Source organism: Lotus japonicus, chromosome 4 (assembly GCF_012489685.1).
Source record: "Lotus japonicus ecotype B-129 chromosome 4, LjGifu_v1.2".
NCBI classification, from domain to species: domain Eukaryota; kingdom Viridiplantae; phylum Streptophyta; class Magnoliopsida; order Fabales; family Fabaceae; genus Lotus; species Lotus japonicus.
Window position 1 is genome coordinate 44,693,378 of NC_080044.1, and position 60,948 is coordinate 44,754,325.

Consider the following 60,948-nt stretch of genomic DNA (forward strand, 5'->3'; position numbering starts at 1 on the left):
TGCAAGAATTACTGGATCCTCTTGCCCTGGAAACTGCTTTCTTGCCTTAGAGTTGAAACAGCCCATTTATGGAGGAAATGCAAGGGTAGCACGGTGCAGGACCTGTGCTCGAGTTTCCCTGAATATATATCATCAAAATAACATTATCCTTATAATTCAAACCCAAAAAAATTTAAAAGACAAAACATATAATAATAAACAAATAAATCAACCCTACATGATTTTAGTGGTACAAAATTGACAGGGCACAAATAAAAACTTTAAAATTTCAAACAAAAAATTAAAATAAAGGCTGGAGTATGGAGATTTCCAACACTATGTTAGAAAACAATAATTGACCAATGACCATCAATCAATAAAAGATGGCAATAGAGCTCAAGCCAGAAAAAAACATAGTTTATGTAATTATTGAGTTTGACTTTTCCAGACAAATTGGTGCATGAGATGGTAATGGGACAAATAATAAACATGCTCAATAATTAAAAAAACATAAAAACATGACCCAGGATTCAGATTTTTCAACCCATCACGAAGATGAAGTAATCTTCAAACAGTCAATATCAGAGAATCCTATGGAGATCCCAATCAAAGCACACAAACAACGAATCAGCAAAAAGAAATAGATAAATTAAGCCTACATTGTTATCAAATTTCCCTCTCCCATAAACCCTACCCAAATCAAACAACATCTGAATCAAACACAGAAAAAGGAAAGTGGAAAAATCAAAGACATGAGTAGAATCCAAAATCCGAAGCAAGAAGCAGGGCTAGGAATGAAAGAAACTCACCCAGATGAAAGGTGTGGGTTTCTAGAAAGTTGCCATTGGAGTGAGTAGAGGGCGATGGAAAGCAAGCGAGGAAGAAGAAGTAGAAGGAGGATGAAGAGAGAGAGAGACGCGGAGTTATTGAGAGAGAATCGAAAAAGTGATGTGATTGTGTAGTTTGTTGAGTTCGGGTTTGGTTTTATATAAAATAAAAGATAAAAGATTCTAGTTCTAGTGGGAGAGAGAGATTGACGATGTGGTTGTGGAAAAGTGAATGTGAAAATCTCCCAAGGGAAAGTAAAGTAGGAAACGTTAACGGCGAGGTTGGTGTGGCGGGCGGCGGAGGCAAGGACTAGTATTTTTTTTTTGGAATCTTTGAGAGGGATTTGGAATATTCTTATTATTGTTACATATTTTCAGTTAATTACTACGCTGCATTGATTATGCAGCGACTTGCCTTTTACTTTTTCGGTTTTTCCTTTTTCTATTTTCGTTCCAAAATAGGGATTTTGTTTTGGTTGTTTGGAAAAAAAATAGATTTTGTTTTGGAAAATGTCCAAAAATAAAATATTTACTCGTTTTGTTAGAGCATCTCCGATGCTAGTTTTTTAGATGCTGTAACAAAAACGAATAAATATGGCTTAATTGTAACTTTGGTCCCTAATATTTACCAATTCCACGATTTTAGTCTTTCACATAATTTAATTATACGGATGGTCCTTGACTTTACTGGTTGTCTTGTCTGCAACGTTGGTCCTACCGTTTATTTGTTAATGGAGGAGGTTTACGTGGATTGTCACTTAGCTGATGTGGAAGTCGAATTGGAGAGAGAAAGAGACCAGCAACTGATTCAACCTTCTTCCTCGCCTCCAGGGACTCGTTCGTTCTTTATCTCTTCACTTTTCGCTTAATCTCAAACTTCGAAACATCTTCCTCACGGTGCTCTGTTTTTTAAGGAGGAAGAGGGTAGAATATGATCGTTGAAGGTCTCACGTGCAACTCACATGCTTCCCTCTCTCTTCAGTCCTTCTTTCTCTCTCCAATTGGACATCCATGTAAGCCTCCTCTGTTAACAAATAAACGGCAGGACCAACGTTGCAGACAGCCAGCAAAGTCAGGGACCATCCATGTAATTAAATTAGGTGGGGGACTAAAATCGTGGAATTGGTATACGTCAGGGGCAAAAGTTGCAATTAAGCCAATAAATATTCATGTGGGTCCGCTTTTTATTTCTTAGTTCTTGACACTATTCATGAAGGTTCGTACCGCCACATGTGCTTAAGCAACTCTTTGGAGATTTTACTTCAATCATGAGTTCTTAGTTCTTTTTTTTTTATAGGAAATTGTTAGTGGTTAGTTGTTAGTAAGTTAGAAAATCCCTTCAAATTTCTCTTCCAGGATTCGAACCCTGGACCTTCCCCTCCCCAACTCTTATGTCCCCTAACTCTTACTTTTCGAGTTCTTAGTTCTTAATTTTTATCATTATTCATCTTGTCTCACAATACCATTATTTTAGTAATACTTTTATTTTCATATAATTTTTATTTAAATTTAAATGTTAATTCACTACTTAAATTAAATTAGTTTATGAATGAGAGAGAAACAATTAATTTTTTATGCTAAGAACTCAAAAAGTAAAACTTATTATATAAGAACTAGTTCTTATTTTTAAGAACTAAGAACTTCACGTCAGCCCCCTCCAATGGTTAAGAACTCAGTTCTTAGTTCTTAACTTATAAATAAGAACTAAGAATCTTGCATTGGAGATGCTCTTAGGCACCGGTTTAGATGGATACATAAGTAATTAATGGATTTAGTTATTATAATAACCCTTGTAATAATCGCGTATGAGAAACATGTTTTTTTTACATCGGAAAGATAAATTACACCTGCCAGGAATTGATCTCTGGACCTCGCATATGAGAAACATGTTTTCTATATCACCGTCCATTTTATTTCTCGGTAAAAAAAAATTAAAGTGAAATTCGGAAAGAAATTGAATTTCTTTTTGTGCAAAGGGAAATAATAGAAAAACAAACAAAACTAGCTAACTAACAAATCTTGGGCCAGAAAACTGTGAGCCATAGGAGGGGGTTGCTCCCATAACAGATGAGGACATTGTTGAGCCTGAGCAAGAGCAGCCAGCTTATATGCCACGACATTGCAGAGGGGAGGGGCATGCCTCATCGAGGCCTCCCACTCCAAGTGCAGTAGCTGAAGCACCGGCGCCACCTCCACATTATTAACTGGAACCAGTCCAGTCCACGACCTCAACGCTGGATGACTTCCACCAGAGATAGGCAGTCCGTTTGATAAAGGACCTGACGAACCCCCTATCCTAATAGAGCTGCAACCCCTGCCTTAGAGCCACCACCTCCGCCAAGAACGCATCTGCCTTACACCTAAAGCATCAGGTCCTCGCATTATCAGCACAACTCCTCCCGACGCCATCTCACCGGAGGATAGGGAGCAACTCTCGTCCGTATGCAGCTTGAACCACCTGATGGGAGGAGGAGACCAACCTGCATCCTCACCCATGCGACTAAACTGGCGCTCAATAAGCTCCAGAAACTAAAGACCCTGCAAAGACGAGGAAATCTCACGCAGGACGAAAGGAAGGGGGCCAAGGCACCTCATCAAAGGTTGTGTTGTTCCTCCACCTCCATATCCACCAAGCATGGGTGAGAAAAGCAACACAACGAGCATGGCGGATCATAAACATCCACCAATCCTGGAAAGCTCCCGTGAAAAAAGTGGGAGTAAGAGGAAGGTTAGAACCCAACCAAACTTGCCTGGCATGGGGATAATCGCGAAGACAATGTAGCACGTCCTCAACCAGAGAAGAGCACCAACCACACTAGGGAGAAGGGGCCAGATGACAGTGGTGTCGTAAAGCATTCGTTGTGAGACGACCTTGCACCGCAAGCCAGGCAAAAAACTGAAGCTTCTCAGGGACCTTGGCGCGCCAAAGTTTCAACCACGAAAAGGACTGGTCAGGGTTACCTGTGAGACTCAACAACCATTGATACGCCTCCGCACACAAATAGCCCAACGTCGAGGAGGCCCACACCCGAGAATCAGACCGCGTAGAGAAAGAAGGGTCGGGGTTAGCCATGATAGCTTGCACCACTGCCTCCGGCAACTGCGTATGTAAAACTTGAAAAGATGCACAATTAGAATGAAATGGCTCAATCTTATCTCGCATTTATATGATTGGATTACAAGCGTTGCTTAGATACCGTGAAATAGTTAGTTTGTTTCCTATAATGTGGAAACCAATAACTTAATAACAAAAGATGCACAATTAGAATCTTTAGTATGGTAGATCAAAACAAATAACTCTTATTCCATTCCAACAACGACCATGATGAAATTTGAATCTAAACCATTATATTTGACCGATATAATAACTTAATTACTTTTTTTTCTAATTTATCATTTGAAAGAGTTTGTTTGAATTTATCTTATAACATAAACACTTATGGTAAATTGGGGTTGACTGCTCCTTCCTTCTTTTGCCCCCAAATTCACTTTGAGTATTTGGATAGATTGATTTATGCCCATCAGACTCAAGAAGTAAAAAGTCTAAAAAAAGAAGTCACTTTGTTGAACCCCTAAGAAGGTTCAACAAGCCAGTAGGTCCAAATGTGTTCCTTTTATTTTTCTTCACTCTTCTTTTGGTCTTCATGAAATATCATGATTTATATTTTGCAGAATCCCCCTCTCTACAGGTAATTGACATGGATGCCCTAGCTAGCAAATCAACATGGGGTGTATCAAATGGAAGTTTGAGAAAAACCATAAGCCACCCAAGTGGAAGGATTGTCGGTACTCCAATTTAGGGTTGTCCAAAGCCACCGAACCAAACCGGACCCAAGCAAACCAACAGTTTTTTTACTGAACGGTCCAGTTCGGTTCAGCCACAGGTTTGATCGGTTCATTTTTATGGGTTTGTGTGGGTTGAACCGGTCGGTTCCGTTTTGGGCTTCAGACCGACCGAACCAGATATTAGGAAGAAAAAAAAAACCTCTAACCATACCCAATACCCCACCCTAACCCTAATACTTCAGACCACACATATCTCTCCTCTCATAATTTACTTCTACTGCAGCCACCACTCTCTCATCTCACGTTCTTTCTCTCCTTTCCACAGCAACACCATCTCTTCTTCGTTCTCATCACCATGTTTTCTTCTTCCTCTTCTACTCATCACCACCATGACAGTCGTCGCTCCACCCCCTCTCTTGGCAGAGAGTACCACCACCACCATGGACCTTCATAAAGCTTGAACCTTTAGCTTCTTCTGCACCTCAAAATGATTTTTGGACCACGGATCCGTGCTCCTAGGCGAAGGAGATGAAGAAACGTGTTTCCTCCGTCGTCACTCGTCGTACGCCACCGTCATTGGCATTTACCAGCGAACACTCTACGATGTTTTTCGGCGAACTTCGATGTCCTTTCATCACGAGACAAACACCATTGAAACCACCCCTATGTTCGCAATAAAAACCATGGATCTGTTTCCCCTCCGGTCACATCGCCGTCGTTAGTCACCACTACCACCGTCAACTCCGATGACCTCCTTTATCAGAAAAGAAGGAACTTTCTTGAAGATCTTCCTTCCCTCCTATCGAATCTAAGACCAGAACAAAGAAAGGAGAAATGTTTTTATCTTGTATGTAGTTTTGTGATCTTTTCTTAGTTTTGTGAGAATTTTTTTATTAATGGCATGATGTATAACACCGGTAATTCTCACTTTGATGTATAAACTTCTGAATCTTTTCACTTTGATGTATAAACTTATGGATTTGGTGCTTCTGGTTGTATGGATTCTTTCTTTTATTTTTGTGTGTTTTTTACTGGATTCATCACTGCAAAGAGAAAATTTTCTTCCTCCTCACTTATTTTTGTTGACTACATGCATGTAACCGATCGAATCGAACTACACCCACCACACCCGAGATCCGACCAAACCGGAGCTTTAAACTGACGGTGGCGGGCTTGAGTATTTGGTGAATTTCACTCGATGAAACCGGCATTGCGGCCCAAAATCGACCGTAACCGACTGATGGACAACCCTACTTCAATTATCCAGGCTTCAGCTAGTTCCCTTTGTTCGGTAAAAAAAAAACGATAGGCACAAGTTACTCATTCCCCACCCAAGCTTTAATTCGTTTTACATGAACCTATATTCTTTTAATTTGAAATTTTTGACCGAATCATCATATTTGCAGGTTTAGAAGAAGAAGGAGCTCAAACAACCCTACTTCCAACAACTATGCATATTTCAACCCATTCTCCATTTTCAACGGCTAAGGCCCCACCTAAAGCAAAAGCTCTTGCCAAGGAAATGACTCCAGGACCCAACTCCTTTTTAGTGATCGCGATTCAAGAATATCTTATCCTCGAAATAGTGCTTTTGAGCTTTTTCAAATCTCCTTCGAGTGTTCCCCTTTCATCTAGTGAGGCTTCTTCCCCTTTTATTGACTCACCAAACTTTTGTTGATAATCAACTAGTTGGTGAATTTCCAGAGGAAAACAGTGTAACATTCCAATCTAACACTGGCCTCACGGTAACAACGCAAATCTTTCTAGCACGTTTTGTCTCCACTTGCGCACTTTTGACATCCGAGGTTGACGAGGGAGGAAAGTAATCACCGGTGCAGAAGGCACGAACAACGAGCAGCTCCTTGCAAGCTTCTAGGCGAAGAGACATATGACTGAATCAATTTTGCACCCGAAAATAGGTATTGGGATGGGTGACCTCTTGAAAGATTTCTCAGGAAGCATATAAGTGAGGATAGAGTGTGCTGGAAAGACTCTTGTTGTTTCCGTGAGGCCAGTCCTCAAGTCAGCTTGTTACACGCTCCCTGAGAAAACTTCTCAGGAGGTCACCCATCTCAATATTTCTCCAAGGCAGACACACTAAATCTTGGAGTTTTTATGAGTTAGGCTCCCAAAAATAAGATACACCTTGTTGTTGTGAGTATTACCAATCAAATCTTGTACACCTTTCTCAACTCTATAGTCTCATACCTATACGATATCTGAATACCTCTCATTCGGGTGCGAGATTAGTTCATTTATGTGTTATTTGTCTAGAAGCCTTGCCAGAAATCGCTTATTGTCCATACTTTCTCATTGCACTAGCAATCACTCTCCGACCTCGTCGGCTCCAAGTGTCACAAACAAAATGATCGTCACCTTGAAAACTTCTTTAGTTAAGTTAATGAAAACTCTTTCCCCTCAATTTTTTTGTAGGCTGAGAGAAAAACTTATCATGAAATAGCCTAACTTTGATTGATGTAGATTATGCTTTGAAGGCCAAATCTAAACGTAAGGAGTGGAGTAGCTAGAAAAACGTTGCAAAAACTCGTTGATCTTTTAAGTCTAAAGAAAAGAGTTACTGCTCAGCTCAAGGTAATTGAAGATCAATGGGCTTTGTCGATATCAAGGAACGGGAAATGGTAACAAGCCTTTAGGAAGAGCTTAATACCAATTTGGTAAAAATCCATAATGATATTGGTATGCGGAAAATGATTTATTCTCCTACAAATCCTCCTACACACTAAATGAAGCAAGATGTTATTGTCTTTGGTATCTTGGAAATGTAAAATATGGCTCTTTTGGTGGACATGATAAGCAGACAGTATATGATAGCAGTAATCATATCCTGCTGTAATATGTTGTTTGTTGCGCCAACAGGATATGATAACACTATCTTGTCTCTTATCCTATCATGTATATCATGTGTAAAAGTTATCATGAGGAGGGAGTTATGATAGAAATTATCCTGACATGATAGGATATTTGTTTATGAATATTATGAATTTTTTATTTTAAAGAAAAATTTGATACATTTTTCATTGTTTCTATCATATCCTATCAATATCTTGTCCGCCTCAAACGTAGGATAAGATAAGAGTTTATCATGCTCTTATCAAACATGTCCGTATCCAATCATTTATCCTATTCTGACCACCAAACGAGCCCTTAATTCTTTTTCTATTTGGTGTGTAGGAGGATGGAGTAGGAAGGATACTAGATTACTAGTGTTTCATGTTTCTTCCTCGGCTTGTCCTCTATGTTAGCGTTTTCTTGTCCTGATTGTTCTTGGATGGAAGAAGGCTGTTTTGACCTTGAATCGCGGTTAATTAGTTCTAATGTATTGAACTCTCATTTGAATTTTAATGAATGAATTTCAGTTTACCATAAAAAAATAATTTAGTTGATAGTATTTTCTATTTTTCTTACAATTATAGTTTTCTGATGTATCATTTTTTTTAACAATCATGTAGCAATTTTTGTTTCTTACAATCGAATTTGAAAGGATCTGTTCCTTATATTTGTAGTTTAATCTCCGTAATATCAGATGGTTCATACAAGAAATTAATGCTTTTTTAATTAATTGTGTTTTGGTTCATGTATCCTTCTGTTTAAAATAAACATGTCATTAAAACACTAGCCACATGCACATGTTTTAGATTTGTCTTATGTGTCAAATGATTCGAATAGGAAACCAAGTTTATTACTTTAATTTCACAATAACAAGCGATCAAATATGAGTTCAATGAATTGGGTTCCAGAAACATTCTGTTTGAAACTAACTGAAAGATTCTACAAAGAGCTCTTTTTCTCTAAGAGCTTATAAAGAAGCTCATCCAAACAGGTTCATAGATTGCAGAATTTTTCTGATTTCTCGTCTATGCTCCAAGTTTTTTTAGTTTGTTTTTCAGCCTTTGATAGTTGTTCTTTGGTTCATGTTAGACGACATTCAATGTCGTAGCTGATTCACTTGCACAGAAAACTTTTGTTTTTAGGCACAATATCTGAGTTGATGACTATCTTCATTCTTCATGATTTGTTGTCCCTATAGTGTGTGTTGTTGTTTTGTAACCGTAAAAGAAAAAAAAAACATGAGGGTGAGGTGCAGATTATTATATTAGAGAACAGTACTACTTTACAAGTGAAGGAAAGACATAAGTTCTTAGATCCAAGTTATTTTAAATTTTGATTCATATAAATAAGGTAAGTGAATTTATTGATAAAGATAAAACTCTTTTAATATCTATTCTACATTAATATCTATTCTACATTAATGTTGATTCATATGATATATGTTTAACACTTTAACTAGATATTATACCCGTGCGTTGCACGGGTTTACTTACAATATTTTTTAACATTATCTAAAAATTATTATAATTTAACCAAATAAAAAATAAAATATTTTTTTATTATAAATAAAAAAATTTGTGTCAAGACTATTCAATAAATATTATTATAGTTATTTTTGTATAAATAATTAATATTATTCAAATTTAATTATTAGCATAAAAATAATTTTAACAATTTAAATTTTTATTTATTTAATAATATGAAAAATTATTAAGTTTATTTTTAAGTATTTAAACAATGTAAAAAATGTTAAGTAATAAGTGTTTAATGTCATGAAATGAGTTTTGATATCATTTTTTATACTTTTTACCTGGAAAGTCATTTACTGTGACATGTCAAGACCAAGAAGAATAAATTAATTTCAACTTTTTGAAATATAATAAGTGATAACTTAAATAGCCTTTTGCAAAAAATTGCCTAAAATATTACCTTATAAATTTAGTTTTTTTCAACTTATTTGGTTTTGAATGTTTTCTCACATCCGATAGTCATGAGACTAATACATTGAGGGTCTATAATCACGTTAAGTGGATAGGTCAGACCGCTCACAACAAACATTTTTTCGACTTTGGCTATTATTATTTTTCTCTATTATGCTTCCTCGAGTAATTAAATACCTTTTAACGACATTTTTGAATTTTAACATATTTGATCCATATTATTTGTTATTAAATAATTTTATTTTTTAATATTTGTCAAATGCAAAACTTAAGATAATTTTAGTGTTTTTTAAAGTAAATTTTAAGTTGATGAATGTTGTTAATTAATGTAAGTGGTTGAATATTTTTTTATAATACAATTTTTTCAGTTTTTAATTATTTTTTAATATATTATTACAAAGGTATGGGAGTTTTATGGTTTATATAATGTATTTAATGTAAAACTCAAGTCTCATTTACATATAAATAATTTTTTAATTTTAAAACTATTTTATCTAAATTTTTGTTAGTAATTGGGTTCGAATTTATTAAGTTAAAGACATAAGCAGTGCAACATGCTAGTGTGGTTTGACACCCTCCATCTGTAGGAATTTTGAAATTCAATGTAGATGGGGCATCAAAAGGGAATCCTGGGCCAAGCGGAATTGGAGGTGTATTGTGTAATTCAGATGGTGATATCTTGGGTTATTTTTCAAAATCAGCAGGTGTGTTATGGGCTTATGAGGCGGAAATACATGCAATTCTCAATGCTCTAATATTCTATCATCAACATAATTGTCATAATGTTCTTATTGAAAGTGACTCAACTTTGACAATTGGGTGGACTCTGGATGGTAATAAAAGACCTTGGAAACTGATACAGCTTTTTAATCCAATAGATTATTTGTGGCATTTGATTTCCTGTGTTGGTATTCAGCATGTCCTGCGAGAAGGAAACACTGAAGCAGAATTTTGGGCAAACAAGGGATGTGGTAGGGAAGATGTACTGTGGGTTTTATCTGAACCTTTGCTGTAGCTCACATGAGAGAGATGTTCTCATGATTTCTATATTTTTTCAATAAAGTATTTTGTTTCAGAAAAAAAATTATTTTTTTATTGAATTTAATTTTTAATATTTGTGAAATATAGTACATTAGAGGTTGAGATATTGCATGCTTTTTTTGTATTTGGTTTGGTTTCGACCCATATCATGAGAGAGCTTGTTCTCATGTTTTTTTTATCATTCAATAATATATTTTGTTTACAAAAAAATAATCGTGAAAGACAAAACTCAAGTAAATTTTAAGTTTATGAATGTTTTTATTTAATGTAAAAAGTTTAATAGTTTTGACAATATAATTTTTTTTCAATTTTAATTTAATTATTGTTTAATATATTTATTACAATGTTTTTTGTTTGGATGCTTTTAATATGCAACACTTGAGTTTGTCTTATGTATTTAAAGTAAAAACTCAAGTGGGCTTTACATATATATATAGATTTTTTTAAGTAAGACCTCGTGCTCGAGTTTTATGGTGAAAATATTTCCATTGAAATAGTTAGCTCCACCATAATCTCTAATTATCGAGAGGGGGAGTTCTATAAGATTAGTAAATGAAATTTTCTTACTGGTTATTAAAGAAGACAAGCTCCTATTTGTTATCTCTTTGCCTTAATATCAGACACGGAGCTTTATGAGTGTTACTTTATAATACACTGAGCAAGATCCAACTGCTCAAAATTCCGCTTGAAAATATTTAAATAAAAGTATTCCATGCCACTGGTAAAAAAGTTATTTGACTTAAACAACAGCTAAAGTACCTCTATATTACCGGGCAGAGCGTTATCAGTGACATGCTGGAGAGGGCACCAGAGACTTCCTCTTAGGTAGGAGCGCCAGATGATCTTCCCGAGGAGTTTTGCCCGCCAACTATGATTTTTCTGACCCAGGGAGATTCAAACCATCAACTTATAGGGAGGTGAGATTTGAACCTGTAACCTAAAGCCAGTTGTATCAACCTATGTTGGCGCTTTAATCTCTCACTGAATAAAAAAATTTATTGGGCTTTGGCCCTCTCATTTATAAAAAAAATAATAAATTTTACACACTACCTCTTATTATGAGTGTATATTTTTGAGGTTGATTGTGATGGTGGAAGAAGCCTCACATCCCCACTATGGCAAAGGAAGAAGGATATCAACGAAACTCTTAGAGAAGTCTCACATTGTTTGATATGGTGAAGAAAAAGGGGGACCAATGCTATATATTGACTCAAGTTATTTGTTTGAAGATTCACCGATATTGGGAAATACTTTTAAGTTTATATTCGTGTTTTCTGTCTCTCCTGCTATTGTTTCATAATATTGTGAGATGTAGTTTAAATATTTTCTTTTGAAAGTGTTGGTGTATTGGGATTTGGGGTAATGAGTGGTTGAGTGTGAAGTCAATCTTTTATAACAATTTTCATATAATGTTATTTTCTGGTCGTTAGTTTAGACAATGATTGTGGTTTGCTCTGATTTTAAAATTTTCACGTTATATTCTTGTATGTTGATTTTTCTCTTGCTTTTGAACTGCAAGAAACATGCATGTTAGCGTCAAATTTCAAGCTAAAAATCAACGCTAAAGTTGATTTTGCATCGGTTTAGCCTCGACATCATGGTTGACAGTAAAATTCTTGAAGCTAATGTGTATTGTCGGCAATGCGTCCGATGCTACACATTCACCACGAAAAGTCGACGATATTGTCCTCATTTGCGTTAGTCGTATGGGCTGACTCTAACCTTAGCGCAGTATCGTCGTTCTTGGCTAACACTTAGTAGGAAAAATTTGTAAAAAAATGAAACAGTCGTACAAACAATGTAAAACTCATAACATGAGAGAGAAGTTGACTTTTCAAAGCGAGAGACCATACTGACAATTAAAAGATTGTCCAAGTGATACTTAATATAACACATCAGCGCGCCTGTTAATGTTAGTTAACATTTTTGAACTTAGAGACTGACGTAAACGATGTTTTACAGCATTGAGAACTTTGAGAGGTATTTTCAAAGTCCAAAGACGAACATACCAGCGCACAACACTTTCAGCGACCAATTTATCCATTGATTCTTCAAAGATCTTTTTATTAGTTATGTAAGGTGGGGTCATCTAAATACCCCTAAACAAAGTTTGAGGTAAATTGCCATAATCATAGGTTGATTAATGGAATGATAGAACATAGAAAATACACCTTTAGACAACCAGATAGTGACATGTTCAGGAGGCTACCAATGTACCACTTTAATAACATCTTCCCTTGATTAATGCGGCTAATATATCATGTCTCTCTTTCATTACCACTTTTTTTTACTAAAATCTTTCATGAAAATTAGGTATGGCAATATTACCCGAACCTGCCAGTACCCGTCCGAATCCGACCCGATTTACGGGTAAAACCCGATATAATTGAGTTTGTGTTTGATATTGGTGAAACTCGCCCCCGAACTTGAAAAATATATATGAAATTACAAAACTACTCTTTTATATATATATATGATACGCGTTCTGCAAGTGTACAGAATGCCCGAAGTAATATAAAAGATTGTCGAACCACAGAGATTGGGGAAGAATCAGCTTATAAACACAAAGGTTGCTTAAATCCAAAGAAAAGTAAAAGACGAATATAATTTGGATGGTTGGTTGTGAAATTAGCAATCTGGAGTAAGAGGTAGAAACAATATTTGAAAACTTAGCATTTGGGATTAGTTTCACTAAAACAAGTGATGCTTCAAAAGAGTCTGAATGCTTATGGAATGAAAGATAATTCCTATACTTTCTATTGTCGATCTAGCCTAAGTCTCTAAATGCCTGTAACGCCCCAATTTCTCAACTGAGGAATCACATTAAGTAACCTAACAAAGTCTAAGGACTATTCTGCAATCCCTAAAATTCAAGGGTATTTTTTTTTTTTGAAAATGACTAAATATCATAGGGTTGGAAACACATCATAACTTTATTTAAATAACCTGTTTCCCGATGTACAGTAATAATAGTTTACAATACCATAAGTAAGGTTCTGAATAAACATGCGCACTTTAACAGTGGCGGAAGCAAGGCTTTAATAACAAAGTTCTCATATAGAAAAGGAGACTCAAACATAGTCCACAATAAGAGAAGCAAAGCTGTTTCTTACACTTCTACTCCACCGCCTACAACTCGATCTCCAACTCGAGCAGCTAAGCTTCGGTGGAAGGATCTCCATCGCCTAATAGCGTTAAGCGCCCAAACAACAAGTAGCAAATAGAAAGGGTTAACTCCATGCCATTACCACGTATAAAAGGGAAAAGCATGCTATTCAAATTTAAGTGCATATCATGGCACATAAACTAGCAACTTAATTCAAGATAGATGACAACATATATCCAACAACATGAAACCAAATCAGATGTCAACAACATAGATTTAATCAGATATCAACAACATAATATCATATATCAAAATCAGGTAACAACAACATCACGATATAACATCAAATCAGATAACAGTAAAACCAACAATATGGGTTAATCGATGACGTCTCATAAGACGGGACAATGATGGGACCACACCTCCTCATTGGCACTTATCGCCACGCAAGGCGGGACAATCGGGTGAACACAATCACCTGACCGCCGCTTATACGTCACACAAGAAGACGGAACAACCAGGTGAACACAATCACCTGATCGCCACTTATACGTCACATAAGACGGGACAATCGGGTGGACACAACCACCGCATTGCCGCTTATCGCCACACAAGGCAGGACAACCAGGTGAACACAATCACCTGACCGTCACTTATTGCGCCACACAAGGCGGAACAACAAGGTGAACACAATCACCTGATCGCCTCTTAGGCTTAGGCCCTATATGCCAAGTTAGTCAAAAACAATGCCCAAACCAATTATTAATTCGGAGTAACCACATGTTATTCCTATTATCAACGAACATAAATCAATTCAATTGCATACCAACTCAGTTCAATGACAGAAACCAGTAAACGGCCGAAGCCTCTCAGAAAACAGAGACACACGTCTCAACAAGTTCACTCGGCCGAAGCCTCCAGAAAACATTTTCCCAGTTCAGCATAATAATCATAATTCAATGCCAATCAATATAAACATCTTCATCTCAAACGCATGCAGTGCGATAAAAACATGCAAGACTCAAAGATGCGCTAAAACTGAGTTACCCTTACCTTCGTGAGTAGAAGTTGTGCATGAAAGTTGTGAACCTAGAACAAGGAAACACAATCATCAACACAAGCCTCACTAGGAGCAACACGATCTAATAATACTAATCGAAATCGTAAAGAAAGCTTTTAAAACTTTAGAGTTCACATTTGAGCACGAATGGACAACGGAGACTTCGTTCGCTAAAACGAGCATAACTCGAGCTACAGAATTCGGAATGACACGAAACTAACGCCAAAATTTCGACAATTGAAAGAGCTATGCAATGGCTTAGGTCATACAGACCCAAAAATTATTTTTGGACACAGTACCTTAACACACAAGTTTCGGCCACTCTCAAAAATAGGGTTTCCCGAACTTTTTCTTCGGTCTAATTTAATTCCTAGGTATTCTTAGGCGATATCTAGGCCAAAGAAACTCTCAGAAAAATTATCGGATCGAAAACTAGAACAGGGGTATTTTGGTCAAGATTTTTAGCTCGAAAACTCAAAATCGGAATTTCGAAAAGTAAATTGGATGAGGTCGATACCCACGACGTTTATGACAACTAATCCTACTGACGCTAAGCTCAGTCGAGAGTTTTTGATTTAAAAAGCGGAACCTCAGCATAAAAATGGGTATTTGACCAGAATTGAAGTTCTGCGGCGATTCGACGAGATTCGGCGAAATGTAATCCGCTAAACATGCTCTTGGGCATGCAGGGAATAAGTTTAGACAGAGAAATCAAGTTATATGAACAGTTTTACAAAAAGCTCAAAACTTTGAGCACATAAAGACATAGAGAAAAGCGACATAATTTACGATCAGAGGTAATGAAAAGCATCAGTACCTCGAGGCCTACGTATAGCAACTATCAGTGCGGGGATGAGACAAGAATCGGCGAAAAGCTCTCCTCCCTTTCTCTCCTCCTTGGCCGCGGGTTGTGTGTGTTGATGGTGATGTTTTTTTTTTATTTTTTTCAAGCTATTTATAGGAAATGGAAAATGCGGGAAAATGAAAATTTCGCGATTCCGATTTTTCTTGTGCATCCCTCGGTGAATTATAAGATAGAATCCGGCGACAAAATTTCAGAACTCGAAACAGGTTTTTTAGAATTTAAGCAAACGATTCACTAACGGTGTTAATCGATTTAACCCGAAAAGTTACTTTTTGCAGTTGATGTCGGATGAGAAAACTTCCTTCTGAAGAAAGATTGGAAACATCGAAAGAAATGGGTGTGCACGTGTGGAATCTTCATTTGAAGCTCCGAATAGAAAAAGTCTTCATCAACAGTTTACTTTAAGGTTCTTGAGCTATTAGGGATTCAGTTTCGGCAAACTTCCGAGAATCGAAATCGATCATTCGTACATTCCAGGGTTTCATGTCGAAACACTTGTCATGAAAAGGAATAAGAGAAATTCTTATATTCCTCTAATTATTTTTGAATTCGTTTCTACAGTGCTTTAAGAGCAAATTAGTCCTTTACTAACGTTTTCGCCCTAAGGAGGAAGTGAATGAAACTCGTGCTATAACCTATAACAACTATAGAACTATTCTTAACCATTTCCTGAACCTTCTTCTTCATAACGCTAATCCAAACATTAAACACAAGTCAAGTTCCCCTCACACTTACACAAAATCCTATGCGTGAGTTGGAAATTAATTATTTATTTAATTCTAAAATCTTGGGTCTAACAATGCCGATACCTCGAGTTCAAAAAGAGCTTTCAACATACTCTACCGGTTCATTCACCTATGAGCAGTCTAATTGAAGATTAAGTTCATTTCATGTTCAGGCCATCAACTACTAGTCGTTGCCCTTATTCTTAAGGCACAAATGCTCTAATAAACGAACCCCTAGTTCACCATTTCTAAACCAAACAGAAACTTGTGCATAGAAAGACAAAATAACTTGCATTCATTCAATTTCATATTATCAAAGCAGGGTAGGCTCATAGAAAGAAAACTATTTTATTCCATAAGAAGATTCAGAAAGTTAAAACAATAACAAGTAAATGATTCACATCCCAAATGCTAAAAGAAACTTAACCAAGCATGGCTAAGGTAAACGTGTTTCTAACCTGAGGAGGAACTTTGGAACATCTCATAACTCCTAGAACAAGCTTAAACTTTGGAAAAACTAAGATAAAAACTAAACAACACAAAGTCCTATTTATAGGCAAAAATGATGCACCCACGCATGTGCGTGCAGGCATAGTGCATGCACATGCGTGCCTTCATTAAAGGGTGCCACGCCACATGCGTGCCTCCCTTCCTCAGCTTGCCAACCTTCTGACCTTGCATGCATGTGCGTGCAGGCATAGTGCACGCACATGCGTGCCTACCTCGCTGAAGGAGAATCTTCAATTCTTCAGCTCATTTCTTCATTTATTGACTTGTAACTCCTCTCCAACGGCTCTTTTGGTCTTCAATACACAATTCTGAAACCTCTTAGCCTCATTCTTCATCAACCCTTGGTTATTCTTCATAGATTTGATTCCTTGGACAAGAGAATCATCATCAAATTGCACTAACTCAAGGGTTGCACACTGAACACACATTAAGCCATTCTTTGTAACTCAAAACCTCCTATCTTATGCACATAATGCCTATGAATGTTCAGGTTATTAAGCTACAAGATTCTTCCAACAATGCCCCTAATCCTCTAACAAATCAGAACAAGGACTTCAATGCAAAAGACTTAATAACTATGGACTAAAATGCAATAAAAGACTCAAAAGTGACTACTATGCAAATGATGACTCATAACTATTAGAAACACTAAATGCAACTAAAGACTCTATTAAAACAACTAAAGAGATAATAAAAACTAGAAAAGGGATAGGAAAATAATGTTAAAAACCTTACAAATAGTTCTATCATCAATATACCATGTTAACAACTTGATTTGTTAAGAATTTGGTTATATTTGAAAAACAAGATACCATATTTTTCTTGCAAAAAGATATAAAATAGTTTTTTTCACAACAAAATAATATAAGTTACAGTTTGTTTTGCAAAAAACTTCATGCATCAAGTTAGGTTAGGACGTGAGTTTGATGCTACAATGGGTTTGGGTAAACCCGAAACCCGACTGCTTTGGGTTCGGGTTGAGTATGCGAGTACAGGTTTGGGAAAGGCAAAACCTGAGCCTGACCCGACTCGTCGCCATCTCTAATGAAATTATGTTAAAATCGGGAAATCTCGGTATCACGGTGAGATTTTTTTTTCTATAAGATATAAACCTAAAACGTTACTTAAGAAAAACCAAGCATGTACTACTTAAACTAATCACTTAGTGATGCTAATTACTCTAACAAAAACCCTATAGCTGCTGATCTAAAAAGAAATGTGAATTATACCGACATTAAATTCAGTGTGCAGTAATTTCATAATTTTTGGTAGAAAATGCCTTTTGCATAATTCTTTTGCCAAATACCTTTTGTATTACAGGGATAATAGATTTGGCCGTAAAAAAACAGAAATAATAAATTTGTGGGAGCTAATGTTAAGAGTTTCAGCCCGTGATTTGGACATCAGAACTAAAATGGGCTCAGAGTCCAGGAGTAACTCAATATCCACCATTTAAAATTTGTTAGCCCTACGTCTTTTGGTGAAGAACGTTTTCAATTCATTATCATTTAAAACTATGTAGCAAATATATACATACTTTTTTTAACGAAAAAATAGATACTACATTCTTTTTTTTTAACTCAAATAGCATGATATAAATTAAGCGGGCAAAGATGCCAAACAATCAGAGTCAACAAAACGGATAGCGCCAGGCGGAACCTCCTCCACCCAGACAGATTCGCCATAGGTTGAAGCGTTCCTAGCTAAATAATCTGCCACGAAATTACCTGAGCGTCTAGTAAAAGTAAAAATAGCAGAATCAAAATGCAAGCTAAGCCTACGACAATCAAGTAGCCAAATAGTTCCTCCCAGCTACTCCTGCCCTCCAAGCCTTGAATAGTTGTAGACAATCAACCTCAAAAAACACTTGTCGGAACCCCAAGTCAATAGCTAGTGACATAGCCCAACGGAGACATGAAGCTTCAGCAAGAAGAGACGATAAAACAGAGCAAGAAGATGATGTTGCAGAAGTCATGACCTCCCCATTCGAGTTCCGCGCCACCATGCCTAGACCCACGTCTGTTGGAGCTCGAAAGGATGCATTACAATTAATCTTGATCTGGTCCAATGCTGGCCTCTTCCAAACAGTAGCCACCTGACGCGACTGGGGATGAGAAACCACTCCAATCGCAGCACTAGCGAAAGCCCCAACCTTCTGAGTAAGCTGATTGATGCTCACATGTTGCTGGTTAAAAACACTCCGGTTCCTAGCCTCCCATAGCTGGTATAGCACACACTGGACCATGGCCACCACTTCTTCATCATCAATCCGTAGAATGTCTCCCCAAAACTGATGGAACGTCGGGTACCTCTCCACCCGCAAAGCTAGTGGAGACCCATACCAGACAGCTACAACAATCGGGCAGCGGAGGAAAATATGCTCCACCGTTTCCATGTCCTGGCCGCAGAACCCGCAAGATGGATCAACATCCATGTGTCTCTGAAAAAGCTTGTCCCGCACTGGAAGAAAGCCACGAATAGCTCGCCACGCTGTCTCTTTGTACCTGGGAATAGCTGGGCTGGCCCAGAACTTCCTCCATAGGCTCGGGCACAAAGAAGAAGAAGTGGAAGAAGAAGGCTCATTCTCAACAAGCAGCTCTCAAATCATTGAATAACCTACTTTTGAAGTGTAATGCCCATCAACAGTGCTTGGCCAAAAGAGATTATCCTGACCTCCTCCCATACTCAACGAAATAGCTAGGATAGCACTAGCTGTAGTAGGATGAAAAACACCCTCAAATAGATCTATATTCCAACGACCCTGTCCAGAAACAAGCAAGTCAGAGACTTTAGATATCCTTGCCTCATGTGCTAGATCCTCTCTCTAAATTAGAGGTGAACCCTGTGTCACCCACCTATCTTTCCACACATCAATGCTCTCACCATTTCCCACACGCCACATGGCCCTTTTCTCAAATAACCAGCTTGTTTTGAGAATGCTTGACCAAGCATAGCTTGGGCGATAGCCTCTTTTCGCCCCCCAAATAGTACCATTACTGAAGTACACCGATTTATAAATTCTGCTATCAAAGACTCATGTCTGGTGTAAATTCTCCACCAATTCTTCCCCACAAGAGCAATATTAAAAGATTTAAAATCCCGGAAGCCTAGTCCCCCTTGGACCTTGTTATTACACAAATTCTTCCAACTCGTCCTGTGTAAGCCACGCTTCGTGACATCGCCACCCCAGAAAAAACGGGCAATCATGCCATCAATATCTGCACAAAGACCATCAGGTAAAACAAAGCAGGACATAACATAAGAAGTGGCTTGAGCTACAGATTTAATTAAAACCTCCCTTCCTGCCCTTGAAAGAAAACTTTCCTTCCACCCCTTAAGTTTTTTCCAAACTCGTTCCTTAACAAAATTAGATATTTGAGTCTTAGACTTACCAATGACAGTCGGCAGAGCCAAGTACTTATCATAGCTTTCCACGACCTTTACTCCCAATAGTTGTTTAAGCTCAATAAATCTCGGTTCAAGCACATTTCGGCTAACGGAAAGCATGGAATTGTCAAGGTTGACAACTTGCCCAGAAGCTAGCTCAATGGTGGTAAGAATGTCTTTCAAACACTCTGCCTCAGCTACCTTTGCTCTAGCAAAACGAATGCTATCATCAGCAAAAAGCAAATGAGATATCACAAGAGCAGATCTGGCAACCTTAATACCTCGAATGCTAGATGCCATAATAGCCTTATTAATTAAAGCAGAAAACACTTCACCACAAAGGATAAATAAATATGGTGACAACGGGTCACCTTGTCTCAATCCTCTTCTTGGGGAGAACACAGGTTGTGGGTTACCGTTCAACATAATTGAAAAAGAGACAGTTGAAACACAACTCATAATTAAGCTTACACAACTTGTTGGGAATCCCATCTTTTGTAAAACTGCTTCCAGAAAGGACCATTCAATTCGGTCATAGGCTTTGGACATGTCCAATTTTAGAGCCATGATGCCATTTTGGCCAGTAATACGCTTTTTCATAAAGTGAAAGCATTCATGTGCAATTAATGCATTATCTGTGATCAACCGCCCTGGAACAAATGCACTCTGGCTCTCACAAATCAGATTAGGTAAAATAATCTTAAGCCTATTCGCAATAGCTTTCGTAACAATTTTAAAGATAACATTGCACAAGCTTATATGCCTAAAGTGTGTAGCATGCTCAGATTTTTTTATTTTCGGAATAAGCACTAATAAAGTATCATTAATAATACCTGGTGAAACATCCCCTCGTAAGATACTAAGACAAAAATCAGCTACCTCATCTCCTATGACACTCCAGAATTTCTGAAAAAATAATGCCGGAAGCCCATCCCTCCCTGGAGCTTTTGTTGGGTGCATTTGAAAGAGAGCATCCTCCACATCATCCTTTGTGAACCCAGCATTCAGGATCTACAAGTGTCCCTCTGTGATTCGACCTGAAACAAGAGAAGAAACTTCCTCCACCCGAGATGGGTTAGAGGTGGCAAACAACTGCATAAAATAGTCCATAAGGACCTTTGAAATATCACGATCATCTATAAACTTCCTTCCATTGTCATCCTTAATCAGTTCTAAGAGGTTCCTCTTTCGTCGCTGCGTTGCTTTTTTGTGGAAGAAGCTAGTATTCCGATCGCCGTGTGCCAACCAAGAAGCTCTAGATCGTTGCCCCCACCAAATCTCTTCTTGCTCAAGCAAAGCATCAAGCTCCTTTTCCGCCCCTTGCAAAGAGAGAATTACCTGTTCTGTCTGCTGCTGCCACTGTAAATTTTGTAAAATAGCCTACTGATCAGAGATTTTCCGTGGTAAATCCCCAAATTTTTCCTTCCCCCAGCCATCTAGAGCTCCACTCACTAATGCCAACTTCTCCATTACCGTAGCGCCCTCTTGACACCAATTCTCGGACACCACATCTTCACATTCCCTTCCTTCTCTCAACCACATCTCCTCAAACCGGAACATTCGCGTTCTGGCTAGTTCCTTTCTCCTCCTATAAGTGTCACAGGTCAAAAGAATGGGACTATGATCGGAACGGTGCTTCTGCATGTGTGAAACAAAAGTAGAGGCCCATAGCGCATCCCATGCACTATTAGTAAGAGCAAAATCAATCCTCTCCTGAATATTATTCGGCGCTTCCTGTTTGTTGGACCAAGTAAACCTGTACCTTGAAAAAATCAACCTCATGTAAATCACAGCTGCTACACATTTGAGTCACCCACTGCAAATGGCCATAGTCAGGGGGGTCACCACCTAACTTGTCTGTAGGAGACACCAAATCATTAAAATCACCAATCACTAGACAAGGGCGAGCCGAGCCGCCAAGCAGACCTCTAATCAAATTCCAAGTATCCCTCTTCCTCCGATTATCCGGAAAACCATAAACCCCAATCAACATCATAGGCAACTGCGTGTCCGGATGCAATATAGTACACATAATATGGTTGAGAGAAGTGTTAATAATCTCCAGCTCCAAATCATGTCGCCACCACATACACAAACCTCCTCCTCTGGATTTTCCATTACCAGCACAACCTACCGGAAAAACATTTGACATTCCCCCAAGGCGACGCCGCCGTTGGGCCTCTGTTGCATGTAAACGAGTCTCAGAAACAAACACCACATCGGGAACTTTGGAGTGGATGAGCTTAATCAAAGCCCGCTCTGTCGGTAGGTTCCCAAGCCCCCGACAGTTCCACGACAAGATCCTCATTGAGGTGGGCGGGACTGCTTAGCAATCTCCGCCATCCCTAATCCAAAACTAGAAGAATTTCTCTTCAAAAGGGGTGAGAACCCCGTGCTATGAGGACCAAGCAGTGAAGAGTCCTTGGAGTCACATTCTGATTTGCTCCCTTCCCCTCTCGTATTTTCAATCCTCCACCTGGCGGTCTAGTGTTTTGCTTCCATGCATTCGACCGTTGAGACCAGACATCACTTTCCTTGCTCTTAAACACCAACCCTTTGTTCTTTCCTTTATCATCATCACCCCCACCCTCCTTCTTCCCTCTTTTTCCCTCAAAGCTATCCTCGGCATTCCCGCTACCAGTAACAGTTTTGGTATTATTCCCCTCATCTGCTACACCCTCACGGTTTTTCTCTCCCCCTTTCTCACTCTCTCCCTCTTCGACTACCCCCTCACGCTCATGATTCCCCTCCCCCTCTATTTCCCCCTCTTCCTCATGCCCGTCAATACCCATCTCATCAGCCCCATATTCTCTTCTCGCTCCCCCATTCCTTCGTCTAAAACCCTCCCCCTCGGCTCTCATCCATGCACCATACCTGTTTGGTTGGCCATTATCCTCCTGGGTACACTCAAAGATAACATGATCCACTCATCCACATCGAAAACACATATTAACAAGCTTCTCATATTTAAACGATACTTTCAGCAGAGCCCCGTCTGTCACCGCAACCATCTGGCCACGGCGCAGCGGCCTCTCGATGTTCACCCAAACCCCCATACGAAGGCAAACACCATAACGACGCGCAGCATATCTGTCCCAGTCTATGAACCCGTCAAAGGTTCCCCCCAGTAGTCGGGTAGTCTTTTCGGTGCGCATGGTGAAAGGAAGTCCATGCACTTGAACCCAGAATGGAACTCTAGTCAATGGAATTGTAGCTGGGTTAATTGCTATGTCAAACAGACTCAGTGCAACCAAGTGCCTATTGAACAACCATGGTCCTGATTTCAGAACCAAATCCCTATCTTTCTGTGCAGCAAACTGGAACGCAAACAGGTTTGTGCCAACATGGCGTATTTCAATACAGTTCCGTGATTCCCAGAGTTTAAGCATCACACTCCGGAAAACCAAAGGTTCAACCTTTTGATGCGCAAGAAGTTTGCCCACAAGCCAAACGTGCTGACCCAAGTCAGGATCAACATCAACAGGTCCGACGTTGAGGATCACCTGTCCGTCTCCGTCGAGATCAAAGTCAGGTATTTCATCATCAAATGCCATTCCGGCCAAGAGAAACAAAAGCACAGATGTGGTGCAAAAATAGCAACTTGAAAATCAACAGTATGGAGATAGCCTACGTGCCGTGGCCTGAGATCCCACACACAGAAGGAGGAGAGTCGTCGGTGGTGACCAGTGGGGTCCCCTTACGATGGCTTGGTGGCGGCGGGTCAAGGTGCTTAGGTTTCAGCGTCAAACCCTAGTACAACTGTCATTCCTTTTCTCCGTTGCCAGTTATTTGTTATCTGGTGAAAAAAAAAAATAACTCCCCAATTTCTCGAGTGTCACACAGTAACCAAATAACGTAGTTTTCGTAAAGAATTTTCGTCGATTCAGTTATTAATCTTGAATTAAATGACAAAACTCATTTATTTCGAAACTTAACCTTTACGAAGAGATCTTGTGAAATGAATACGACAAATATTTCTGAATAAACATAACTCCTTAATTAAAAGTATCCATAGAACCAAAATAGAATAAACAAATTCTTGGGCGAACGCCGTACAATAAATAAATCCCAAAACAGTAAAAATAAATAGTGAAGGATATTTAAAAAAGCATGTCGGCTTGCATGTTACTCAAGCTCATTTGGGGTTTACATTAATTGATTTGTCTAATTTTGATTAGGCAAAGAAGTCATAGGCAATCCTTCTTTAATCATTTTATCCCTTCATAGGGGCACAATATAATTAATACAGCTTTGGCAAAGATGAGTTTGAAAGATAACGTGGCAAAAGAAGAGAAGCAAGATTAAGACAGTTTAACTTAGAATTTAGGAAGCCTATAGGACGGTCCACATCAACCAGAAAATTAAATCCTTGTTGCTTTCAGCATTTCACCACACAAACGACACGTGGTTTTTGAAGGTTTCTTATTTCTCACTTCTTGGGATAATAGCTCCGACACGACTAAAGTGACTAACGTTAGAGCATCTCCGATGCAAGTTCTTAATTTTTAATTCCTAGCACTATTTATGTGGGTCTGTATTGGCACACATGCTTAAGCAACTCTCAAGCAATTTTACTTCAACCATGAGTTCTTAGTTCTTACAACTATTGATTGGTCACACCAAACACATTATTTATACTTTTTATTTTCATAAAGTATAAAACAAAACTCATAAAGTAATAAAGTAATTTTAACGAGAGAGAAAAAATAATTTTTTATGTTAAGAACTCAAAAAGTAAAAACTTCTTATATAAGAACTAAGAACTCATGTCAGCACCTCCAATGGTTAAGAATTCAGTTATTAGTTCTTAACTCAAAAAATAAGAACTAAAAACCTTGCATTGGAGATGCTCTTAAAAAGTAAAGAGTGCATCACAATCATTGGTTGTATTTATTTTATTGGCTTTTTTCAGAATGCTTAATCACTATTAATAACTATGATGCTTACTTTATACTATAAAGTGAGTCTGAGTCTACTTACTCAGACTCATTTTAGATGAGACAAACTTGGCAATAGTATTAAAATTTAAGAATAACTTGAATCTGATAAAATATTTCTTTGTAGATTTTATTAATAATACTTACTCTAAACTACAATATATATAAATTAACAAAGAGATAAAAAAACTCTACCTAAACTTATCTCTATTTAAATAGATATTACTAATCTAAAATAGAGAAGCAAATCTTAATTATATCTCTATGAGATAAGACTAATAATAAACTAAATCTTAACAGATATTCAACACTCTCCCTCAAGCTAAAGCTTACTTAGCTTCACTTGTAACAAATCTATCTCAAAAGGATAATCATCTTAATAGATATCCCTTAATAATGACGGCCTTGGCGAATCTCTAGATTGAATAGGTCAACCTTGCGAACTTATGGTAAATTCATGGGCATGCAAAAGACAACTTCTCATACTTGATCTGACTGAAATTGATGCAAGACAAAAAACAATTCTTTTGGAGTATCGCAAGGTCAGCTAAGCCAACAAACAAGGGCAAAAAACCAGCAACAATATGCCAAAAAAACAAAACAAGGCTGAAGCAACAACTATCTAACAACAACCACACAAATAAAACACTTGAGGTCGATCGATTGATGGCTTATGAGACAAACAATTGGTGTCAACCTTGACACCGATACCTCTCAAACACTAGAGAGTGGGTCAGTGCAACCCGCAATTGAAGCCCTAGAACCAGAAAGCTAAACAATCGAGACAAAACATACGAAGATGGCGTACCAAGGTATCACCTTCAAAACCTGATTGTATAAAGTCATCAAAATCAATGTAATAGGAGCATCTCGAATAATGAAACGCAAACTAAGAACTCAAGAAGCAAGAAACGTCACATATGAGAAAACACAAAAGACTCATGAACCAAACAGGGCACAAGAAGCAGAAGACCGGACGACCACAACAGTACACCATAACACCTCAAGACTGTGTATATCAAGAGGATTCAGAAAACTAAACCTGACCGTAACACAAAGAGGACCAGCGAGAACAAAGCATTGGAGAGGCGTCAAAACAACAACTCAAGTCCTAGAAACCAATGCGTGTAGACGATAAATAAACTGTGGAAACCAAACATCCTGAACATGGAGGACCCACAAACCAGCGTGAACCGAGGCTTGTAAAGAGGAAACTGATTGTCATAGGTGGCTCACCGTAGTATCTATTAAGATATTCAACACGAAGGACCCACAAACTAGCGTGAACCGAGGCTCATAAAGAGGAAACTGATTGTCAGAGGTGGCTCACCGTAGTCTCTATTAAGATATTTAACAATATCCAACCCTTCCTCTAAAGCTAGAGCATATATGTTATATGCATAGCTTGCAACAAATGTAATAACTTGAGAAGCGGCTGCTGAAGAAAGAAATTCACACACAAACAAAGCACATAATGCAAAGTCAATTCTCCACTTCAATATAGCCAACGAACAACATCTCTGTAACTATAAGGTATTCGAATAAAGGAAAGGCTACTCCACCAATATCATCAAACAGAACTTTCCTCATAAATTTCCTCAGTAGAATTTTATTTTCAGGTTTCAGTATTGTGATTAGAGGCAAATATTTTTTTGGAGCTCCTTAGGAGGACAACATTAGCAACATAGTTTCATGAAAAACGCTTCCATGGTGATTGCACCAACTAAGTAACCAACATGAAACTCTCTAGTACTTAGCCAGCCACAAACGTCACTACTCACAAGAGGCAAAATCAAATCATCGAGAGGAAAAATCAAATTCAAACCACCAGAATCAGGTTCCTCCTTAACAATCTTAATACAACAAACACTTATGTACCCAAGAACCATATCTACCCAAGACTTCACCTCCCTCATTTCTTTCTTCTCTCTCTTCAAGCTCAATATAATGCCCTTCCAAACAGTCCCACAAGCACTTTGTGCGCCACAAAAACAACAGACCAACGAACCACAATTGGGTCAACCCAAAACAAGAGAGAGGTGCGTCGTGTGAGGGCGCGTGGATTAGAATCCGGCTATAGTGCTGTGAGGATCAGCGTAGATCGGGTCACGAAGAGTTCAACGGTGGTGTCCCCAATCCGTTCTGGGAAACTTCAAAAACGACGGTGAAACGGTCCAGATCACCGCGACGATGGCTGACAAGAACGCAACAGTCACTAGATTCCAAGAGAGTAGAAGCTTGACCAAGAAGGGTAGAAGCTTAAAATCAAGAAAACATATTTCCTTTCATTTTCACTGCCATAACTGCTACTGCCACCACAACCAACCTCCACTGCCACCATTATCTTCGTTTCCGCTATCACTGTCACTACCACCACTAACCACCACGTTACCGTCGTGACTACCACCTCCGTTGTCATTATCACCATAGCCACGACCAACATCCACCACCACCTCAGCCTTCGCCCTCACTGTCGTCGTCGCCGCCAGCACCACTATCACCGTCACCACCATCGCCAACCTCTACCGTCTCATTTTTATTAAAATTACTATGTAACTTCCTAATATATTTTTCATATCCCTTATTAATTTTGACTCCTCAATTTTCTGTTATAATTAAGAATTATTTGCCCTAAAATATTTTAAGAATTATTTTAAGTTTAGAGTATAATTGATAAAATATAATAAATATGAATTTAAAAAATCTTTCAAATGTGACAAATAAAAAGGAATGGAGTCCCTCGATTCTTTCTTATATGACACAAATTTAAAAAATTCTTTGCTTCTTGTTTATCTGTACTTTTAAAATTTAGAATAGTATGGATTATGTTATACTAATTATACCCTTAATTTAATATAATTTTCAATAGTGTTAACAAAGTTGACGAGTCAAATTAATGAAAGATAAATAGTTGATTAAAAAATGATATTAATAAAAATGAGACTTATAATAAGGTTTTTTTTAATTGTTGTGATAAAACCTTGAAATAAGAGATATAAAATAGCAAAGAGAGTATAATTTAAGACAAGTTTAATTTTTAAATGTGTGTTTTGAATATTAGTTAAATGTAAGTCACAAATAACTAATTCTTTTAGATTAAGAAAAGTAGTTAGTAACAATAAATTTGTAAAGGAAATGATTAGCTTTTCTAGACTACCCTTATTTACTTTCCTATGATTTTCTCTCTCCAAGTTAGTATTTAAAAAGTTCATAATCTCTTTCATATTAAATGAGGGTGAATTTGGAAAAAATTATTTAATACTTCCTAGATATTAGAAAGTGACTTATATTTAGGAACAATTTTTTTTTTTCAAAAAATGTGACTTATATTAAGGAACGGAGAGAGTAACACTTATTCCCACTAACACCAAAATCTTTATCATCCGGAAAATAGTGTTTGCACACCTCTTGATTTTTCCACCTCTAGAGAGATATGAAAATAAATTAAAGAGAAATAAATAATATGATAAGTGATGCGATAAAATAGATGAAATAGATAAAAAAAATAATAAGTGTAAAAGAACAGAATAGTGGAAATATCAAAATTCTACTATATACCAATTTAAACCATTTGAGCATGTTTGGAAAACATAATCAACTAATTTTGTAGAATCATTTCAACTTAGTTAAAATCTATTATAACTCATTGAAATGATGTTTGGATAAATCAATACAATCATCTATTAATATAAATTATTTGGCTTTAAAAAAAAAGCACCTCAATACAATAGAAACAATTTCAATTTTTTTTTTGCTTGTCACAACAAAAGTTGTGTCAACTTCAAATCCAAATAGGCAAATCCACAACGAACATGTTCCTCTTTGGTTAGCCATCAATCTCATTATCTAACCGCAAATATCATTGTGTAGGACCCAGTGGCTCGCAAGCTTGATGCATGAATACATGATATTGAAAATTCTGGACAGACAGACAGCTCCGTTGTATCCTCTCATCTGTTAGGCACTTAGGCGTTAGCCATGTCTGCTGGATGGCCGTGGGCCCCACACCTTAACCCGACTCCGCTTATGACGTTATTAAGTCACGTACAAAGACATTACTTTTTTCACGGCAACTAAAAACAGGATTGAAAATATGTACCATATATATTTCTAAATTAATTATTGTATATAGTTCTTAAATGATAACTAAAGCGAGCGGTAAGATTTATAAAATATATGGGTTGGGTGGGAGGTCCAAAGATCAATCTCTGAAAGTTACAATTTATTTTTCCAGTGTACAAAAAAGAATTAGTAAAATTTATATAGCCAATATAAAATAAAAACATACAAGATATTAAGTCAATCTATGTGCTTGATTTCAAAAAAGTTATACTCTTCAGAGTAAAATCGAGTTTTAGGGAAATAAATGTAATAATGTCATTAGTCTCAAGAACATGACTTTATTTAATATATAAGTATTATAACTCTTATTTTGGCTTGTTAGAAATAATTTATTTGAATTTATCTAATAACGTAAGCCCTAATGGAAGTCCAACATAACCACTAAAATAACAATCCAACATAACCACTAAAATAACTAATGTCGATAACGAAAGTAAGGCTAACATCGGTGAATTACGTGAGGAGAAGTCATAGGTTTTCAGAAGGATCTTAAGTGTGAATGTCGAAGGCAAGCTTGTTCGGCATAAACCGCTTCGTCATTGTCGAGCGGTTACCAGGACTTGGGTTTCCAAAATCTGCACAAGTTGACGTGCCAAGTATTGTACAACTATAGTTAGGATTTGAATTTTAAGCATATGTTTAGTTATGCAGTTGGTCGTTACACGCCCTTACTTAGGCAGTTTTTAATCTTAGTGTAGTTAGTGCCCAAGTTTTAGGATTTTGGTCATTTTGCTTTCTATAAATAAGAGTTTTGGTCCTCAGAACCTTACTGGAGAATTAAATTTCCAATGTGTTCGTATATTACCAATGGTAACATGGTAGACAACTTTACCAAAAAAGGAAGGTTTTCGCCAATTTATCGACGGTCTGTGATCGCCAATAGTCCTTTTTTTGTCTAGAAAAACTTATACCAACGACTTAATTGCTGGTAAGTTGCTTAATTACCAATGATTTCATAGCCATTCGTAAAAAACCATTGATAACACCACATTTCCTTGCAGTGTTCTTCAAAGTAACTTGTATTTCTTGCATCGAAGCATTCAACTTCGTCAATTGACACGATTTCTATAGAAAATGGATTTCAATCTTAGCAAGCATGCCAAAAGTTTGGCCTGATTCTTCCTTAATAGAGTTGTAGTTCTAGAGCGACTGCACTCTAGTTCATCTCGTTTGCATCTTGGTTCATGATGAACATTCCTATTGGGTGATTTTTCTTCGTAATGACTCTGTCTATGATCAATGCATGAATTGACTTCTCTAAGTCTTTGAGTCATTGCTCAATTCTCTTGACAAATCCATCTAGCTTTGGGATATGGTTTTGAATATGTTCTAGAGGATTTGAATCCTTAGCATGCTTTGATGTGGCATTCCAAGTGAATGCTGCTTCGAGGGTTCACTTCCATTAGACTATTATCTTCTTCGTGTTCCTACCATTATGATGGAATTTGATTTTTTTTTCCAAACACGACGCGAAAATGTTCTTCTAGAAGTAGAGCTCAAAGAACCTCTAATCTTGGTGTGGTGAACGTATGCTGAGTGCACGATGGCGCAAAGAGTGTTCGCGACAGAGCACAATTGGGGGCGTGCATGCAAAATGCATCTGACACTCAAGTCAACTTCTGGACCAAAGAGAGAGAGAAACTCATAGAAGAATATTCAAAGAAAAAAAATAGTAATGCTTATGTAATTAAACGATCAAACCTGTGCTTATAGAGTGTCGTGAGACCTATGTTTAAGTCATTTAGCCTTTGCCAAGCCGTTGAGAATGACTTTTGAGTCAACAGTCACATTTGGGGAAGTCTTAGTATCGTTAGTAGTGTCGACTTTGTTTTACTCAACTAACTGATGAATGAGATAAATCTGACTTTTAATTGCCTTGGCCGATCAATACGACATTCACTATGTCATGAATTATTGGACTGTACATAAGAATATTGAGTTTTATGGCAATTTAAACACAAAACTTGGACACAAAATTGCAAATTTCAAGAACACGAGGCACTCTCAATGTGTATAAGAAAATGAAGTTAATCAGTACAATTATGGTGATGCTATTTGATGATATTGCCTTTTCTATATTAAGAACATAATAGACATTTTTCATCCTTTATAATACAAACATCATATCTAGTTGAATGTAACTCCCGCCCTCTGTCTGCTACACATCGTTCAATTTTCTTGGTGTTACCAATACCAAGAGGACACTTGTTCTCAACATTACAATTCAAGTGAGCTGTTTAATTTGTTCTTTCTTTCTATCTGGAAACGTGTCCCGTTAATAAGCAGTGCCCCCACACATATTTAAAAGATCTATCTCGTTTTTTTTTTTCTTTATATTTCAGCATACATGCTTAACTGATTCTCCTTCTCTCTCTGCCTAGTTTTTTGTTTGTTTGTTTATAGTTATACCTCTCAATCATTCTCATCATGCTATGATTTTATTTTACAGAAGAAGCAGACACCTACATGATGAAATGGGAATTGGGAACTGTTCTAAGCGCGTGTCCTTAACTAAAGAGACTTTTTAAAAAACCTTAACTTTATCTATTTATTAATTTGATCTAGTTTGACTTGAGTTTGATGTAGGCCAGGTCATAAGCCCTTGTCGGCAGCCTAACCTACTTCCATCCCTATACACATGTTAGAAAATAAAAGTTCATGAAACTAATTTTTCAAATTAAGTGCGTGTTTGTATTATTGTTGACACATTTGATTTTGGATTAAATTGATTATAGTAAAAGTAAGTTGAAAACAAAGTAATTTTAGATACATTTATAAAATGAGTGATTTTTATAAGATAATGTTATGAATTTACATGTAAAATCTCATAATTGGTTAAGGCAAAATCTACTATTTCTAATTTCCAGTAGAATTGATTTTGCAAAATCAATTCTCAATATCTATCTTGTGAAATCAATTCTCCAAAATTACTTTTAAATATCTATCTTGTGAATTAGAATTGATTTTTTATTTTCTCAATTATGAGATTTTCAAATGGATAAGCAAAGACAGTCTAAATACTATTTCATGTCTCTCTTCTGGATATATAAAAAACATTCCATAACTTGATGAGGCAGAAGGTGAGTTAGTTGAATCTTGAAAATTGAAATGGCTTAGTTATCTTCGGGAATTGAGTTTGGTGCCCCACCCCTTAGGCTTTGCACCCCACTTTATTAAATACGGAATTTAAAGTTCCGTATCAATACGGAAAATAAAATTCCGTATCTGTTTTAGTATATAATGAGTGGTTGAAAATGTGACACGCATGCTTAAATACAGTACGGAATTTTAAGTTCCGTATTCAATAGGGAGAATACGGAATTTTAAATTCCGTATTTGATAAAGTGGGGTGCCAAGCCCCATAGGTGGGGTGTCAAACCCAACTCCCGTTATCTTCTTTGAGAAGACTACTTTTCCTTCTCCTGTGGGTCTCTTTTGATTCTCTTAAATTATTCTTAATTCATTGAACATTTCCTATGCTTGCGTATGCCTCTTAATATAATATTAAAATTAAATTGGCAGCCATGAATTTATATACTTTTCAAACATGATGGTGTTGTTGTTGTTGTTGTTGTTGTTGTTTGAGTCCCCTCTGTCTTTATCCCATTTGGTCTTACTGTTTCAGAGGCACCTTTTGCTTTTTCCAGGGTTGACATGGAGGAACGGTATGAGCCATTAAAGGAACTTGGTTCTGGGAATTTTGGAGTGGCTAGGTTGGCAAGAGATAAGAACACTGGAGAGCTTGTTGCTGTCAAATACATAGAGAGGGGGAAAAAGGTAAAATCTTCTTTGCCAGATTCATTCACTGTTCATGAATTCAGTTCATTACTGGCTAATGCTGTTGTTTTTCTGGGCAAATTGAAATTGAAAACTTTACAATCTTGTATGTTCCTCTGGGTATTTATGATATGATGTTTCTGGGCATTTTTTTTCTTTACTTTGAAATGAGGATGAGCCTACATTAGAGGATAAAGTGTAGATTTTTTGATAGATTTTAACAATTTATTATTTAATAGTACTTGTGCACGCATTTTGTCTTAATACCAGTTATTGATTAATCAATGGCTATAATTCTTCTGTTTTTAAAATGTTCAACACTTCAAAGTTTCACAATATTAGTCTGAATTCTAGGTATAGTCCTATGATTGGACTATGGGAACTGTTACCAGAGTGAGTAGTTTCTCCTGGGGATAATATTTTTCTCCCTACTTATATTTCCTAAACTGGTCAACTCTCAAAATGTATTCCAGTAATTGGCAATCTCCATAAAAATGGTCAGTGTTATCATCTGAAATGGTGGTTCTCCATGAGGTTGGGGGTTTGATCCTTGCCTATGAGAATTGAGCACATTTTGGAATCAGCCGTTTACCGCTTAGAGGGAGCACCCGCAGCGATAGGATTAGTCATTGCTGTTGGCAGTGGATATCCTGGTCTCCACCGAAAATAGAAATGGTGGTTTGGTTTTATAAGACAAAATTCTAGTACCATTATGATGAAACCCTTCAAGTCTTTAATTCTTTTTTTTTTCCAGGAAAATGGAAATGAATGCATACCTCATTAGGTCTTTTGCCTCTTATTCCCTAAAACTTGAGTGTCCTTGCGAATCCTTGAGTCCTGACACCATTTTGTAGATGAAGTTGATATGTGATAATCTTCATTTAGTGGTATTCCTCATAGAATTTATATTTGTTGTTCTGTCTGTCAAGCTTAAATAGCTTAGGCACCACACTCAGCACTATGGAGAAATGTATTATCAAAGCTCAATTATCTTACCCTCTGAATTATGTATATTAGAGCAAACACAGATTTTCTTTTCAAATATTCTTGTACAAATTCTTTCTGATCTGCATTTCTTATGAGTGAGTTATGTTTTTGGTCTCAGATTGATGAGAATGTTCAGAGGGAGATAATTAACCACCGGTCTTTAAGGCATCCAAATATTATCAGGTTCAAAGAGGTAAGAGTTTGTTTTTCTTCCTTAAACCGTTTTAGTTGAACGGCAATTCAGCATTTTGAAGTTAGTATATGGTTATCTGCAATGTTTTTTATGTATGCGGTTCTCATGTACATCCTTATTGAATCTTATCCCCAAAAGAAATTTGTCTAAATGATAATTAGATCATTATATGTGGTTCGTATAATTTGCAAAAATTTATGATCCCAGGGATGGAAGGGCAGAGGTCTTTGGTGTTCGTCAAGAATTAGGACCTCCCAGTGAATAGATACTATTTATCTCTTGTCTTTATATATTCATGGTTCAATATTTTGGTGTCCTGGGCATTGAGGAACCAGAACCACACCAATCCATTCCGAACATGGTGGTTCAACTCTGCATATTTTCTGGCAGTATTTCTTCAAATAAATCATGGGAGCCAATATCATTAACATAATATCTGCAGAAATCACATAGACCAGTACCTTCACAGAAACTAGCAAGTCAACAACCAAGCCTTATCCCATTATAATAGACCTGTACCTGCAGAAAGAAATAAATGCTTCATCAGTATAATTCCCTGCATTTAATCTCAGTAAATTGAGATGGAGGGAGAGGAGAAGAGGACTTGGGAGAGAAAGTGTGAGAGGAAAACCAAGAACAATGCATAATTTAGGATATGAAGATTGATATGCCACTTGCTTATTTATAGCACACTCTATCACATAACACACACTAATATAACAAACTAACTGAATTCCTAATTACCTAACTAATGCTTCATAACAATGGTAAGGTTGCTGCCATGTGACTTTGCGGTCACAGATTCGAGCCGTGGAATCAGCCTCTTACATAAATGCAACGTAAGACTGCCTATAGATCCACAAAGTGGCTCCGGCCTTTCCCTGGACCTCGCGCATAGCTAGAGCTTTATATCACCAGGTTTGCCAAAATATTTCACTAACATATAACAACCTACAACAATCATGAAACAGAAATCGTAGAGTTGTATCATTTAATATTCTGATTTATTTATTTTTCCTTTAGCATGGGATACGACCTTGGAATTAGGATCAAATTTTGCTTCAGTTAGTCAAGATGACCATTATTTGTTCTATTCAAAGCTCTCAAAGTTTCATGGAATAAAATGCTGAAAAGGAGATATCTTTTCTGCAGGTTTTACTGACCCCTACTCATTTAGCCATTGTCTTGGAGTATGCTTCTGGCGGTGAACTATTTGAGAGGATATGCAGTGCAGGTCGATTTAGTGAAGATGAGGTTATGGAATTTATGTGGTTGAACTGATTTTTCCCCTTTCAAATAGTCCTCTTACTTTCTTTTTTTTGCTAATTCATAGTCCTCTTACTTTCATACATCAATTCCGTATTCATGTTGATATTTACAAAGTGAATGAATTCCCTGTATTACAGGCAAGATATTTCTTCCAGCAGTTAATATCTGGGGTTAGCTACTGTCATTCAATGGTATGCAGTTGCGCTTGGAATTATGGTGTTCTTCTTTACAAACTCGTTGTTCAATGCTCATGTTATGCTTCCTACTGCAGGAAATTTGTCATAGAGATCTGAAATTGGAAAACACTCTCTTGGATGGAAATCCATCCCCTCGCCTTAAAATCTGCGACTTCGGTTACTCCAAGGTTAATAGCATTTCACACAAAATAAGCCTTTCTGAAGATATATTTGGAGCTTTCATAAGTTTCTTCAATTTTTTTTGTTCTTTCCTGTTTAATTTAATATTCAATTGCAGTCTGCTATACTGCACTCTCAACCTAAGTCAACAGTTGGAACTCCTGCATACATTGCTCCCGAGGTTCTGTCACGAAAGGAGTATGACGGAAAGGTACTTAGTGTGTGTTTGGATTTTCATTACATTCACCAAAAAGTACTTTTATTAAACAGTTGATCAAATAGTCCCAAAATGCTCAACTTTGTAAGCAGTGTAACTCTTTTGTAGGTTGCAGATGTTTGGTCCTGTGGAGTGACTCTTTATGTCATGTTAGTTGGTGCATACCCATTTGAAGATCCAGATGATCCTAGAAATTTCAGAAAGACTATTGGGGTGAGCTCTTATTCCAACTTCAAAATTCGACTATAACTCATCCCCCATTGCAGGAAATTTAACCTCTAATTCTCTGGTTTGTAGAGAATAATAGGTGTTCAGTACTCCATACCCGACTATGTACGCGTTTCTGCAGAGTGTAGAAATCTTCTTTCTCGAATCTTTGTTGCTGATCCTGCCAAGGTATGTATCATTAGTTCTATAAAAGCATACAAGAACTATAATGATACAAGTACAACATTATAGTTGAAAATGTTCAGGGTAAGAGGCCTTAGATAAACCTACGCTTCACTTTAAATGAAAATAACATTAGCAACTCAAGTCCAATTTGGAAATGGATACCTCATCTCCCATGACCTTGTCCTAAATTAATTGTCTATGTTTCTCTTCATAAATGGTCTCAGGGTCCCACTATTTAATATCATATATAGAGAGAAAAACACAAAATTGTAACATAATAAGGTCATGTGAATCTTCAACGTTAGGGGATCCTGATCCAGGGAATTTGAAGTTTTATCATGTATGTTGAGAATCTTCCCATTCTTAAGACTAATTATTTCTGATCCTTGTTAAAGAGGATCACCATAGCAGAGATAAAACAGAATCCTTGGTTTTTGAAGAGTTTGCCTAAAGAAATCATTGAAGCTGAAACAAAAGGTTTCGTGGAAACAAAGAAGGACCAACTAAGCCAGAGTGTTGAAGAAATCATGAGGATTGTTCAAGAGGCAAGGACACCAGGACAAGGAGGATCTAAAGCTATTGATGGTGGACAAGTTGGCACTGGCTCTATGGATGTTGAAGATGATGAGGAAATTGATGTTAGTGGTGACTATGAACAAGTGTGATCGATGCCTACATTGGTAGATGGCTTGTGTGTATAAGATAATATACAGTATGCATTATTTACATTTATCTCTCTTGTTCCGAAGATGTTCTAAAGATATACATTATACCTATGTTTGAAATAGGGTTTTGTGTTCATTTAAGAGAATAGTATTAATAAAACTCTTGAATTGGTTTTCATTTTCAGTAAATCACAAAGGCAAATTGGTTTGGTACATAGATATGATCAGTTCAGAAACTTTGGTTTTATATAAAATAATGATATGATGTGCTTCTGTGATATGAAAATCAAAGATATGACGAGTCATGTGATAGAAAAAAAAAAATTAGTGAAAATTGATGGAAGAGCGGTGTGTGAATCAATCTGCGTATAATAGACTTGACAATCATTCTCAAGTGCCTTAATTTCTTTAACAAAATCGTTTTCATCACTAAAATCTCGTTTCATGCAATGGTACCGGGCACATCAATCTGATTTGTCTCCCAATAAACTAGAATTTGAATGATGAGTATAATTTATGCATGCATCAAACTCGGGTATTTCCAAATTAACCATCAAACAAAAAAAATATGAAACCCAGCACCTGGTAGCTTTTCTGGGTGTGTATAACAACAGATCCCGTTCTCGCCTTCAAGCTTTGGTATGAACTAATCAAATAGGGGATGAAGCTTGCTCACATCAGATAGAACCTTTGATTCCAAATTGTCAAGTATCTCGTGGTTATTCTTCTCAAGTGATACAATTTAAGCATCCTTTTTGTCCCTTTTTTTTTGATAAGCCCTTTTTGTCCCTTGTTATGAGCATATACTATCAAGACATCCCTTTTGCCCCTTCTTGTGACACTAGTGAACTCAACCTCTGATCATTGTAATTGTTTCGGAAAATACACTTTTTTTTTTTTGAAAATGAGGAAAATACACATTAAGTACAGTTTGTCTTACTTTGTTTCATAGTGAGATAAAGATTTGATTGTTTTATAAAGTTTGTCTTAAGAAATTTTAACACAGAATTTATTGTTATTTGGGGCTTCAAACCGCCAGTAATTGATTTCTCAGATGCTAGAATTTGTTTGTTGCCGTGTGTGATACATACATGAAAAATACGAAAAAAAAGAAAAAAGTGAACCTGACGTGAATCGAACACGCAACCTTCTGATCTGGAGTCAGACGCGCTACCATTGCGCCACAGATCCAATGTTGATATATGAGCCTTTGTATATATACAACTATAGAATATTCCTGAATATTAACCTAGATAGATGCAGCATATACTTATTTTATGATCCTGCATCGTATAATTTAGGCTTAAAAGCATTTGTTGCCCCTGATGTTTCAGGTTTGTGCAATTGACATCCCCCATCTATTTTCGTCCATGTTTGTACCCTTCATGTTTTACAAATGTGCACCGTTTGCCCCTCCGTCATTCTGCCGTTTAAAAAGGGTGACGTGGCCGTTAAATGCCACGTCAGCATCCTACGTGGCGTGACACGTCATTAAAAGAAAATCAGAACTTGGTAAAAGGAGGTGGGAGGATTTGAACCCATGACCTTGAATTAGCAAAACACAGACTTTACCAGTTAAGCTACTCAATCAAATGTTGAAATTATGACCAACGTTTTATTTATAGCATACTTATTCATCAAAATGTAATGAACTTGAACCCAGATAATTCTCATCATTTCGTTCCCTTCATCTTCATCCATGAACTTCTTCTTTATCCTGATCCACATACAACATTCTCTCATTCTCCTTCACTCAATAACCGAAAGCAACAACTCCATCATCCCAAAAACCTCTTTCTTCTCCTAATCTCCATTTTCATCTTCAAATCAGAGCCCAAACCCATGACCCATAACCAGAAAGAAAAGGAAGATCAAAGAAATCCTCATCCCTGCCAATCATCAACAAACCCAGATACTGAGCCGCGTGACCACCATATTCTTCGTCGGGTCATCTTCACGCTGTCGTGGAGCCTCCTCGATCTCGCCTTGTACTATTGCTCAATTTCTCTCCTCCTCCCCTTCAGGTCTCAATTTGGTCTCTCTCTCTCTCTCGTAAACCCACATGATGGTGGCGGGTTTGCAATGAACGGAGGGTGGAGGCTTTTGAGTTCTGACGATGGGGGTTTCAGTTGTTGGTTATGATAGTGGCTGGGGCGAAGGTTGGTGTGGCTCTGGATGGTTGGGTTTGTGCGGTTGGAGGTTCTGGGTTCAATTTATTCAGGTGTTGGAGAATGGTTATGGTGATTGGGAATGGTTGTGGTGATTTCTGTTTTCTGATTTCTGAGATTTTGGGTTGTTGTTCTGGTAGTTTTGGTGGCTGTTGGTGATTATTTTGGCGAGGTTCTGGGCGATGGAAGAAGGTGGTTCAATTCGGTGGTGAAGGTTTTCAGGATGCAGGGGAGTTGTGGTTAAAGGATGAGAGGTTTTGTGATGATGAAGGATGAGGTTATGACATGGTACAGCTTTGTGATTTCCATAGATTAAAGGGAAGGAAACAATGTTGATTCTCGTAAACCCAACAAGGGTTTTGTTGTTCGAAATCGGAATCAGATGGGGGTACTCGGATTTTGGGGTGAGAAGCTTCATGGGGTAGTTTGCTGAATTGATGTGTATAGGTTTAAAGGAGGGTAGATAATATAAATAATATTGTGTTGTTAGATATTACAATTATCTATCTAGTTCAGTTGGTTAAGTGTTGTTTTTGACACTTGCATGGCCTGGGTTCGAATCTCACTTGCCCTTTTTTCTCAATTTTAAACGTAATTTCCACGTGGCAGGTAAAAAAAAATTAAAAAAAAACCACATCAGCCCCTTCCGTTAATTTTTTAACGTCAATGTGACGGAGGGGTACTCACTACACCTTTCAGTATCATTAAGGGTACAAACATGGACGAAAATAGATGGGGGTGTCAGTTGCACAAACCTGAAACATCAAACATCAGGGGCAACAAATGCTTTTAAGCCTATAATTTAAGGTCTTTCCCGTTTTTGTGTGATAAATGGGTGATTATTGAGTTACTATTTTGCCTCTGCCTCATTAATATATTTGATCCATTTTCAGTTCACATTTGTATTACTTCACTGTCAATATACTTCATTTCATTTCAAATTAAATATACTCAATACTTTAAATATGTGTTCTCATTGTTCCCTTGCTTGGTTCCTTATTCTTCGATCTGCATCTGGTAGCTTTAATTTTAATCTTTTATAATAATTAGGAACAAATTAGGAACAAACGAGGAATACAACCTCCTGTACAGTTTCATTATTTATATGTCTTAGATTCTTGATCCACCATGACACTTATGAATTAACTAGTAATAGTATTTTTTTACCCGCTCGTTGCACGGGGAATTTATTTATTTTATTTGATACATCGATTAATATTTTAAATTAAAAAATATTTAAGATGCTAAGAAGGTAAGAACAATCATAATAAAGATGTAGATATTTAAAGAACATAAATTCAGACACTCAATTTTAGTGTTTTATAAGCATACACTTCATTAACTAATATAAAGATTTTGAAAAACACAGAAGTTAATAAGTCAAAAGCTTTAAGTTTTGCATATGTGAGGTATAACTGAATTTTGTTTGTGAAGATGTACTCGTGTTGCATAAAGGGTTATGCTTTTGTGTTTTAGATATGTAATAATACATAAATATATAATTATTGTTTAAATTATTAAAAATACACTTAAGTTATAGAAAAAGTGAATTTTTTTCAACTCCTACAAATTTTCATTTTACATATAAAATGTTTCTCCCCGTGAGATCTCGTAACTCTAATTTGTTAGCACTAATAAATTTAGGTCATAATTTTATAGTACATATGTATTAATATTTTTTACTCCTCGTACTTTTCTTACTATCCAATTATTATAGTTATAAACATATATAAATATACACTCTTAAAATTTTGAAAACAATACTAAAATTAATTATATTAAATTTTTCTATTAAAATAATACCAATCAATTAGTTTAGAATATAATGATTGTATAAAAAAGTATAATGATACTTTTTATATAAAATAAAATCTCACGTAGGTAGCATTATAGTAGTTTAAAATTAAAACATATCAATCGAAAATTATACGCAAATACAAACAATAGCCGCTTTTAGGTTTCAGAAAGATAAGCAGTAGAAAATTGTGTGCATCTCCAAAACAAATATTTCTAGTGTTTTTACGGTGAAATTTGTTCTTGTGTTTGAGGCATGGATCAATACCTTGGTTTATGTCTAGCTTTTTGCCCCGTAGGAGCTTTTTCTGTTAATTTTACATGAATTTTCATGTAAAATGTTCATCCCCGTGGGAACTCTTAACCCTATAGTTTAACTTAAACAAAAATACACTATATATGTATTAATGTTTTCTAATCTCCGCACGACACATTTTAATCATCAAATTATCATACCTTTATATTTATTTCTTTTTAAAATTTTCAAAAAGTTATGAAAAAAGTAATAACATCATATTGATTTTTTATTTACCACTCATAGGAATTAGATTTCGACCTATAAGTTCAAACAATCACTTTTTATCTATGTGTTGCACGAAGAACTTTCTCTTGTGCTTAAGACATGTTCAATACCATACTTTAGCAATATTTTCAGATACTAAAGGACATGCTTAATTAGAGATATATAATGCTACATAATGTGTTCCTCTAATTTGATTACTCTCTATTTATAACTCATCTCGTTCTAGTACTAAGTAATTACTATAATAACATCTAACTAACTTAGCAGCCCCTGATTAATTTCCCCTTCTGTTACATCCTTACATGAGTTTGAAAATTTAAGTAAACACACTTCTCTTAGGTGATAAATGGAAACAATATAGAAACAACCGCAGTCCGAAGCTAATGAGAAACTCTGCCGAATTCACCTAGCAACCATCAAATCTCTGCGTGTCCATGGTAGCTCTGTGGACCCTCAGCACCAGATCAGCTCCCTTTTCCTGGAATTAATATTTAATAAAAATAAGACAAATTAAGAAAAAATCAAGAAATAAACAACCTAAATCCTAATCAAATCTAAAATTTAAAAATGTACTGATTAAAGATAGATAAAAACTATCAAAATCTAGCAAATCAAAATAAAAACTTATAAAATCATAAATTAAATAAAAATCCGAAAATTCAATAAAGACAGCATAAAAATTAATTAATAACCTCAAAATAAATTAAAAATAAAATAAAAGATCCAAGATATAATCAAGAAATAAGCAACCTAAATCCAAATCCAATCTAAAATTTAAAAAGGTACTAACTAAATATAGATAAAAACTACCAAAATCTAGCAAATCACAATAAAAACTCATAAATCCTAAATTAAATATAAATCTGAAAATTCAATAAAAATACAATAAAAACTAATTAATACTCTCAAAATAAAATAAAATACCCAAGAAAAAAATCAAGAAATAAACAACTTAAATCCTAATCAAATCTAAAATTTAAAAAGGTCAACATGTGCTTGGATAACTTGTTGGATTTTTCTTCATATTTTTGGACAACATGTGATTTTTTTTATAAATGCCTTAAATTTAAATCCAGTTACATATTCAAAAAATTAATTCAAACGGCTTTTTGTGTTTTCCAACATACAATGTTTTTTAAAAAAATATACACTAACTATTTAGAATTATTCAATTTGTATATATTTTATTAAAAACAACATTCAATACGATGCTATAACTAATAAAATAGGGTCAGGAATAACAAAGTGAAGTATGCAACTTTAGATGACACTATGTCAGAGAACTATATCACTGTTGATTAAACAACAAAACTACATGCATATGTATACAGTAACAAACACTGAAGTTGTTAAATTCTAGAGTGCATTCCAATGAGACAAATCCAAGAAAAGAAAGGTGAGCAATAACAATGATCACAATTCATATAACATATCAAAAACATAAAACACAAAACGGTTTCTATTTCTATGTTAGCTTACCTCTTCAATCAATTTATTCCTCATTCACGGTCTCTGAAATAGACAGCTTGAAGGTCATCCTTGAGTAGGATCTGTGCGAACATAGCAATTTCAAAAATTCTCACATCGAACCTGAATCAAAACACGTTTACTCTTTGTCGGTCAGGAAAAAATTAAATAAAAGTCAATCATTCAATCAAGAAGGTAGTCTCCATGGATTAAAGGTAACATAAAGCAGCAGAAATAGAATAAAATATTGTCTATGAAAAGGGAACAAAGCAAGTTGTACGAATAGAGAAGATGGGGAAGAAGAAAGTCCTAAAAATGCAGAGAAGTCAAAGACATATAAGGACTCTGTTGAATATCTGTTAAGATTTAATTTATTATTAATCTAACAAAGAGATAAAAAGAAACTAAATCTATCTAAACCTATCTATATTTAACTATTTAAGTAGATACTAATCTAAAATAGAGTAACAAATCTAAATTATATCTCAATGAGATAAGACTAATAATAATTAATCTAACAAATAACAATAAAAACAAAACAAAATCTTAAAAAAAAAATTTTATGTAGATACTAATCTAAAATAGAGAAATAAATATAGATAAAAACTACCAAAATCTAGCAAATCACAATAAAAACTCATAAAATCCTGAATTAATTAAAAATCCGAAAATTCAATAAAAATACCATAAAAATTAATTAATACTCTAAAAATACCTGAGAATGACACGTGGAATTTCTTTTATGAGAATTAACGTGAGAATGACATGTCACTAAGAATTAATCTGGTGCTGACACGTCATGCTAGAAGTTGTTCTTTTCTAATCTCAATGAGATGAGATAAGACTAATAATAAATTAATCGAACAAATAACAATAAAAACCAAACAAAATCTTAAAAAAAAATTATGTAGATACTAATCTAAAATAGAGAAACAAATATAGATAAAAACTACCAAAATCTAGCAAATCACAATAAAAACTCATAAAATCCTGAATTAATTAAAAATCTGAAAATTCAATAAAAATTAATTAATACTCTAAAAATACCTGAGAATGACAGGTGGAATTTTTTTATGAGAATTAATCTGGTGCTGACACGTCATGCTAGAAGTTGTTCTTTTCTAATATATATTGATTTTTTACCCGTGCATCGCACGAGGCTTTTCACTTTTATTTATTTTGTGTGTTTTTATTATTTTTACGTTATTTTCTAAAAGATATTTTTATATTAATATATTATTTTGTATAAGAATTTTTTAAGTTTTTTTTTTATAAATGTGTTTTATTGTTTGGTCGTGGCGCTGTGATGGATTTAGTGTGTCCGCGGTATCTTGTCTCCCATGAGACGACACACCACATTCTTTTAACTTGTCTTGTTTTACAACTCTTGTTGTTTGTGTGTTACCTTGGCAATATAGTGGGTTGTATTATCTATATGCAGGATTTTATCTGTGATTTGCTTTTACCTTGGCTGATGTTACTCCATTCAAGGGGATTGAAATACATGTTACGTCACGAGCCTCTGGCTTCGTTGGGTTTTTCATTGTGACGTGGTGCTACATCGTGTCCATCTTTGGTGACAGCAAATATCTCATATGCGCCCAACCTCTAAGGAGCTTCCTCCGGCTTGGGATCGACCTCTTCCAGATGTGATGAATGTCAATTTTGACGCTTTTGTTTCATCATTTATTTCAGCTTGTTTTGACTTTTTGTTTTGAATTAATTTTTTATTTTTTGAAAATTGTGATACAATATTTTCATGAAGTTGAAACTTGCTGTTGTTATTGTCATTCCACAACAACAACTTCTCCTCCAAAAAGTTGGTTGAAAGTGAAACTGAGCTTATTAGTAAATATTATAATATCTTTGAGTGTTCAGTCTATAATTTCAAAATAATGCTTGCGAATATTGAGTTCTTCGTCCTTTCATCTTATAGTTGTAGTTTATGCTCTTCAAATGAAAGTTTTCTCAGTTCCTTCATAACCATAGAAAAAAAACAACACTCATTTATCTTAATTAATTGTTGACATGATCGTCTCATAAACACTTTTTTATTCCGGTGTCGTGTTAGATAGAAGATGTATATACTATGTTGTTAGATCTTGTCCATCATAATATAATTCATCTATAATAAGCTTATTTTTGAGAAGTTGGTATTGAGGACCTATCAATTTGAGTCATTTGGGGGAAGCCGACTAATGACCTGTTGCTGCTTTGCAATAAAGTGATTATTTTTGCAAATGCAAAAATTTTTATTTACTCCTTAGTAAGTTTTAAATCTACAACAATATAAGTAGTAGTGTAAGAAAACTATTGCATTATAATTTTTATTTTGAATAGTGGTGTTTTTATTTTTTGATATACAAATGTTAATTATTAGTAATGTTAGTAAATTAGTCTCTCCTCAGGATTCGAACCGTGAAAACTTCACCCTTCATCTTACTCAACCCTTATGTCCCCTAGCTCTTACCACTTGAGTTAACCCTCGGGAACAATGGTGTTTTATATAATCTTTGTTTTAAATGCACTCACCTCTACGTTACTTAAGAAGTATTTGTCTTACAAAATAAAGCATCATTCTAAGAACCTTTTTTTTTAAATGACATTGTTTATTTTTTATGAGATCATTTTTATTTTTTTTAGTTTTCACTCATAAAATTATTATTGTTTTTATTTTTTCTATGATTACTAAATGTTATGAATGCATAATACGAAACCCCTGTTTTAGATATTAAATATATGTAAATACTACACATGTTATATGGAGTTATGAATGTGAAAAGTTTTTTGCCTCATGAATTTAATTCTTTATTTTTTGTGACGATTAGGCATTTTAAAGGGATAGTTTTTTCTGGTAAACGAAAGAGATATTTAAACTCAACTATTGTTATATCAACCTTAAATATTCATTCAATTACACAATCAAAATATAAATAGATTAAATTTTATTTAAATTAATTCTTTTAGTTTCAAATTATTTAAATTTTTAATTGTTAATGACAATAAGTTACATTAGCTTTATGAGTAAATGATATTTAAATCAGTTATTTCAATGTAATTGAATTTTAAATCAATAAAATATGAATTAAAATTAAATTAAATTTTTATTGGTTTTAATTTAAAACTGTAATATTGGATACTTAAATTAAAATTAAAGGAAATTTTCTTTTAAAATATAACGTTTGTATTTATTTCAATTTGAACATATACATTGGTTTGGTACATATCTCATATCTATATCTTTGTCATTTCTTCCTTAAATTTTTTTAATTTTTTTTTAATCAAGTTTCATATATTATTCTTATAATTTAAAAAAAAAATCAATATTTTCGCATATCTCAATTATATTATTTATTCCATCCTACCACTACAATAAAAAAAAAGTAAGTGTCATATATTAAGATTTAACTATGACATCAATTATTATAATTATTAATATAGAATGGAACTTGAAAAGTTTGCATTCCACTTGCAAGCTTCACTATAAATTTATTGACTGCACTTCAATTTTATAACTTATGCCCCTTTATAATCCTCTTGCAAGCTTCACCCAAATTCCATGTAAATGACATTGTTTTAAGTTCTATGACTCATATAAATTTATGATTATATTTAAAAATATTATTTATATTTATATGTCTTGGTCTGTTATTATTTTTTGCAATAGTAACATAGAACAATTTATTTATTTTATCTATTTGAAACAAAATATGTGTTTTAATATATTTTCCTTAAAATTGGAACGACATAAAGTTCACTCTATTTAGCCCATGAGTAGTTAATCAATCTAATGTAGTGGTGCGATGCACATGGTCGTTGGACTCTCGACAAAATAGATCGGAAAAAAAAAATAAACATTTTCCACTAACAATCACCAAATGTAGAAAAAAAAGCATTAACCGCTAAATTATTGCCTTAAATCAAATAAAAATATTAAACAATTTAAGTTTCTTGGTTCGAAGAGAAAAATGTATAGCAACAGATAGCAGCCCCCAAAACATATATAATCTAGTCCCTTAATGTATCAACCTCATATCATAATAAATTTTAAACTTCTTTAAGACAAAATATCCAATTCTTTTATGCAAAGAGGTTTAAAGATAAAACTAAACTTCAATTTATAAAGAACACCCTAAATAAATTTACATATGCTTCATTACTTAAGGACATTGATAAACCTTTAGTTTCAATCAACTTCTCTATAATATTCTTCAATGTGTTTAAATTTTAGAGTTAAATTTCTATTATGTTAATAAATAATATTAATATATACAACTTTTACTATTATAATTACTAATAATATAAATAAAAAGAAACAATATACCAATGAACTTGAACATTCTTCTATCAGATTTAAGCAAAATTTCTAGATTTAACATTTGTTTGGAGCAATCCAAATCGCTGCACTTGTTGCTTTAACACTTCTCTGCATTATTACACCTCCAATTTTGTTTCATTGTCTACCATACTTTTATAGTTTTCATAACAGGCTTTGCACTATGGAGACTTTATGAGCCACCAGAGTTTTCAATCTTCTTCCACAAACTTCTAAAACTTTTATGAACAATGTTGGGGTCTTCAGCCGCCGTCTATTTCATTCTTCTTTAATCCACACTTCTAAAGATGTATGTGTCTTTGTTGCAGTTGGATATCTCTCATTCTTTTTCGCTACCAATAGAACAAATCACTTGAAATACTTAACACAAAGTCTTGCCCATATTAGAACGATATATGGATGAGAGATAATGATATTAATTTTTTAAGGATAAAAAAAGTATAAGAAGAGTAAAGGAATAGATACCACATCATGTAAAGATAAAAATCTTGAATTAGAAGCTTGGTCATCCTCATCACTCGTATCGTAAATATCGTAAAAATCTTTAATCCACCTTCATAGTGTGCATTTTTCTAGGCAATTCAGTTTATCTTGTTGTTCAACTATGGAAGCAAGAGTTCCTTCATCTTGATTATTTAAACCAAATTCCAAACACAAATTCTTATTTTTGTGTTTCAAAGCCACGTTAAAAAATTATGCAAGTTGAGTCTTCACCCAATAAAATAACAATTTATAAATTCAAGCAGAAAATTTAAAGAAAGAAATACAAATTTATTAGATAACTTTCAAATCATGATTTATTTACACATGTGTCTTACTGTACTTGTTACCCTCATAACAGTCTAATCTATCATCTTCTCCACTCGCACAGTTTGAACCTGAAATGAACTAAAACCAAATATGATATTCTAAATTAGAAGCTCAAATGTTGATAGACACACTCACTTTTTAAAACTGGCAATAGACAAAGAAATGATATAATAGAAGGAAAAAGAAAAAAAAAGTACAATGAAAAGTCATTCACCTGGGAGTTTGATCAAGCTTGAAGTGTGTATGACCGAATCTACTAAAAACCAAATAAAAAGAAAAGATAAAGGTAAGAAAACTGGCAAAAAAAAGTATGGAGCAAAAAACTATTTATACATGTAGTTTAAGCTTTGAAGAAGATGAAAGGTGTAATAAAACTGAAGAATATTGAAGGTTTCTTCAAATGTTTTTAGGACCCATATGAATGAATGCATTGATTTTTACAATTAAGTTTAGTTAATACATTTGAGAATGCAGAAAGACAATGAGATTGCTATGAAATGGACGGCTGAAATTCAATCAAAGTGAAATAAAAGACATCTTTACCAAAATGTCCATAGTCAAGCTTCATAGTCTTTGAAATTATTTATTAATTGACAAATTTACCCTAAGATTGCAAAAACTCTCACTTTATATAGTTTATAAATATACTACTGAAATGACAAAACATACAAAGTTGTCTCCGGTAGTACTAGAGGTCAACTCAATTCATCTTTCACACGGTAAAGAATGATTGTTGATTGAAGAGTTTTCCTCTTTACACCAATGCAACATCCCTTTAGAAAAATCCACTCTTTCCCATAATATGTGTACACACACAACATTTTCTTGTTCTTGCCAATTAGTGTGGCAGAAATTTGTTTCAACTAATTAACAGCATTTTCAGAATAATTTCATCCTAATCAATTCTGAAACCCAAAAACTAGCTAGAGCAGCTTTTCCCCTCAAATTGATTATAATTTCATAATCAATTGTATAAGAAGAATTTCCAAAAATGCTCGAATACATTTTTACCTTAGTTTGTAATAAGTTGGGGGCATTTGAATTCACTTCATTAGTCTTAATTTAGTTTAAAACCTCATATAATTGACTAAGTACACAAGTAATTGGACTTAGCTTTTAGTATGAGAGAATTGCTTATTTGAGGAATTAATAAGTGAGTAACTAGGCTAGAACAACAAGGGATTGAATCAAGGTTCCATATGCATAGGGTAGGTTGACTAGAGAGGATTGGATGATCGATAACCCAAAGTATTTCCATCAATTGAAAATTTCAACTCTATACTTTTGCTTATTTTACAAACTCTTTCATTACAATCAACCAAATCAAAATCTGAAATTTTCTTGCTTTCAAAACTCAGAAGCTTCAAGCTTAAACCATAATTCTCACTCAAAGTCCCTGTGGATTCGATATTAAAACCCGGAGATATCTGTACACTTGCAGATTGTCCAACAGAAGTTCACCACAAGATTTGTTCCAAGAGCCCTCTTGAGAAAGCTAAAGAATGATATTATGACATTTGCTCAATCCGCTGATGAGAATCTTTATGAGGCTTTGGAGCGATTCAAGAAGCTCTTGAGGAAGTGTCCACAACACAACCTCACCCAAGCTGAGCAAGTGGTAAAGTTTTATGATGGTCTCCAATAATCTTCGAGGTTTGGTTTGGATGCGGCTTCAAATGGAGAGTTCGATGCCCTTCTTCCACAAGCTGGGTATGAATTGATTGAAAAGTTATGTTTTTTCCCCTTTCACTTGTCCCAGCACCCTGAGCTTTATGGTTCTGATGGATGTTAGGTTTAATCTTATTGGCATATAGGATTAGTATTTAAAGAAATGACTGAAGAAGTAGAGGATGTGCCTTATGCAGACAACAAAATCTCTTCTTTGAAACTAATTAACAATGGTTCAACTAAAAAATTGTGGTGACTCATCTAACTTGCAAGTTGCAATATAGCTAAAAGTTGCAGTATAGCTAATGGATGTCAGGTTTACTGTTTACATTGGAACTTCATAGTTTTTCTATTTATTGTGATGGTTTTCTTTCGTAATTCAAATTGTAAGCATGCTTTTAAGTATCTCTTTATTTTGGAGAAAAAGGATAGTGCAATTCGATGTTTCCTATTATGGTGGCTTTCACCATTATTCACATTAGAATATGACTCTTTCAACTTGTTTACTGCCTCATTGCAGAGAAATAGTAATTTTAATCCATAAGCCAACTAGACTTGTATACTATATTTACAGGAAGAAGCATCATGATAACTATTATTTGCTGACTTAACTATTATATGTTTTCCACGTTCTCTTCTTTTTTGGTGACACAGTTGCGAAAATGCCGAGATGATTGCTTACTGGTAGGTAACACTTATATTGCTCTTAAAAGAAGTATGGTGTGAGTTCAATTCACAGCTGACTTGGAGAAGAGACTAGAAATCTGAGAGCCGGAGCAGACAAAAAAGAGAAGAAATTAAACCTTCAATGCTCAGAACATCTATGTAGATCATGACTGCTTGAATTCTTTTCTCTCTGCATCATGTCTCTTCTCCTACCTTAGCTTCTAAACATTGTTTAGGTAATATCACTGTCTTTCCCTTGTATCATTCCTGAACTTATCTACTTATTTAAAACAGAAATTTTCATAAGCTTCCTATTGTGCCAGTTATATAGACTAAATTATCAGGCCTATATTGTCGCTGGCATAAAAGTATCAGTGGATTTCTTACTTCTGCTCTGCTGCTGATTAGGAGCACATCATACTGTATCTGCAAATTCTATTTCCAAGGGAAGGACTTTTAGACTCTGATGGCAAAGCAGAGGAGTTTGGCCTTGTTGCTAATTTTTTTCATGTTCTGTTTTTCAAATGCTTTATATATATATACTGACTGAAAGCGTATTGATATTTTATTTGTGTTTCATTTTATTGTCTTATCTCTAACTATAAGGCGGATTAATTGAAGAAGCTGTCATGAAGAGAACTACACAAAAGACTCAACATTGCGCCCACAATAGAGGTCAACTCAATTCATCTTTCACACTGTAAAGAACGATTGTTGATTGAAGAGTTTTCCTCTTTACACCAATGCAACATCCCTTTACAAAAATCCACTCGTTCACATAATATGTGTACACACACAACATTTTCTTGTTCTTGCCAATTGGTGTAGCAGAAATTTGTTTCAACTTTCAACTAAGTAACAGCATCTTCGAAACAATTTCATCATAATCAATTCTGAAATCCAAAAACTAGCCCAAATAGCTCCCCCCAAATTGATTATGATTTCAGAATCAATTTTATAACAAGAATTTCAAAAGATGCTCTAATACATTTGTATTTCCACCTTAGTTTGTAATAAGTTGGGGGCACTTGAATTCACTTCATCACCACCACCACCATTTCCACCACCACCAACCATGTCAATCTCTTCAGCTTGATAAGTAGAGTGAACACCATAAAGCACATAGAAGATGATAATGCAGCCTGCCCATATAGCAAACCGTTGGACAGATATGATTTTGAGGGTAGTCATGAGAAAAACATTGAGAAAGATGGACATGGAAGCTGGCCATGGCATGAATGGCACACACCAATGATGAGCATCATCTTGGGTACTACTGAGGTTGTTGTTACTACTAGGCGGCACCGACACAATGTGTTGGAAGAAGGCTGTGATGGAGATCATGAAAGCGCCGAAGAGTAGCAGAGTCCACCATTGCTGTTTGAATTTCCAAGCACTGGAGAAGCAGAATGCAGTGAGGGAGAGAAGGAAGAGGAACAAGAGGGTGTGCAGTGGAGGGGTGTGGTTGGTGATTGCATATCTTCGGTAGATAAGAGCATTGGCTACCATGTAGAACACCATGAGCGTTCCAATGCTGATCAACTCAATTATGATGTCAAGCTCTGTGAAGAGGGCAATGGCTGCTGTGCAAAATCCTACATGTATTGAAGAAAAAAACAGAAGATTTATGGTTTTCTTCATTTCCTTTTCTATTTTTCTTTAGCTATTGATCTTGTTTTATTTTATGCATTAGCAAAAAGATATCAAATCAAACCAGAAAATTAAAGTAAAATGATTAGTGCACACCGATTTTTAGGGCGATAAATGACGAAACTTTTTTACTCTATAATTTGTGGTGGTTAGAAACTGCCACAAATTGCAGATGTCATTAGTGTCACTTAAAAAATGGTGTACATGAATCAGCGCTAAACCAGAAAATATAAAATCTCATTGACTTCTTGTTTCATAAAATCTCTTTTACTTCTTTTTTTTTCAATGTTACCAACATTTTCAAATGTGATGTGAAGTTATTGGGGTTTTTGTTTTCCATGTACAAGACCGATTTCAACAATAGAGTATTATATGGTCCAATAAGTTTATGCGAAACTTCAATCTCACCTACGTCTAAAGAGAAAAAAAAATCACAAATATGATATATGATGTGATAAGAAAATAAAAGAGAGAAATGAAAAAAACTTGAGCGGAAATAAGACAGAAAAGCAAAAAAGAGGTATTGTAGGTGTGAAATGAGAGATTAAATTCACACCTAATATCACTAACACGAAGATATGGACATGACATGAGAAAGAGAAATAAAAAAATATGATAGGGTGATGAAATAAGGAAAGAAGAAAGATAGAAAGAGAAAGTTTGTGAGAAAAGTGATTGTAAAATTCAGTTCCTAAATAACAGCTTCAAATATAGTCAAACCAAATTACTACACAGTGTTTTGCTTTAGAATACGTGCTGATGTTTTTGGAGTAATGATATATACACACTTAATTTTTTAAACACTTCATTTTCACTTCTTTTTATTTCTATCTCTCTCATCTTATCATTTATCACATCTCATATTTTCTCTCTCTTACTTTTTTTCTTCCTATCTCTCTCACCATTCCACCTCTCCACCTCAAAAGAGAGGTGTGGATGAAACATTATCCGATGTTTTTGTCATACTCATTCAACTTTAATAGATTATAGTAGTACACCATTTTCCTATTCCTTTCACACCAATGCCATCCCACTTTTCTTCTCATCTCAGTTTTTTTCTCATCATATCATTCTGCATATTTTTCAATTCTCTCTTTTATTTTTTATCTCTGTAGGTAAAGGTGAAAATGAGTGGTGAATAAAACATTAGTGATACTAATTTGATGCATTATAGTCAGAAAGAAAATTCATAGATGGAGGAGGTGTAAGTACAATCAAAGAAAACTACTTTAATTATATGAAAAGTGCAAAAAGGAATGTCAAGATCAAGAGGAAAAAGACAAAACATTCATTTGACCTAACCTGACATATATAATGGCTTGAGCTTAGTTTCTTTGGTTAATTCAGACAAAAATAATTTGCTTACCCAAAAACATTGTGGCATTCAATGGAGTGCCTGTTGAAGGATGTACTTTGGCCAACCAAGATGGCACCAGCCTTGCCCTTCCTATAACACAAAGGTATCTGGCTTGGCCTAGCATTGCAACCAACAGAGAAGCCACTATACCCAAACTTGCACCTCCTCCAACAAGGTTACTTGCCCAACTCCAACCAATTTTGAGGAATGCTATTGAATATGATGCTTTCTCTGATATCTATTAAATCATATATAGCAATAGCAACTTTGTCACTACAAAACAACAAATATATTATTGTACATGATGTACAAAGTTAAGGTCCAATTCAAAACAGCAAAAACACATGGAACTAAGTGCGTGTTTGGAAATCATTCTGCAAATGATTCTAAGATTAAAATCAATTTTAGAAAAAAGCTTCTGTTAGTAGCTTTTGGACGCCAAAATTGAATTTAAGGAAAAATAAGCGGATGGAAATATGTTATTGATTGTTTTATATACTACTGACCTTGTTGTAAGGAACCATCATGCACAAAGACAGGGCCATTAGGCAATAAAAGAAAGTGGTTATGAGAACTGAACCCACAATTCCAATGGGTAGGCTCTTAAAAGGATCTCTGACCTCCTCAGCCATGGTTGAAGCTGAATCATACCCTATGTAACTGAAGTAGACTATTGCTGCTCCATCTAGAATACCTCTAGCACCAAAAGGAGCTAGTCCTTTGGGACTAACTAAGTTTTTGGTACTTCCATTGCAAAATCCAGCAACTATGATGAATCCAAAGAAAATCACATGGAAGACTGTCATAATGAGGTTCAATATTGAGCTTTCCTTTGTACTGCAATCAATCAAAAACTAACAACAATATTAACATTTTTTCTTTTGAAAGGATGGAGTTTTCAAGAACTGCAATCATACAAAATATCAGAAGGATAAAATAAGTTAACAAAACAAAACAATCATTTTCAAAATCCACTAAAACCTAGTTATATATATACAAGTGTAACTAATGATTCAGCATTCCATGGTATTTTAAAAATAGATAAACAAGAAGCACCAAAATATATACAGAAGTAGTTAGACTTAGATAGTTGTTTGTCACAAAACAGGATAAAATATTAAAATGTTCATCAAGTAAAAGACGGATGGCTAAGTGTATGTTTGGAAATCTTTTTACAATTGGTTCCAAAGTCAAAATTAATTTTGGGGAGAAATTCTGTGAGTAGTTTTTGGGTGCTAAAACTGATTCTTGAGGAAATAGAAGTTAATCCAAATAAGATATAAGCTAATAAGTAGATGTACATCATAGCAAAAGTAAACAGAAGGAGGAAAAAAGAGAGAAATGGAGGTAAAATAAATCCAACCTGTGACACAAGCACAGAGTGAGAATAAGAATAAGAGCAACAGCAGGAAAATCCAACATGTTATAATCCTTTGGCAACACAGGGACTTCCACTCTCCATACATTTGGATTATTTTGTCCAAATGTAAAGCTCAAATATTCTGTAAAGCTTCTTGCTACAGCAGCATTTGAGAAGACATACTCCATCAGTATATTTGCCCCAGCAAAATATCCCAAGAATTCTCCTACAACATAAATAACAAAGTTTTATACAAAAACAATGAAATTTAGCTCATGTGTGGATCATTGTTTTTTCTCATAATCAATACTGGCACTCAGAAGCTATTCCTCCCCAGAATTGATTCTGTCTTTAGAATCAATTGTAGATGAATTTCAGACATGCACAAAATAAGTAAAACCAATGAAAAAACCCCATATAATGGGAAGAAAAAGTTTTTGTACCAAAAGTCAATCTTATATAACTGAAAGCTCCTCCAGCAACTGGTACTTGAACAGCAAATTCAGTGTAACACAAAGAGGACAGAAGTGCTGATATTCCTGCTATGATGTAGGATATGAAGACTGATGGACCAGAGTGATGAAGGGCAACAGGACCGGTTGTGACAAACACTCCAACACCAAGCATTCCTCCAACTCCAAGAGCTACAAGATCATACCACTTGAGCTTCCTCTTCATGTCAGCCCCAGACCTCTGCCTCACTTGGTTGAATTCCTGGTCTGGGGTCCAAGTTGCTAGCATTCTTCTTCTAAGTCTGTGAGGAGTTTGGTAGAGGGAATGGAAATAACTTGAAAACATTGTCATGATGCTGGAATCAGTGTTGGTTCTAGAGCTATTGTCCGTGAGCACTGAGTTTCTTTTCTTGGCTTCAATAAGGAGTGAATTGAAGGTTTTAAATAGAAAGTTTGGAGAGGCAGTATTGCTTGATTCCTTTCTTAACAGTTAATAAGAGTGCCTAGCCAATGTGCCTAGCCTTTTTTTTTAAACACAGATATCCTTCACTTAGGTCATGTCCGAGCCGGGTAGGACCACTATGAGTATTAAAACTCTCTCTATAAAGTATTTAATGCAATTGCATCTACTGGGACTCGTACTCGAGAGGCTGAGACATTTAGTTAAGTTAGAACAATCCATCGCCACTTAATTTACGCGCTTGGTGGTAATGTCTATAGCCTTTTTGAAAGTACCTACTTTCTCCTAATATAAGGTGTTTATGAAAATCAACTTTCAAGCCTCCTTCTCCTTTTAGGATCGATCACTCACAGCCACTGCCTGGAGGGACAAAGGCCTGGAGTGTATTTTCTGGATGAAAGCATCCAAAAAAAAGTAAGAAGAGTAATTAGAAGGGGTAATGGTTGGGAAAAGCTCAATAATTATTTTAAAGAACATTTAACTTTGTGAGAGGAATATCACAATATTGAAGATGAACTTTGACTAATTCTTTTGAATTTTCCCTGCAGATTAAACACTGAAAAGACGTGACAAGCATCCACAAAAGCACCGAAAGATTTCTGCACTAATACTTAAATATAGTTGGACTGGATTCTACAAAATATTCACATTGTGCAGTGGCCACTAATAGAGTTGTAAATTGGTACTTGTATGCTATTAATTAGAATAGGAAAACAAGTTATAGTCTTTTACTTAGACGGAACTATTCTTATAAATAGTTTAGCAAGCTTGAGAGTATTTTTAAATTCCCTCAGGATCAATCCTATAAATGACACTCCAGTTTATAAAACCTTATCTGTTAGTTAAGGATCATATGTTTTTCCAACTTTTTCTTTGGAGTTGTTAGGTTGATTGTAATGGTGGAAAAGTCTCAGGTTAACTAGTACGGTAAAAGAAGAGGCATCACTAAAACATTTTGAAAAACACCCACATTGCCTACTGTGGTAAAGGAAGAGAAAGTACTATCAAGTATATACTGACCTAAGTTTCTTGTTTATATCTCTGTCATCCTTTATCAATCATATTAGACAAGGTACAACTTTTGCGAAATTTTTTCTTTACATTCCTCTTCTTTTACCTTACTCGATAATATGAGACTTGTTCCATCATTACAATTAACTCAAACAATTTCTACCTGAATTCCAACTGTTGCATGTTTATATAAAGGACTTGTGCCAATACTCAATATTAGGCAATATAATGTTGGATTTATCCAAAATATTTCCTCCCCTCTATTTACCATATCAAAAAATGTTAGATTTTTCCAAAATATTTCCTTGACCTTGTCTTTCTTTACCGTGCTAGAAAATGTAAAACTTGTTCCATAATTTCCATCAACCCCAAAATGAGAAAACAATGGAAGAGAGTCATACGAACCCTTCCTTAATTCAGTGATCTACATTCAAATTCAAAAAGCTCATCTTTCTCAGCTTGCTACAGTGAATCTTATGCTGATAACAATTTTATAAATTGAGTTTAGTTACCGGTAGTTGTAGACAATTCACAATTATATCTGTGTGATGCATGGGTACGACCGTTTTGGCCGCGTACCCGTACCGGGTACGTACCCGGTACACATACGCTATGGGTACGCATACGGTACGTACCCGTTACAAAAAAAAGGGTTACGGGCCAAAACGACATCGTTTTGGCCTTTTTTTTTCCTGGCTCAAAACGACATTGTTTTGGCCTTTAAAAAAAAAAGAGAATCAGAACCCTAAATTGCGTGAAAAGAAGGAAACCCAGCAAAAGAACTCAAAAAACACGAGAGAAGGAAACCCAGCAGCCACCGTCGTGCACTCCTGCGCCGTCCTCTCCTCCGCCGTGCTCTCCTCCGCCGCTCCTCTAGGTCTCACCGCCGGCCACCACCGCAGGTACCCGCGCTCCTCCACATCATTTTTATGTTGTTTTTTTCCTTTCATTTGTTCTTGCTTTGCTTTGTTGAATTTGGTTGAATGGTTGATGCCCTGATCAATTTTGATTCTGTGTATTGCATAGTGGTTGAAGCTTGTCAATTTTTTGGTGGGTCTTACATACAAGAATTTTTCTGTTTAGAAAGTTCCATTTTGTGCAAGTTTTTAAGGCTTGATTGGATGCTAGCATGTTGGCATTGTTTCCATGTGCTTAAGAATCATGGCTATGGCTTGAGTTTGTCTTGTATTCTTCATTTTTCCCGTTTTCTATATTTTGTATGCATTTTGGCCATAATTTGGCAGTAAGTTGTGTTACTGTTAACATATGAAATCAAATGACATCTTATTTTTCACATTAATTGGATTCCCTTGTTCTTTGTTAGGTTGATAATTTGATAAATGTCTTCTCAAAGTTCAAACGGCAATGCTTCAACTGCGTCTAGTAAATTTTCCCGTGGAGTTGTTCCGAGTAAAAATCCCCTTTGGGGTTATGTCACTGTAAAATCAAATAAGGCTGGTGGACGTGGGAATACATCTTGGACTTGCCACTACTGTGATACTACATTTAATGGTTCCTATTCTAGAGTGAGGGGTCACTTAATTAGGGTACCACAGCAAGGGGTTAGCTTTTGTAAGAAAGTCTCAGATGATTGCTTTGAAGAGATGAAACAAATTGAAAGGGAGGCAGTTGAGAAAGCAAAACTTGTTCAAGTTCTTTTACCGACGGGAACTACAAGTTTGAGACCACCCTTGGATGATGGGAGCAAGAAACGGAAAGGAGGAGCATTAGAAAAGGCATGGAACAATAAGGCTAGAGATCAATTGACTAGTGAAATTGCTAGATTCTTCTACTCAGCTGGTTTGCCCTTCAATGTTGCTAGAAATCCATATTTTGTGAAAATGCTCAACTTTGCTGCAAACAATACTATATTGGGCTTTGTTCCACCTGGATAAAATTCTATTAGGACTACATTGTTGCAAAAAGAGAAGGCCAACATAATGAAACTACTTCAGCCTATCAAAGATACTTGGCCAGAGAAAGGGGTTCTTGAAGTTTGTTGATGGATCTGGTGAATTTAAGGACAAACATTATATTGCACGGAAGATTTTGGAGACCATTTGTGATGTTGGGCCACTAGATGTGGTCCAAGTAATTACTGATAATGCGCCGGTGTGTAAGGCTGCCGGTTCTATTATTGAAAGTGAGTATCCGCATATCTTTTGGACTCCATGTGTTGTTCACACATTGAACCTTGCACTCAAAAGTATTTGAGCTCCAAAAAATACTGATGCTAATCAAGTTGCCCACAAAGAGTGTAGCTGGATATTTGAAATTGCTGATGCTGCTCGTTTAATTAAGAACTTCATCATGAATCATTCTAAGCAGCTATTTATGTTTATTAAATTTGTGCGCTTGAAGTTGCTTGCAGTTGTTGATACTAGGTTTGCTTCAACCCTCATCATGCTTAAAAGGTTGAGAGATGTTAAGCATGGTTTGCAAGCTATGGTTATTGATGAACAATGGTCTAGCTACCAAGAGGATGATCCTGTAAGGGCTACATTTGTGAAAGAAACAATTCTAAAGGATAGTTGGTGGAAGGAGGTTGATTATATTCTAAGCTTTACTAATCCCATATATGACATGCTTCGTGCTTGTGATACCGATGAATCAACACTTCATTTGATTTATGAGAAATGGGATTGCATGATTGAGCAAGTGAAGGTTGCAATATTTCAGCATGAGGGAAAGGGGCTAGATGAGTATTTGAGTTTTTATGAAGTGGTGCATGGCATCCTAGTTGATAGATGGACTAAAACTAGCACACCACTTCATTGCTTAGCTCATTCACTTAATCCAAGGTAAATTTAACTCAATTTTTACTTACATTTTGCATTCTACTCTTTCTTTGATGAACCAACTAACTTTGACTTGTTCATTATACTTTCTATAATAGGTATTATTGTAGGCCATTGCGGAAGTTCCAAATAGGGTACCACCACATAAAGACAATGAGATATGCATTGGAAGAATGCAATGCCTAAGAAGATACTTCCAAGATGCAAGGGAAAGAAATGAGGCATTTCAAGAGTTTTTCAACTTCTCAACTAGGGCTGAAGGTCTTGACCGATTTTATTGCTTACAAGATAGATGGGATCTCATGCCAAAGGTTTGGTGGGTCACATATGGTGCTGCACTCCCTAAGCTTCAAACCATTGCCTTGAAACTTTTTTCTCAACCATCATCATCTTCTTCTGCTGAGAGAAATTGGAGTACTTAATCCTTCATCCATTCATTGAAAAGGAATAAACTCCATTTTACAAGAGCTCAAGATCTAGTTTTCATACATACAAATCTTCGTCTTCTCTCAAGAAAAAGCCAAAGTTATAAGGAAGGTGAGACAAAAATGTGGGACATTGGTGGAGATGAATGGGATCTTGAAGGCTCTTGTATTCTTGAAGGTGCTTCCCTTTCCCTTGATGAGCCAGAGTTGGAGGTTGTTCTTTTCACTGAAAATGAGAATGACACCGATGGAGTTTGAGAAGTTTAAATTTGTAATTTTGGTGGTTGAAGTCGCTTCTCTTTGGTGAACATTTAGCTTTTATGTTGTTGTGGTGTTTGAACAATTATTTGGTTTTATGTTGTTGTGGTGTGGTGTTGAACAATTATTTGGTTTTATGTTGTTGTGGTGTTGAACAATTATTTGGTTTTATGTTGTTTTGTTGAACAATTTAATATTTTGTCTTGGATGTTATTTTAATTAGTTATATTTATCTTCTTCTTTTTTGCATTATTTATTTATATTTAAATATTATGTATAAAAAAATATACATATATCTAACGTACCTGTACCTCTATTTTTTCAAAAATCGCGTACCGCGTACCCAATACCGGACCCGTACCTGGTACCATACCCGTACCCGTGCAACACAGACCATTCCTGTTTTTTCAAGTATGTCAAACTCCTGTGCTTATTGGAATCTGTAAGAGACATATGTCCCCTAATTTGACTTTATATGTGTACTTGTTATTCGCTTTAAAATTCTTGGACCTAATGGCAGCTTAGCCTTTATGTGTTAAAGACTTAAGAATACAGTTTGACTTCAATCAAATTTAGGAGTACGGAAAGAACAAATCAATATCAATATCAATCAATATCAATATAATATATATTAAAAAAAAACAACTTCTAGCATGACGCGTCAGCACCAGATTAATTCTTAGTGACGTGTTATTCTCACGTTAATTCTCATAAAAAAAATTCCACGTGTCATTCTCAGGTATTTTTAGAGTA

The 60,948-nt window shown here is 35.5% G+C and overlaps 5 protein-coding genes and 2 non-coding genes across 7 annotated transcripts in view; 2 read left to right on the forward strand and 5 right to left on the reverse strand.

The window, feature by feature from the left end:
* LOC130714379 (calcineurin B-like protein 1) overlaps nucleotides 1-1,003 on the reverse strand; it is a 6,032-nt gene extending 5,029 nt beyond the window's left edge. Inside the window, exons 1-2 of the mRNA XM_057564280.1 lie at nucleotides 789-1,003; nucleotides 1-118 (exon numbers count right to left, since the gene is read on the reverse strand). The exon at nucleotides 1-118 is cut by the window's left edge and continues 13 nt beyond it. Coding sequence (XP_057420263.1) covers nucleotides 1-66 — 66 coding nt within the window. The 5' untranslated portion in view covers nucleotides 67-118; nucleotides 789-1,003. The remainder of the gene's footprint in view (nucleotides 119-788) is intronic.
* A 17,472-nt stretch (nucleotides 1,004-18,475) lies between these two features.
* LOC130712793 (uncharacterized) lies at nucleotides 18,476-19,123 on the reverse strand. Its single transcript, XM_057562606.1, has one exon. It carries the CDS (start codon nucleotides 19,121-19,123, stop codon nucleotides 18,476-18,478), a length of 648 nt encoding a protein of 215 aa, XP_057418589.1.
* A 13,543-nt stretch (nucleotides 19,124-32,666) lies between these two features.
* LOC130712086 (serine/threonine-protein kinase SAPK3-like) lies at nucleotides 32,667-37,170 on the forward strand. Its single transcript, XM_057561919.1, has 9 exons — nucleotides 32,667-32,912; nucleotides 34,018-34,092; nucleotides 35,245-35,346; nucleotides 35,499-35,552; nucleotides 35,633-35,725; nucleotides 35,836-35,928; nucleotides 36,043-36,147; nucleotides 36,232-36,330; nucleotides 36,723-37,170. Exons 1-9 carry the CDS (start codon nucleotides 32,790-32,792, stop codon nucleotides 36,990-36,992), a joined length of 1,014 nt encoding a protein of 337 aa, XP_057417902.1. The 5' UTR covers nucleotides 32,667-32,789; the 3' UTR covers nucleotides 36,993-37,170.
* Nucleotides 37,171-38,111: 941 nt separating this feature from the next.
* On the reverse strand, nucleotides 38,112-38,183 carry TRNAW-CCA (transfer RNA tryptophan (anticodon CCA)). The gene has a single exon. It is a non-coding gene; the product is annotated as a tRNA-Trp (tRNA).
* An 11,399-nt stretch (nucleotides 38,184-49,582) lies between these two features.
* On the reverse strand, nucleotides 49,583-49,689 carry LOC130716373 (small nucleolar RNA R71). The gene has a single exon (XR_009011990.1). It is a non-coding gene; the product is annotated as a small nucleolar RNA R71 (small nucleolar RNA).
* A 1,400-nt stretch (nucleotides 49,690-51,089) lies between these two features.
* On the reverse strand, nucleotides 51,090-55,744 carry LOC130714953 (cationic amino acid transporter 6, chloroplastic-like). Its single transcript, XM_057564938.1, has 5 exons — nucleotides 55,235-55,744; nucleotides 54,795-55,017; nucleotides 53,938-54,268; nucleotides 53,441-53,669; nucleotides 51,090-52,019 (listed from the first exon to the last, which is right to left on the reverse strand). Exons 1-5 carry the CDS (start codon nucleotides 55,593-55,595, stop codon nucleotides 51,406-51,408), a joined length of 1,758 nt encoding a protein of 585 aa, XP_057420921.1. The 5' UTR covers nucleotides 55,596-55,744; the 3' UTR covers nucleotides 51,090-51,405.
* A 2,310-nt stretch (nucleotides 55,745-58,054) lies between these two features.
* On the forward strand, nucleotides 58,055-59,934 carry LOC130712794 (uncharacterized). Its single transcript, XM_057562608.1, has 4 exons — nucleotides 58,055-58,594; nucleotides 58,692-58,857; nucleotides 59,086-59,438; nucleotides 59,623-59,934. The coding sequence occupies exons 1-4, from the start codon at nucleotides 58,055-58,057 to the stop codon at nucleotides 59,932-59,934; spliced, it is 1,371 nt and encodes a 456-aa protein (XP_057418591.1).
* Nucleotides 59,935-60,948: the final 1,014 nt, after the last annotated feature.

Excerpts from the sequence above, each read along its gene's own strand:
- LOC130712794 (XM_057562608.1), top strand. The coding sequence starts at position 58,055 with ATGTCTTCTCAAAGTTCAAACGGCAATGCTTCAACTGCGTCTAGTAAA. Across the intron at positions 58,858-59,085 it reads TGCCGGTTCTATTATTGAAA|TTGTTGATACTAGGTTTGCT; the intron begins GTGAGTATCCGC and ends AGTTGCTTGCAG. Across the intron at positions 59,439-59,622 it reads ATTTGAGTTTTTATGAAGTG|GCCATTGCGGAAGTTCCAAA; the intron begins GTGCATGGCATC and ends GTATTATTGTAG.
- LOC130712086 (XM_057561919.1), top strand. The coding sequence starts at position 32,790 with ATGGAGGAACGGTATGAGCCATTAAAGGAACTTGGTTCTGGGAATTTT. Across the intron at positions 32,913-34,017 it reads ACATAGAGAGGGGGAAAAAG|ATTGATGAGAATGTTCAGAG; the intron begins GTAAAATCTTCT and ends TTTTGGTCTCAG. Across the intron at positions 35,929-36,042 it reads GAAAGGAGTATGACGGAAAG|GTTGCAGATGTTTGGTCCTG; the intron begins GTACTTAGTGTG and ends ACTCTTTTGTAG.
- LOC130714953 (XM_057564938.1), bottom strand. The coding sequence starts at position 55,595 with ATGACAATGTTTTCAAGTTATTTCCATTCCCTCTACCAAACTCCTCAC. Across the intron at positions 53,670-53,937 it reads TGATGGTTCCTTACAACAAG|ATATCAGAGAAAGCATCATA; the intron begins GTCAGTAGTATA and ends ATGATTTAATAG. Across the intron at positions 52,020-53,440 it reads GAATGCCACAATGTTTTTGG|GATTTTGCACAGCAGCCATT; the intron begins GTAAGCAAATTA and ends CAATACATGTAG.
- LOC130712793 (XM_057562606.1), bottom strand. The coding sequence starts at position 19,123 with ATGGATGTTGATCCATCTTGCGGGTTCTGCGGCCAGGACATGGAAACG.